A 59,230-nucleotide genomic window follows, 5' to 3' on the forward strand; every position below is an offset into this window, starting at 1 on the left:
AAAACAAGTTAGTGGTATTCTTCCATATAGTGGTTATTGGTTTATTGAAATTACTATTAATTTTGGTATTTCATGCGAAATGAATAAATCTCAAGATATCTAACTTGTTTCTAATTTTGGGATTTTAAGCACGACAGGGCTTAGAGAAAGGGGCAAGCATTCTTGTTCATCTTCGTCTCTTTTGAGCAGTCAGCTTGTCACCTCCTCACGATTGAACTAGCTTTGTGTCGTTGTAATTTGATTTAGCTAGTTAACCTTTCACAAATTTATGGCTCATCCTTGTTGGAACTTGTGGTTTTATGCTCATTAATTATGAATGTTGTCTTTATTGAGTTTTCTTGGCATGGAATGGTTAAGGGTTGTAAATGTAAAGCGGACATTTGAAGGATAGTTTTACACACAAGTTAATAACAAGGACTATCATCCTGAACCCTAAAGTTTGAAGAGAGTTTGGAAAATTTTGTGATTCATTACCAGTAGCTTTTGCATCTTTTTAAGGGATAACATGGCCCTTCTGAAATTTCTGCATTTGCACTTTTTACGTTTGGTAAATTAGGGCAGTATCTCAAAGTGTTAAAAAATCTTTGCTTTGAGAACTGTTAGATCTCTCTCTCTCTCTCTCTCTCTCTCTCTCTTTTCCCCTCTTATACAAAGACTTCTTTAATGTTCAAAAAGTTTTTGGATGCTTAATATAGACATTCAAGTCTAACTTACATTTTTACACCGAAAGAACGTGCTTCTGCCTGGTATGGTTGAACACGAAGCTCACTCTATTTGTCCCTTTCTCTTTTGTTGTCTATCTTTGCCTTTTGCTAGTTTGGTGCACAGTTGTGTTTATCTTGTGCTGTTATGAAGAGGAGGAGCAGCAGCAACAGCAGACACGTGATTGATTGGCAAGCTTCATTTGGAGGAATCTCTCAGAATCATCCCTAGCTCATGGTAAACATCCCTTGACAGAGCTTAGTCAAGGTTAAAGAAGCATTACGGTCAACTTTATTTTATGGGGAATCGTTCCAAGAGAACTGTGGTATTGAGTTGCTCTTTTCTGTAATAAAAGACATGTAGTGCAAACAACCAACTCAGGAAACTAAGAGATTTGAAAAAAAAAATAGTAATGCACTAATTCATTGCTAGTAGTCGAGATTCAGTAACACATTTTATGTTAGTAAATAACTATTTGGAACAAGGAATTTCGTCAAAAAAGCCTAACTTGGTTCTATGCACACGTACCAAGCAACGGAGCTTTTCGTCGTTATACATAATTAGTAACGAAAATTTTTCGCTGCTGATCCTTGATCATTAGTAACAAGTATCATTTTTGTTGCTAAAGGATTCAACATCGCGACTTTCGGTAACAGGCTTTGTCGCACACTATTTTCGTTGTAAAAAATTTTAGTCACGAAAATAGTGCATCACTAAATGTGGCTTCTGTTGTAGTGATATAATGTCATTACTATGCAAGCATGTTCCTTCTTTTACAATAACTCTGATTAAGATCCAAGGATGGACCATACGTAACGACAGTCCCAGTAAGAAGAATACAATAATATTAGCTCCCTCAATGTATGCCGAATTAAACTTCTTCTTTATGCTCGCCTAGTTCAACTTCTCATTACAATAATACATATCTAAATTTAAGATAAAACCTGAAAAATCCCAAACTGACATACGTGACTAGGAAAGCCCTCCAAGGGCTGACCATATGTACAAATCTTTGACCCCCAAAGTCAAGATGCCTTGTTTCAAAAATCAATCTCTCGCTCGTTCGCACTTCTCTCCGTCTCTATCCTACTTAATCTAGATTCAACTAAAAAAAAAAAACACACACACACACACACACACAATAGTCCATATAAACACTAACCTAAGATGAAGTTTCTCACTAAGAATCGTCAAAAGCAATTAATTAAACCATAAATTCTCAAAGTATAACACAAAATCCTGTGCCCGATGTTACCAAATAAAAATTGAGAATTCATAAGCATAATAAGTCATCCTAAAAACACCGTGAACCATTGTTGCATAACATGTTAGTTAATCAAGTTGCTTTATTTTATATATATATATGAATCTGCAATACTTATGTTCAATAATGTAACTACCAATATGTGATGCAAGAATTTGGATAGGCACTCGTAAATAACACGAACTCTATGTTTTGAGAATTATAAGCGACATTCTTTATGTTTAATCATCTAACAAATCATGTGAACCTTGGCATAATGATGTAAAAGGTACTAATCTTGATCCATATTTGACTCTCAATTAAGAGGAAAACTAAATGACAAGCTTTATATACTTTTCTACACTTCTTTAAAACGAAAGAATAAATAAATCACTATTTTTGCAGCAAAAACGATATGCTCTTCAATAACTGCTATTAATATATGTCCTTTATTGAAATATCAATGCCTTTAACTTCAAATTAGTTACGGCAATTTAATACCATGTCACCACCTTCGTGTGTCAGCCATCTAGTTGAACAATGCATTTTTTTTCCCTCCTTTCTTAAACCTCCTCAGGCTGAGAATTCGTGGCGGAGATACATGGATGTGGACCAGTTGACAGAGATACATAGGGGCTGGTGTGAGCAGTGTGGTGGAGAGACATGGGCACCCACACCAACCCTGTAAAAATTTCATTGAAAAACATAAACTTACAATGTGCTAACTCAAAAATTACATAGGTGCCCACACTAGACTCAGGCTGGTGACTCAACTGCCCTTCACCCATAAAATCTTAGCTACACCACTGTGGTCCTTTCATGTGTCAATTTTTACAAAGGGACCAGTGCCACTCAGATTTGAACTAATGACTGACCACCTACTAGCAACTGTGGTCGTTGCATGTGTCAATTTTTACAAGAGACCAGTGCCACTCAGATTTGAACTAATGACTGACCACCTACTAGCAACCTGCCCAACTAAGTGCACAAAAACCCTGCCAGGACGACCCATTAGTTTTGCCATATAACCAAATGTGTATCGTGGAATAAGTTGGGACACATTTATGTTGCCAGAGATGGCAGTGTATTAATGAAAGTACACTATCCCTTCTGATGAAGGGTTGTTGTGACAGGTGTATATATATATATAAAGTCATTACACAGTAAAAACTGTGTAGTGGCTACACAATCTAATAGCCATCCGATCTCTTAAGATCAGACGACTCGACTGTTCATTTTTTAAAAAAAAGAAAAAAAACAACAGGCCTTCACTCGACGCCCTGCCACCACCACAGAGGTAAAAGAAATTGCCCATAGGCAAACTACTTTTTCGGTCGGGAGGCCGTCGCCGTCCCTGAGGCCGCCGGGGACGGCGACCAGCTTCCCTCATAGTGGAAAAAACTACGCGGCAGCTGCTGCCCCACACCCCACCCCACCCCTACAAAAAAAAAAATTGCCGCCTGAACAGCAATTTTTTCACCCAGCACTGCCATCCGTCCACGGTGGAGCTGGGTAAAAAAAATTGCTGTTCTTTTACCGCATGGAGAGGCCGTCGCCTCTCCTTTGTGGCCCCGATGACCCACCGGGGCCTCAACGGTGAGCGAAGCCCCTACAGAGTTTTTACTGTGTAGCAGCTCACTTTTCATATATATATATATATATATATATATATATATATATATATATATATATATATATATATATATATATATATACACACACGACCAGCTTGACGAGGGAAAACTTTTTTGGACCATGTTTTCTAAATCAAGGACTGCCTTTTTTTTCCACAAAGATTTAAAGGATAATATAGAGAGTTTTGAGTCACTGACTGTAGAAAGTCCTCAATTCCTACTTATATATTGCACGTAGATGAATTAATAATTTAATTCTGTTAAACAAAATACTTAAATCATATCCATGTGACCGAATTTCAAAAGACAATGGGCAAAAAAAAAAGGGAAAAGTCAAAAGACTAAAAAAACTCCTAACGTTGCACGCATTCTGCCGTAATGTTTTCAATACATTATCTTTTGCCTTGTTGAAAAAAAATAAAGAGAGCAGAAGATCCGCTTTCTCCGTGCTTTTTGGGTCCAAGAACACATCGATGCTTGGAATAGAGTCAGTGCACTTTCAACTTGATAACTCCATCTACACCTGTAAGGCACATAAGAGCAGCACCTATGAGAATGGAACTGAAACCACTCATTAACATGCCACCACCCTCACCAGGTACGTTACTCTCCTCGAGACATGCTTTTGTTTTTGTCATTCGCTAGTTCCCATTTTTTCTCTCTTTTTCCGAAGAGTAACAATTCAGATGAAGATTCAAGGTGAGCACTTCTCAATCTGGACCATAATTTGCCCTCCAAAACTCTTGCTTCACATGCCGATATGCTGAGTTTGTCTTACGTGCTGCTACGCCATGGGTTGAGTATGAAGTATTTTTGCATGTTTACACTTACACGGCAATTACAGTGACGCAAATGAGCTGACACCTAATCTGTGTGTTCTCCCTACTCAAACGAGCCCAGTTGAGGCCCATATAAAAGGTAACTTTTCATTTGTGTTTTTGATAAAGGGCTTTGTGGTTTCTTTTGAGCTGGTTGCATGTTTGGGCCCGAACACTTAACCTGGTTTATCGTTATTTCAGTAATATTTCAGATAGTTCTGCACTATCCTTCATGGTATCCTTCGCCAAATTTTCAGTTCTTATAACATCCAGTTTTCTCCCCAAAGCTTTTGAACTTGCATGTCCAACTTGGGTTAACCAGTTTGATTTTACCGCATACTTCTTCAATACTAGACTATTTAAAGCCAAATGTCTATGATGCATCCTGCATTGGACAAGTTGCTACGTTGGTCGCATCAGATCTGGTCCAGATCGAGTTTCTACGTATTTAGCTGATCCAAATCAGACTGCTAGTTTAATTTTTCAACTTTCCTTTGGTTTTCCTTTAGATTAGAACAACAACTTAAATAGAAAGGAAATAATTCCACAAGGAATACCCTATGAGCTACTTGTAAACATCACCAACTAGGACGAACTTCACTTTTCTTTCAAAAGGATCTTTTCCTTTCCTTCTTTCTTTGTGTTATTTATTTATTTATAATATTGCACTGCCACGGGAATTATCAACAAAAGAAAAAGAGAAAATTGGCAAAGAACAAGAAGAGAACATAGAGACAAGAATGCAGCTACAAGACGGGACAAAAGTTTAGATCTCGGCCAGGCAAGCACCAGTAATTTCCTCCTCATAAGCAAAATTCTGTGACAATCTTATGGCAGCTTTTAAAAATTGTGCTTATATAGTTCAACCAGGCAATCGTGGCAGTGTAACCTAACCATCCAGCTAGAAGGACAAGATCAACCAAAATGGTGCCAAAGTTATGGAGATTGGGACCAGACCATCAGAATTAGGCCTAATACAAGAATCAGGACTAATTTAACCCGGCTGTATTGAATTTAAATGTGCCCTACTTGGACTACAAGATGCTGAAACCTGAATGTGGAATAAGTAGGTTTTCATGCTTTGAACTCACAAGTTCAAGACTCCAACCCAGGTTTTAAACCTGGTTTTAGGCACTTGTTAAAGGAAAAAAGAAGGAAGATAACATGCTTCTACCAAACAGATTTCATAATTAACAAATACCACAGTACTCTTATTAATTGCTGAGATCAGCACCACCTTCTTACTTGATTGAATCTAAACAATGTCTACCTCAAAATTCAATCTGTACCAACCATCATAAAGATGCTGCATTCGATGCTTCAGATGCCACATATATGGATTATTGACAAAATTATTGACAAAACTACTCATAGAAAGAATTTTTGCTGCTGCATTTAGTGGTTCCTAATTGCATCTTAGTTGGTAGGCATTCTACTACCAGCATTTCTTATGGACCTACGGTTCTACTGCTATATCCCATACGGTTTTCAATAAACCGACATTATAGAGAAACCTGAAAACTCTCAACAACTTTGCTATGACCACATTTCCATTAGATTTAGTTCAGAACGTGGATTAATTTGTGTTTCCTATGAATCATTCCTCAGTAACAGGTTCTAAGGATTTATCATCCTCTCGATTTTCTTGCTAGTAATTTCAAGTCCATGAAATTCTTTTCTGTGATGAACTTAGGAGCTCGGGAGAATTTCCTTACTGTTGTAGAATCAGGTACCTCGGTGACATATCTATTAATATATTTATTCACATTCTCCATTGTGCACCTTTCTGGTTTTCACTTTTCATCTTTTAATGCAGATTGGATGAAGCTTACCCACAAAGAAGAAACCTAAACATAGTTGCTTTTGCTAAAAGGCTATCTAACCAAAACTAACTGCATGCATATGCACCACTCAAGCACTGAACGGTGTAACAGAATGCAGATGCAAAACATATCTCCTCATTGCAAACTCAAAAACTGATTTTCTAATTATCATAACCTTGCTTCTTAACATATGATATCCATTTTTCTGATTTATTTCTCAAACAGTTATAGATATGAGAGGACCAACTTCTGGAGTAAGAACTGAACACTTTACATAGCATGAATGTTGTAGATTGAATGGTTTGCAGAAATATTGGGAAACTGCAACAAATGCATATATATCAAACACGCCAATGAAAGGATCAAGAGAAAAAAGGGAGTTAGAAGGTAAACATGTTGCAGTAACAGTGTAGCACTTACTGTAAGCACTGGGTGAAATAATTTGTCAAAGGCTCAGATGAAGTATAAAAGTCGACATAGAAATTTCAGCTTCACAGTTCACACACAGACATGCATGCTTGATGCCACATGTACTGGCCCTTATTACAAAAATGTTTGCATGTTGTTAGTCACACTCATGACCAATTCTCATATTTGTAGAAGGCATGATGTCCCAAAACAGTGTCCAGATGACATCCACGGGATTGATGACAACATTAGGGATAGATGAGAACATCTGAATTGGCTGAGGCATAGCAGGACAAAGCAGCACAATCTTTTAAAGAACTTAACAAAAACCTGGTTAAGTGTTTTAGTTAGAGTAAGATTAGATCTTCTCTTCACTTGAATGATTACATACTCTAGTATTTGTCCGTGCCACTAGCTCCATGCTGCTTCTTACAACCATAAGAAACTAGATTAGATAAGAATTTCCATATGGCTTGATCTACAGCCCAAAATCACCTGATCATGCTTAAACCTTAACAGGTCCCATTGTGGGAGGACTGGTTAAGTGAGTGTTGAGCTATCCTCTTTATAAACAAAAAAATGAGCATGAAGCTGACAACATCCTTATCCATTTGCCACTGGAATACTTCTATCAGATGGAAGGTTTGACTTGAAAAACTATTTGGCGCCTGTCACATTTATATCATAAGAAGAATCCATCCTACTCCACTCCTTGATTTGGATCTTCATTCATAGCCTTGACTCAATATGGATGATGGTTTATCCATTGCAAGATTCTGGCATTCATATGCTCCAATGTAAACCCAAAAACTGTGGAAAATGACAAAAATTGCCTATAGGATGCCTAGTTATGAAACAATCCTAAATTAGCAGCAGAAAATATTGTTCGTAGTAGTACTCTAGGATATTTTCTTTTGTTATTGGCAAACTGGGGTTCAAACAAGCCATTTTGATGAATGGCCTCAAAAACTTTGCTTACATACTACATACTTGAACTGCATTGGCTTCCTACTTTTGTTCAATAAAACATGACATTTTCAAAAAAATAAGATGGGGCGCTTCTGGGTTAGAAAGAGAAAGGATCGCCTACATGATGAAGAGGGTACAAATAGCAAGTCTGTTTTATCCCAAAGAACCAACGGTGAAGGAATTTTGCGCTGACATGCTCAGAGATGAATCTTACATGCTCGTTCATTGATAAACTTTATTGGTTAAATACCAACTCCCAGCAGATAGGAACTTCTTTTATCTAAGTGTTTATCGATCAACACTTTATATCATAATTGTGGCTTATGAAACTAGAATTCTTACTAAAAACTAAAAAGTTCAAAGAATTTGAAAGAGAGAACCACGAGTGACGGCATAAGGTATAAAATGAAAGAAGAGGACTATGTGGCATGAGAGGAGCTACGACATTGTGGACTGGAATAATTTACTGAGATGACGGTAGCCTATGTTAAAAGATAAGTTACTGGATCGATGGTGTCAGACAATGGCCAAAAAAACTGCAGAGTGTTGCCTGTCCTACATTTTTGAGCATCTTAAGACTTAAACATGCAGTGTCAGTAAATAGTAACACCACGAAGTAGTTGCAGCAGCTTATTGACTAACCAGGATGCAGCTTCCTCTAAAAAACCCATAAATAGAGCAGGACAAAACCACAATTTAGAGAGATTGCTTCATTTCTTATAAGTATAACCTTCAACAGTCAATAAATGGCAATCAAAAAACCTGCCTGTCGGCAGCATCGGCAACGATCGGCAACCTGGGCAGCTGCCCCAACAAACAAGAAGAAGACCCATAAAGCAAGGACACCAAGAGGAACAGAAATACCGTGCTGTCGAGACTCATCACCACATCCAGCCCCAACCCTTCCCTGGGCTGAAAGCTCCTCTCCAGCAGGTCAGGGAAAATCAACAGCACGTCGAGAACAATGGCCTGCATCGTGTTGAACCTCACAAACCGGCTGAAGTTCTGATTCCTAACAACTACAAAGTAGAGGGTCAAGAACACTAAGAACCCATTTAGAGGGAAGCCCTTGAAGATCCTTATTGCGGGCACCAGAGGCTGAATCAGCACCTGGAGTGCAGAGAACTGAGTGATGACGTACTTTCCGTATTGTATGCCGTCAAAGAATGGATAGAAATAGCAAACTGCAGAGATTAGACGATCTGGGGGGTCGACAGAATCGCCTTTGGCCCTTGCCTCTACGCGTCTTCGCCTTGCGCTGGAATTTCTGAAGTGGGTTTTCCTAGAGAGAGGGAAGGAACGGAGGGAGAGCGACAGCTGACCATTGGAGTGAGGGATAAGGAATGAGATGGAGAGTGGATGCAAGGGTGCGGCCATTGATGCAGCCGACGAATTTCTCAGCCCAGGTTCCCAACTGCAGAGAAGGCTGGGAAGAGACGAGAAACCAAATCACTCCATGGAGTTCCCTTAGACGCAGATTGGATGGTGTAGGCTTGGATTATCGTTGGAGCTACCGAGCGGAGAAGATATTTGTCAATCATTACGAACCAGTATTATCCGATTCCCAGCGTCGGACTAGTTTAGACTCGGTTGAGACGCTGCAAAGTGAAACAATCGGAATTCAATTTTCATCGGTATCTGACACAAAACTAATTCATTGCTCGTAGATTTGAAACGTTAAACCGGATCTCGTTCAGATTTTGATCATCGTTCAACATTAGTACTGGTTTTGAACCAGATCAAGACCCACGAAGAAAGAAGTTCTAAAAATAAAGTGACTATTTTATTGACCTGTTTAACATTGCATACATTTTTTCTCACGTTAGTAAAGACCCTTTTTTTTTTGGGGTGCTGAAGCCTTCTTCCAGTATTCTCTCAAACTAAATTCTTCAATAAACACCGTTCGAAAAGTTTCGCAAGCTAGCCCAGTATTCATCTTTGAAAGTTATATGTTATACAAACAGATTATAAAGATGTGTATACATAGACCAATAAACTAGCTAGAAACACTAATGTATACATCAACGTTATAGAGATCTATACATCAATGTTCTAAGGCCCGAATATATAACGTTCTGCTCATTGAACTCATGCAGATGTAGTAGCAGAACCACATGTGACATTTTTTCTTTGTGTCAGTCCTAGTATCAAACACTTTTATTTCACGTCGGAGCTTTATAAGTTTTGATGCGCCTTATCACATCAATGATGGTGTTGTTGGCATTGTTGGCACTTTCTCCACATTGGTGTTGTTGGCGTTGTTGGCACTTTCACCACATTAAAGCTTCAAAAACACAATGACAGAAATAAATAGCATCGCTACTTCAACTTCGATGAATCCTATCGAGTCGGTGAGAGTGATGCATGTGTCAACAATGCTTTTCTTCACACTAGATATTAGCAAATGTAGAAGCAACTCAACATCAGAGCTGCATAAAAAAAATACATAAAAAAAATTCCAATTGCACAAAAATAATCTTGAAAGAGCTGACAATTACAATAATAGAAACAACTCCTATGGATATAGATGTTAAAGTGGCCAATTGTAGAGCAAATTCAGTTCTAATGCATCCAGTTGACTTGAATAATCAAGTCATTGTCAAGTGAGAGGATAAACCGACCTAGAGACTATAGGAGTACGATAGTGATGGAGCAAAGCGTCAACCTCCCATAAGGAACTTCCTGGGAAAAGTAATTAGTTCATGAGCTCTCATACATGAAAAATGGTTTAGAGCACATGTGACAGAATATAGAATCACACCAGTGGAAAACAAATAGATTGATAAGAATCATGTTTTGTTTCTCAACATTGGAGTTTTTTCTAGGAAAACCTAAAAAAAAAAAACATAAAAGTGACCTCAAAACTGCAAAACATGAGCTTGATCAAAAGTCAGGCAAAAATAGTGTAAAACTATAATGATTTAGCATAAATGATCTTTTCAAGAAACTTGACTCGGTCTATAAAAACACACCTTTAGTGCTAAGAACCCATTTTTATGGGATCATCATTCACAGAATATGCTATTTTGACTATTAGGAAGAAAACGAGGCATGACTTGTCTAGCCATTTTATGATATGATATGATGGTGAAACGTGACTACAATACCAACTAAAAATAATGCATACTCCTGCTTAACAATTGCATCCCCCGCTTCAAACAAGATGAAATTTACTTATGCAGCTCTAAAAACTAAAGGAACAAGCAACTCTCATTCTCATTTGTTCAACGAAGGAAACTAATAGGTAAGAAAAAATAATCCTAGAATGCACTTGGATGTCCACATGTGCACTATCAGTGTCAATATATGCACTTTATCAGCTATAATTTCATCTACAATTTTGTGGTGATTTTTCTATAAGAAGAAATCTTGCTGCGACGTTTGAAGAGATTTCCCAAATCAATGTTGAAACGTTTTCCTTTTTCTTGTAACTTTCAATTCTTTCCTTTTTGTTGTAAATGCTTTCCTTTTGTTGTAACTTCTATAAATTTCATTGGATTGTATATAGAACAATAAACTTTTTCTCATGTTTTATTCTCAATTCTTGTTTATACTAAAAGTTCACATGGTATCAAAGTATGCATAGTGTCTCTTTGTTGCATTGCCTACCATCTTGCTCTTCTTGACCACATTGACAAAGCGCATCAAAGGAGCGCAATTGACTATTTTTTCTGCATCTTATATCCATGTGTGAATGTCCTCTTCTTGTCCTTTTTTGTTACTATGATTTTCTCCAACAGCAAGTAAGTTTGTCGTTCATTCTCATGGTCAACCCCTTTTCTAATCAATACACATAATAATATGTGTCTCATTAATGGAACTTCTCAAGAGGATGTTTATTATCTGCATCATTCTGACAATCTAAGGATGGCTTTAGTCACTTAGTCATGGATGGTTCAAACTATCCGACTTGGAGTTGTGCCATGCTTATGGCATTTGCTGTCATGGATAAGGTCAGGTTTATTGATTGTTCCATACCTCAACCCACTTCTGGTTTCTCTGATTTTCTCAAATAAAAACATTGTAATGATATAGTTTTATCATGATTATTAAATTTTATATCTGAAGATCTTACCCAACACTATCGTATTGTTGTGTCCATTATTTAAGTTTGTAATGATTTAAAAGAATGTTTCTCTCAAAGTGTTACTTTGTTTTTCTTAAAGTGTTACTCCTCATATGTATCATATTCAGAAGGCTATTTCCCATTTGCAACAAGGTTCTCTTTACGTGTTGCAACATATTTTTTCCAACTAAAAACATATTGGGATGAAATTCGTTCATATTGTTAACCTCCTACTTGCTTATGTGGTGTTGTTGGTGACTTGACAAAATGATTAGAACAAAAAAAGGGTATTTCAGCAGTTGATGTATTTAAATGGATTGTATGATCACATCAATAGTCAAACCTTTCTTATGGAACCGCTCCCAAGTGTTACTAAATTCTACAATCTAATAATTCAAGAAGAGCAATAAGGGGAGTCTCAATCTATACTAACTACAAGTAAGAAACAAGCAGTTCGTTATTCATCCAACTCTAATCATGAAAATGTAACAATATTTGTGATTAATCAAAAAAGTGAAAGGTAGAAATTTCGTTGCAAGTCTTGACCAACCTGCTCTCATTGCAATGTCATTAGCCATAGTGATGGCAACTACTTCTAACTCCATGGCTATCATTCACACCATCATCTTCATGGAGTTGTTTCAAAATGCATCTTCAGTGTCCTTAGAATAAGAAAAAACTTCTTTGGTGGAAACAAGATTCCTAATGGTTAGCTTTAAGTGAGAAGAAACCAAAAAGTACTGATGTTGTTGCTCTTATCAAGAGTGAGTATGATCAATTATGGCTCTAGTCAAAGGAAAATCTATTACAACAAAAAATTTATTGGTGTGTCATCTTTCCACAAACATTCTTATCAATATTGAACTATACACTCAACTGCTAGTAATTATATTGTTTGTTGTCCGGCCTTTCTTAGTTCTGCAAAAACTTCTAATGTTTCTCTTAAACTGCCTAATGTAAATCGTGTTTCTTTTATTAAAGAAGGTGATGTTAAAGTCTCAAATTTTATCACATTAAAGGACATTTTTTGCATACCTTCTTTCAAGCTTAATATCTAGTCTGTTAGTTAATTAACTAAGCAATTGAAATGTTTGGTCACTTTCTTTCCTCACTCTTATGTTATTCAGGACCTTGTCTCACATATGAGGATTAGATGGGTGAAGAAACTAGTGGGTAACCTATGGCCTTATCCATCATCAACAACAATCATAATAGGGCCATTTGGAGACTGGCTACTTGGACATCCCTTTTCCTCTCGCATGAAGAGGTTTTTGGCATATGATTTTAAGCTTAGTTTTAGTAACAGTCATTGCTCTTGTGATGTGTGTTATCAAGCTAAGCAAGCTCGCCTACATTTTTCTCTTAATTTCATTAAAAGTAAATCTATATTTGAGCTTGTTCATGTAAACATTTGGAGACCCTACTCTTTTGATTCAAGTAATGGTTCTCATTATTTTTTTAAGCATAGTGGATGATTATTCTAGGCAAACTTGAATATACTTGATGAAACACAAATTTGAAGTGGAATAACTTCTCAAATTCCTCTTTTATGTCCACAACTCAATATGAAAAAAATATTTAAAATATTGAGGCAAAAAATGAATCTGAATTATTCTCAAATTTCATACAACATTTTTTTTTTCTTGAAAATAGAGTTGGTAACCAACTTACTTGTGTTGCTACTCCTTAACAAAATGGAGTAGTAGAAAGAAAACATGAATAACTTCTTCAAATTGCTTGGGCTCTTTTCAAACTAACTTTCCTAAAAGATTTTGGGGGAGAAAGTGTTCTTGCTACCACATAGTTAGTCAAGAGAGTCTGTTCCAAAATACAAGAAACGAAATCATTTGAAAATTTTGTTGGGTCAAAACTTCATATTACCATATCAAAGTCTTTGAATGTTTCACTATACTACAAATTTAGATCCAAATAAATCAAAATTTGACTCCAAAAAAAGGAAATGTATTTTTATTAGATATCTATTTGAAAAAAAATGCACAAATTTTATGTTTAGAGTGAAAATTTGTTTTTACTTCTAAGGATGTTTTTTTTTATGAAAATATATTTCCTTCTTGCAAGACCAAAGATGACGTCTGTGAACCATTGCTGCATATTTCCACTCCTTTCATTAACCAAGACTTAAACATATTTTCATCTCCATTCATTGAGTTTTATTCTAATATGTTTCAGCTAAGAAACTTCAACTAGATACTGCCTTCAGCTCTCATGGATTGATAACACATTAGTCAAACCAAATTGTAGGCTTCTCATGCTCATTTAAGCCAAATTTTATCCTTCCACCACTCATATGTCATTAACAGAAAGACATCATTCTATCATGCTTAAATTATCGTATAGTTATTTAGTTTGCACCACCTTCAATATTTCTCTCATTTTCATCTCAAGTATTCTATGTTCGTGTCCTATATTTTTAAATGCTAAAACCTACTCTCAAGCTCTAATAAATAAACATTAGAGAGATGCCATGCGATTGAGGAGAACAACACTTGGTCTCTTACTGAACTTTCACTTATAGTGAAACCAAATGGATGCAAATAGGTATATCATGTGAAATAGAGGTTAAATGATTCAATTGAGCATTACAAGGCTAGTATTATAGCATAAAGATCTATTCAACAAGAAGGTCTCAATTATCATGAGACCTTTATGTCATTTACCAAACTTATTATTGTTAGATGTTTATTGGCCATAGCTTTAGCAAAAAAATAGATTTTATATTAAATGGGCATTCACAATGCTTTCTTACATGGTAATTCAGAAGATGTTGTCTATATAGATTTATCTCCATGATACACACCTCAAGGGTTGAATATAGTGTGTGAGTAAAATAAATCTTTTTTTGGATTGAAGCAAGCCCTATAAAATTGGTTTGCCAAATTTTCTCAAGCCCCACTTTAATATGGATTCTCTCAATCAAAGGCTGATTACTCCTTCAATTTCTCTCAAGCTAGTTAAATTATTGCAATCTTGGTATATGTTGATGGTTTCATTATTGGGGAAACAATGAAACCACGATTGACAATTTGGAGACATATTTGAGCAATAAATGAAGGAAAAAAGTGGACTCATATTTTTTTTGGAATTAAAAGTATCTTGGTCCTCTATTGGCATCAATATAGGTCAAGAAAAATATACTTTTGATACTATGGATGAATTTGGTCTCATGAATTGCAAATCATGTTCTTTGTCCATGGAGCAAAAGTTAAGTTTATCCTTAACCAATGGAGAACCACATTGTTTTCAAAATTATCAATGTTTAGTAGAAAGACTAATATACTTTCCTATTACCTATCATGACATTTGGTTTGTTGTGAAACCTCACATGACAACTGCTTTTCGGGCTTTATGCTATTTAAAGAATAAACTAGGCCAGAGACTATTGTTGTCTGTTTCATCTAAACGCATTTGAATAGTCTTTTGTGAATCAGATGCCACAAAACAAGAAAATCCATAAGTGGGTACTACATATTCTTCGTCTCTAGCATGATTTCATTGAAAACTAAGCACCAAAGAATTATTTCTCACTCATCCGCAAAGGCATAATATCAAGCAATGACAAATGTTGCTTGTGAAATTATTTGACTTTGTTATTTACTTAGTGATCTTCATATTAAATTATAAGAGCTAACACAACTTTACTGTGACTCTTTATATCATAGTAGATCTGATTTTTCATGAGAGAACTAAACATATTGATGTAGACTGTCATTTAGTTCATTATGAACTACCAAATCGAACCATTTCTATTTCTCATGTCAATTTACAAAACCAACCAGCCGGTCTATTTACAAAATCACTTGAAAATGAACAACTTTATTTTCTTATTTCCACACTGGCATACAAGGCTTGTATGATTCAGTTTGAGGGGAACTTTCAATGTATGCACTATCAGTGTCAATTTATGTGCTTTTTTAGCTAATTTTTTGTCTATAATTTTGTGATCATCTCTGATTTTGTTATTTAGGAAGAAATATTGCTGCGACAGTTGAATAGATTTCCAAATCAACATTGACATAGTTTTATTTTTCTTGTAACGTCAAATTCTTTTCTTTTTACTCGACTGTGGATTGTAGATTATGGACTCTGAATATAAGATTTTGGATCTCAGAACTTAGGTTTTGGATTTTATATTTCAGGTCTTGGATTATCGATCTTGAATTTTAATTTTTGAATTTCGAATTATGAATTTTAGGTCATGAATCTCAGATCTTGGATTTCAGAATTTGGATCTTGTATCTTAGATGTCAATCATTGGATTTCATATCTTGAACTTTAAACATGGGATCATGGATTTTGGATCATAAATTTCATATCATCGATTTTAGATCTTGGATCTTTGATTTTAAGTACTAGATTTTGGATCTTGAACTTTGGATTTTGGATCAGATTTTACGTAATGAGTGTTGAATCATAAATTTGAGATCATGGATATGGGATGGATCTTGAATCTTAGATTGTACTTTAGATTTTGGATCTTTGATCTCAATTTATGGATGTTGGATTTCAGATTTTGGATTACAGATATTGGATCTTGGATCTTGGATTTTAGATTTAATATTCTAGATTTTGGATATCAGGTTCGGATGTCAAGCATTGGATTATGGATTTTGTGTCTCAGATTTTGGATCTCAAATATTAGATCATAGATATTGAACCACGATTTCAGATCTCAGATTTTGGATCTTGAATTTCCCTAACATGATATTATATTTTATACCTTTAGAACGTCTTCTATTTTAATTTAGAACAAGAATATCTCAAATCTTGATCTCAATTTTTGGATTTGGATTCAAATTTAGATCTCCTTGTTAGGTCCATGTCCTACATCTCAGTCCTAGTAGAGACCGGATTCCAGATCTACATGACTTAGTTTTGCATGCATCATTTTAGATCTGGCTCTCAATTTGCATTGATATATGATGATTCATACATGAACAAACATCATATTGAATTTTCTATGTTCATCAATCTTCTTTTGAGATCTACCTAGTATGATTTCAAAATTTAGAGTATGTTTGTTTTCTTAGATTTTGAACGACATTTAGACTTATGAATTAGAACATTTGGTTTTGTCCTTGATTTGGTCATCCCTAGTAAAGGTGCTAAGAATGGTCAGACCTCGTACAGATAGGTCGGGTCCCGTCCCTCGGAATGTCACACAAGGAACAAAAGCGAATACATGTATTTTATTCATTTATATAGTCTACATGTAAGGTTTGATATAAAAATTTACATGTAAACAAACCTCTTATATGTGTCTCATATCTTAGCAAACCCAAAGTGCATGTCTCTATATAAGTGGATGTGAAACAACATTTTTAAGACAAAGTGTCATTGTGAGGCGGTATGTTTGTAGTGTCACTATAGATAGTGGGTCGTGTGAGAATATGGTTTCTCAACCTATTGTTGATCAGTTGTACCTCAAGTTTAAGAAACTACCACATCCTTACAAGGTATCGTGGTCTAGATGAAGTCTCTATCATTGGTGCTTGGTGAAATTTCTATGAGAGACTACTACAAGGAAGAGGTTTGGTATGATGTAGTCCTTATGACTGCCAGTAATATTTTATTAGGGTGCTAATGGTAATATTACAGTACAGTTATCCATGAACATTTATACCTTCAAATTTAAGGCTAAAAAGATCATCCTATAACTTAGTAGGGAGTCTTGTTTAACTAGGAAGAAAGACTCTAATAAGGTGCCACTCATTGTTGGTATGCCTTATAAGGATTGTCATGATTTATTGGCTGATTTGTTGTCCTGTGATTCAAATGAAGCATCAGATTTACAACCAGCTCAAACCAGTTATATACCTGATGGACCCTTGCAGACAATGGTTCCACCGTTGAATACACATGCCAGTGATGCACTTCTAGCAGTGGATTGTGTCTCACTTCTACCTCAGTAAGCCAAGGACGCCTGGGCACCTACTCAAGGAGGGCCAAAGGACATTCACTACATCATTACCCATTTACAGCATGATATCATCATCTTCGTCAGGAGCTGAAGTCTCCTACCCAGAAAGATGGATGCAATGTAGTTTAGAGTTAAACCAGATCTCAGAATCGGTTCCATTTAGGGTTTGGATGTGGTTAATTTGGTTATTTATGACATTGTAGGTTTGGAACTTTTTTATTGTTGGACCCGAGATCCAATTCAGATCTAAGGGTCAGACATCTTAAATGGGTCTATTTTGTTTTGTTTAAGGCCACCTGCTGATGAAAAAACACTCTAATCCCTTTTTGTTATTGAAGCTCCCCGTCGTTTTCCAATACCTACCATTCTATTCTTGCTTTCATGTGCTTTTGCCACGGGGATTAGAATGTGGAACTCTAATCACTGCATCACAACCTAACCCTGCATGTTTTATTTTTCTTTAATTCATAATTTGAGCTTCGATAGGAATAGAGGTGAAAAATAGGATGTGTGGACAGGAAGTCTATATTTTTTTATGACTCCTGTTTGTTTGTTGAAACGAAAAGTGAGACAAAGTGCTCTCCAGATATTTTTTGCCAGGCAAATATGGATTCAAACTTTAATTTCACCTTCCATTTTGGCAATGTGTTTGATGGCTTCGAACTTTTGTTCCAGGCAGTATTTTTCTGCTAAACTAGGTGTTGCTATGGCATGAACTAAGAAATAAACACACAAATTTAAAAGTAAACTCACATGTAAGTCATTCAAATATACATACTTCTTAGTGCTCCAAAGGTTTAAATATATGTCCATCTAACTCCACAAGTTTAAATATGCAATATATATATATATATATATTTCTCCGTACAAGGAATACGCTTCCTCATGCAATATTGATCTTCAAAGTAAAACATATTACACGTATGCATTTATGCAAGTTAGTAAAACATGTCTTATAACAGCAATAAAGCTGATCATGGTTTACCTGATAAGTCAACAAGCCCATAAGAGATTGAAGTAAAGATGAGTGCAGTGATAGGACATCAAGGAGATATGATATCCTCCATCCCTCCCTCTTCCTCTTGTCTTAAGGGGGGTTTGAATTTCTTACTTAATAAGTAAGCTCATATTTTCAAGCTTTCATATGAAACATAAGTCTTAGCTAATTGTAAAGGGAGCCCTTAACTTTTAAGTCTATTTCTTGTTCAATTGAAGGTTCAACAGCTTAGAAATTAGATTGCTAACATTGGTTAGGTAGTCAAGGTCTGATTTTCCCATAATTATCTTTAATCTCTAACAGAAAATCACATACTTTCAGAAGAGAATAGTTTGGTTGCTCCAATCCTCACCATTAGTTTTTGTCTGAATTTACATTAAACAAAAACCACTTTACCCAAGAAAATATCTTCACTTTACTACTTAGAAATGCATCTGTTTGGATCTGGAGCAATTGTCAGATGAGTGAGGAAAGTTCTATCACCGAGTGACAGCCGAAGCCTCCCCTTCCCCTGCCCCAGGAGTCACTAAGGAGTGCACCTGCACTGTAAGTTACTGAGTGAGTAGGTGTGTCTGTTTGCATCCCAAGGGGTGTTGCCCCGGCTGCACTGTAAATCGGCTGCCTATAGGCTACTGACCCCACCGGTGCACCAACACCCCTCCAGCTATCCATCTGAAGCAGCTTTAACACTTCAAAATGTACAATTGAAGGTCTCTAAGCAGTCAAAGACCTTCACACTTTACTACTAGTATTGTTGTTAGTTTCTGAACGGAATCCTTTTTTTGTTTCTTTTCTTTCAGCAGGGCTGCCTCTGCTTCCTCTTCTTTTGAACCAAGTTATTTTTGGAAAAAATGAAAAATGGGATAACCTAGAAGCAAATTCGAACATAAATATAATAAAAATCAAACAAGAACGTCATTTTGTGCCAAAAAAATCATCAATAATAAAAGATAAAGAAAAAAATTTATCAAAGAAAGACAAAATAGAGGGCATATATATCAGTGCACCTAATGCGTCGTCTTTCCCTTAGATTTTAATGAATGTTAAAAAATTTACTGCTTCTTACCAACCCCCATAATTCCCCTAGAGCTTTTTTTTTTTTTTTTGTATAGTTAGGAAAGAGTGTTTAATAGGCAAAGAACAGTCTTACTGCATTTTCACCTGCTTGTTATATCGTACCCCTTTACACCATTAGGTTTTAGATAAATCCTTTAGAAACAAAGGACAATGGCGAGTGGTGTTTGTGTTTGAGTGGGGTTAAACAAACCGGACAAACCCTGTCTGTCTCATATTGTATAGGGCGGCCTGTCTCATACTGTCTGCTCACCCTCTTGAAACACATACATAAAGAGAAGATCAGGATTTCTTGGTTCCAAAATCTCATGATAGATGCTAATGTAATAATTTTCAAATTATTTACTTCTTCCCTTTCATAAATGCCTCAATAATGACTTCTAGCAACATATTTTCCAGTTATTAGTAACTATGCTGCCGGTAGTCCAAAAATGACCTTGCCAAGGGGTCAGACTTGGCGCATATGTGGTCAGGAATCGAATTTGAGTACAAAGAAAGGAAAAAAAATCAGACAACCCTTCAAACCAAATCCCGCCCATTTTAGTTTACCACTCAAGAATCGAATTTTTGTAGCACGAAAGTTATAAAATATTCATTCCAAAAATTTCAGGTGAACTTCATGTGCTAAAGTTATATGGTTGATGCCCATTATAGAAGTAAGCAAGTGGCACTGTGGCATGTAGGAGTAAGAGAAGGTAGATTAACTGGTTAAGGTTCCTGTTTTCAAGTACTTGCTAAGAAATTTAATTTCCCTTTCGTAAACGGCAAAAGACCCGACTCCCCACAAAGCGGAGGGGAGAGGATCTGAGAAAGGAAAGTGGATTCTATACTCGAGTGACATTGCAAATCTTCCTCTGTACAGAGAGACCAAAGTTGGTCTTCTCGATTTTCTATCTCTCTCTCTCTCACTCTGTATCTATCTGTATCTATCTGTCAATCTAACGTGCTTTCTCCCACTCCAGTAGGGAATTAAGGGAGAGGAGTTTGAGATAGTTTGAAATATTTTGCATGGATCGACATTTCCCGCCGGAGAACTCGTCGGCTTCGTCTCCGCCACCACCCCCTTCCTCATCCAATGGGAACTTCGACAGGGTTTTGTTCAAGAATCTGGTGGAGATGGTTCCTCTCGTCGAGTCCCTCATGGTAAGTTTTAGAGAGAATGGGACAGTAGTCTGTCCTTAGGTGTATCTTTGTCTGCCTCTCTGCTTTAGATTTCTCTTCTGGTTTAATGATCATTTTGCTGTTTTGTACTATACTGGAGATGGGTTTTTTTCCTTTTTCTTGGGAATGAGTTTCAATTTAGTTTCGCTTTGTTCTTTCTCGTTTTTGGGGTGTTTCGTTGGTTCCTTGCTGCTTTTGCTTAGGCCCATCTCTCTATGCTATTTGTTTGAACCTTTTTTATGGGTCTTATGTTGAAGGATCGAAGATCGACCACTTCGTTTACTCGCCGTGCATCTCTGATCTACACGAAGACGCCCTCCAGGGACGCTAATTCTAAGAAGGTAAGGGAAAGGTTGCATCCGCGTTCCTCTTTCTATATTCTTCTTTCTTTTTGTGGATCTCATTACCTGTGCATAAGAATACGCGTACTATGAAGCATGAAAACATGGTCGACAATTATGAGAATCTGTTTCTTTTACTTATTTACATAGTGCAGAAACCACCCTTAGTTTGGGAGTCCGGCAGTGGTGCTGCGTAACCTGCCGTACCTGCAGTCGCCTCTGCGACTGTGTAAAAAACTCTGAAGGGTCAAGACCCCTTGAAACCTAACAATCTTCTCAACCTTCATTCAAACAAAAGCGGCCTCTCAAAATACTACGGTGAGATTTGGACGCGACCAGCCGTCTGTGGGAACTGGGAAGGGCCTTACTCCAGTGTAATCGAATACTATTGTGGTATACCTGAGTTCCAATCTACGCACTGTGACCTGTGTACTAAGAAAGGAAAATGTTTCCATGGAATAAAGAGGAGTGAATCAGAAAGTACGAAGAACAAAAGGAAAGAAGAAAATGAAAAACAACTTACTGATGCAGGTGTTGTCATCTTGAGTGGAATCACAGGCAGAGTTGTTTTGTATATGGCTTCTAAGGAGGAAAAGTTCTTTTCTCGTGGAGAATGTAGTCATACTTTACCATCACAATTACGTGGGATGTGGTTGGTTGAGTTTTGAAGATAATGATCCTGACTGTCAGACCGTAGGTTTATCTACGCCATAATGGCGGTGGCCTGCTTCTACCAACTTGGGATGTATAAGGTTTGGTTTTGAAATTTGAAGTACCCTAAGTACATGAAAATCAGATTCAGACTATTTTGATACATCCAAAAAAAGAAAAAAAAAATTCCTGATACCATATCCTAACTGTTTGCATCCATAGTGCCAACCAGTGGAGTTTGATTTTAGTAAACTAACAGTCTACTGATGACGAAAGACGGAGTGGAAAGGAAAATTTGTCTGTCCCAGTGGTTTGTAAACTAACAGTCCACTGATGACGAAAGACGGAATGGAAAGGAAAATTTGTCTGTCCCGGTGGTTTCTCTTATAGGGGTCTGTTCAATTCGTCAGTATTCTATAACCAATGTCATTCACCACATGGTTGATATTTTCCGGCCTCCTACACTGAAGTACAGTAGCATACTGTTTGGCTGCTTGCACAATGGTGTTGCTTTCTCTGCCATTTATGGTGCTAGTAGGGTGCATTGTTCTATAGACGTTCATTTGTTTGAGAAGTTGCTTAATCATTAATTGAAGATTTGGTGTACATGGCCCTTAGTTTCCTAAATTCCTTTGGAAACATATGTACATGTCGAAGCCCTGGCTGTATGTTGTCCACTAGATAAACTTCAGAAATAGTTTCTGTAAGGAAAAATGTACAGAGTCTACAGACTATTCACAAAAGCTGATGTTTTCCTAATTTGATTTGGAGGGACCATCTACTTAAACATTCCTGGTACCACCACCAGCTGTGCCACTTATTCTGTAAATATTTCTATGAATTGACTTGCTATCATTGAATGACACCTTCTAGTTTCTGATTTTCACTTCTATATCTTCCTGTATCTTTGATTGAACTTTAAACTCAGGAAGACATGTGTTTATAAAAGCATAATCAGAAAGATTCATGTGTTTATAAAAGCATAATCAGAAAGCTTACTTCTGGACATTTAACAAGTTACCAACTCATTCTACTGTTGATATAACGCTTTTTGAAGTATGCAATGGTTAAAGTTGACTGTACTTATTCCTCTCCATAGCCACAAATATCATTCTCGGGAAAATATCGGCGACGTTTTTCTCTGGTTTTTTTTTCAGCAAAGATTTTCTTCTCGAGAAAATCTCGGCAATTTTTTTAAAAAATAGAAAAAAAACTTGAAGGGCAAGCTTTATAGCTGCTCCTCTATTGAATAGTTAGAAGTTTAAGCTTGGGAAGCAATTTAAAGATTGATGGAATGCCAGCCTTATAAAGTTATAAGTCTATCTGAGTGGAAAACAAACTCATTCGTTACTATGTCGGTATGTACTTATCTCTAATCAAAGTATGATTCCACATATATACAAAGTGCAGCAGGTGGGAGTGAAGGAAAATCGACAATGAAAAAAAAAAAAAACTGCAAAAAATAAACCTACTGCTGGATGCAGGTCTTCTTCTTCTCATGTCTCCAAGTTCTCTGATCAAAGGCCCTAAACCCTATCGTGGAGGGGAAAAGGGCTTAAAAGTCCGAATCCTCTTTTCCTTTTCCATTTTTGCCATTAAAAAGAAAAAAAAGAGTTGAAAACTAGCCTTCAAATTCTTTATGAAAACTACCAGTTTTAAAAATGAAATGGAGGACGTGCAGTTAAAGTTTTAAATTTTTTTAGAACATGCCAAGAATGCCCCTGTTTGAGCACAGGTTTAGACAGCCACAAAAAACGCGATAAAAACGCGGTATTTATTGTTTGGCAATATTTTTGAAAATGTCATGATATTCTGCCGTTTTTATCGTTGTTCTTGTTTTTGTATTGCATTATTTGTGGCTATGTTCCTGTCTTTGAGAGGAAAAATGGAACAAAGTTAATTGGAGAAATGTCTAAGGAACTCCACACACTTGTTTAGGTAGGTTGTCTTAAAACCTCCAATTTAAAGGAGGTTCTGGGTCTACTATCTGAGGTCTATCTCTTTGCCATACGGCTGAAGCAATTAAGAGACTTTATGGTGGATAAAGAAGAGGAATCCGGGTTTTATCCTAGGGGCAAGAAGAAAACATGCATGTTGGGCAAGTAGGATGTGAGTTGACAAGTCCAAGATATACAAAGCATCTGTAGTTTCCTTGCCAATTTATTGGTTCTTGAGAAAGTCTTCCAAATTCCAAAATGTTCAAGGATTGTCTTGTTGGTGCTTTCAGTATCTCTTGCATGCAGTTTGCTGCTGCCTATGTCCCATCAACACTTGCTTTATAGATGGTTAGTGACAATAACCTTGAGCAGAGAATAGGCTAAGGGAATTTCACATGGTTAATTTCCGGAAACAAATTTCTTTGAAACATTTTCTTATATTATGACAGAACATAGTCTTTTAACTGTTACATTTGATGACTTTATCTACAGATGACTGATGCCAAAGGAAGAAAACCAGTTCATGCTGCCTCCACGAAAAAGCAAATGGACCACGTGCACAACGCCATTGACAAATTCACTAGGAAAGATAATTTAGATGCTTCTTCTGATGAATTTTCCATTTTAGCAACAAGGTCATCAATATCTGAAAAGGAAAGAGAAGAGTTAATTCTGTTGCGAGAGCAGGTGGAAGAGCTGAAGCGGAAACTAATGGAGAAAGAAGAAGAATTGAAATCTGCTGAAGAATCAATGAACCGCTTCAGCTTAGCAGTAACAGAGATAGATGATTTAAAGCGCCAGATAGAAGAAAAAGATTCCTTAGTTAGATCTGCTCATTTGCAACTTAATGAGGCAAAGGTACTTCATTCTTTTCCAGAATTTCTTCATTTTCCTCTCTGTGTCAAGTTCTTGTTATTATTATTGTTGTTTTTGTTATTCTTGTTTTACTTCTTATTGTCATTATTATTATTATTATCATCCATTGTTGTTGTTGTTGTTATCATTTAATTATTATTATTTAGCTGTTTTAGTTGGTCAGAGAACAATCAGCATCTATTGTATATTATGCTGTTGTCCTTTTCCAGAAAAAAATTCTTAATTAGCCTGCTAAATGCTACCAACTTATCTGCTTGCATCATAGTGCATCCCTTATTTTGAGCCAATTGGATGTTGCTTAGTAAACTTTTGGATGGCGAGTATTATTGTCGGCTTAACTGATGCAAGTCTGTGTGTCTTTAAGATATGCTCAGTCCAACTTAGTTATATTTTTTGGTGTATGCAGTTTCAATCTAGATTGGGTAATTAGTTTAAACATGTATGATTCCTTGGAGTCTTGGACCCTACTCCATATGCCATTTTGGGCTTGAAAAGGTATCAACAGCCTTAGGTCAGGACCTCTCAGAGCATCAAATCATCTGTGTATTTGTTCATACTCCGTGGTAAGTAGCTTCTTTAAGCCTGTTTAAATCTCTCTCTTACAATGTGTTTGAGATGGCCCATCTCAAGACATTCTGTCATGAGAGGCTGTCTCAGACACTGTCTTTGGTCTCGCTCCTGGGTGGACAGCTATTTCTAATGTTTTTAGATAAACAAAGATTGTCTCTAGACCCTCAATTTGGTGTTTGATTGGACAGTTTTCATTGTGGGATTGAACGTCTTCAAAGTACATCCAGTCTACATATTCAGAGACACCTTCAATCTGAAGCTGCTATTGATGCAGGTTTGACCTATGCTACCTTAGTTACCAGTCTACCTGGGTGTTTGATAACTTTCAGCCTGAAGTCCCTCCTTATGTAGTCAGCAACAACAACCTAAATGTCTAACTGGATCAGGTAAATGAAAATGATAGGGGCATTAGAGAAACGAATAGGAACTTACGCATCAACCTTTTACTGGGAACACAAGACAGCAATAATATCATGGTTTAACCTGGAGGAAATTGTATCTGGTTCATAGGAACTCTTTTGATTCATAGTGCAGTCCACAAAAAAATCATTCTTCACTAGAAAATCAAATATTCATGACTGCAAAGGTGAACTTTTTTACTTTGCTATTTGTAGTGCAGTGGTGTTAAGGAAGGGCTGTGCTCAAAGCCTCAAAGTATGATAGAAGCAACCAGGTGTGAAATTAAGGCATGATTGTGGAGGCGCTCCTCACTTATGACTCATTTAGAGGGTTAAAACAGTAAAACAGTTATAACATATTACAATAAAAGAAAGGATGAAAACGGACTTTGACCAAAATAAGAAGATACAAATATTTGAACACTCCTCAAATTTGGCATCGTTAAGTGACATCATACCAAGTTTGCCGACAAATTTCCTGAACTTTGATGATGTCAAATTCTTTGTAAACATATCAGCAACTTGATTTTCAGTCCTTGTATGCTCAGGAGTCAAGAGATATTAGTCCTTCTTCATATGCCTTCCTTATAAGGTGGCCAATTTCAATATACTTTTTTCTTTCATGAAATTCTGGATTTTTGGCAATATGAATTGCACTCATGTTGTCACAAATTAGTCTGATTTTCTTAACAACTGAAACTCCAATTTCATTTAGCAACCATCTTTTCCAAATTATTTGAGTTGTATTTTGGGCCATATCCCTATATTCAGCTTCAGTTGTAGACAAAGCTACTCTTTGTTGCTTCTTGCTTTTCCAAGAGATTATAGAATTGCCAAAGAAAATACAAAATCCTGTTGTAGATAGTCGATCACATGCTGATCAACCAAAATCAGCATCACAGAAGGCCACAAGTTATGCAGAATTTGAGGGGGGGGAAAAATTAAATTCCATAGTCCATTGTATCTTTCACATACTTGATGTGATGATTCTCAGTACTGCAGAAAGATGTATTCATGAGGTGCACTCATGAATTGACTTACCACATGGACAACATGAGCTATGTGAGGCCTAGAGATAGTTAGATAGATCAAGCTTCCAACAAGCTGTCTATAAACTGTAGGGTTTTTTAATTTCTTCCCTTCAAGAGGTTTTAGTTTGACATTTTCTTCCATAGGAGTTTCCACCCTCTTATTGTTCTCATATATTCTACCTTTAGTCACAATATCAGTCACATATTTATGTTGAGATAGAAATAACCTCTTTTCGAATAAGCAACTTCTAAACCCAAGAAATATTTTAAGAAACCAAAATCCTTCATTTTAAAAGTTTGTGCCAGTTTCTTCGTTTCATCAATAATTCTATGATCATCTCTAGTAATGATCATGTCATCAACATACAAAAGCAACAAACACTTACCTCTTTCTGTAGAAGATACAAACAATGCAGGATCATGAAGACTTTGGTTGAATTCATCTTCCTTAACAACTATGCTAATTTTTTCAAACCATGATCTTGGGGATTGTTTTAGCCCATAAAGAGTCCTCTTTAATTTGCACACTCTGCCTTTTGAATCCACAACAACTAGTGGAAGCTGCATATAAACTTCTTCTTCTAAATCTCTATTCAAGAAGACATTCTTCATGTCTAGCTGTCATAGATCCCAATGTCTTGTTGATGCCACTGCAAGAAGAGTTCTAATGGTAGTCATATGTGCAATTGGTGCAAATGTCTCAAAATAGTCTATTCCAAATTGTTGATGGTAGCCTTTTGCAACTAATCTTGCCTTGTATTGTTCAATTTATCCATCAACTTTGGTTTTTGTTGTTTGATGAAGGAAGAAATGTGTGTGTGTGTGCGTGTGAGAGAGAGAGAGAGAGAGAGAGAGAGAGAGAGAGAGAGAGAGGAGAGACGAAAAATCTAATTATTTCATTATCTTATCCTAATCTCTCCTTAAAGAGAGATTAGGGATCGGTTGGAGTCTTTACACAAAAGAGACACATAAAGATGTAAAATGACTAAAGAAGACTCTAACTTTTAAATAATCAGAAAACTATCAAACTTAAACATCAACTTTCTAATTTCAACACTTCCCCTCAAGCCAGAGCATATTTATCAACCATGCTCAACTTGTCACAATATCTAGAGAAATCACCAATAGGATTGAGCCTTAATAAACATATTTGTTGCATGATCTTCAAAAGCTACGTGAATCGTAGACACGACACCTCATTGTATAAGGTCCCGAACATAATGGCAATTCACCTCTATGTGCTTTGTTCTCTCATGAAATATTGGATTGTTTGCAATATAAGTGGTAGCTTGTTATCACAGTACATTTTCATAGGAAGAGGAACATAAATACTCATATTTGTTAGCATATATTCAGATTCTACACTTGATCTAGAAACTACATTTTGTTTCTTGTTTCTCCATGATATTAGGTTGTTCCCAACAAAGATACAAAAGCCTTTAGTGGATTTTCTGTCATCAACAAACCCTGCATAGTCAGCAGCACTGGAAGCAACAATTTCTAGAGATTCACCTTTCTTGAAGAAGAGGCCTCTGCGCGAGGATGATTTTAGATATTTCAAAACCATCAGTGTAGCATCCCAATGGACTTTTCTAGGTTTTTCCATAAATTGACTTAGTTTTCCAACAACAAAGCTAATGTCTGGTCTTGTCACAGTAACATAAAGAAGTTTGCCAATGAGGGATCTGTAAGATTGGGAATCCACTAGCTCTGATTGATTATCATTAAGATAAGACGTAGATTCATAGGAAGATTAGCTGGCTTGGTTCCTAACGTCCCTGTATCCTGCAATAGGTCAAGTACATACTTCCTTTGAGACAACACTATACCTTTTTTGTTATGCGCAACCTCAATCTCAAGAAAATATCGCAAGCGACCAAGATTTTTCGTGATAAAGTGTTTCTGAAGGAAAGTCTTTGAAGCCGAGATTTTTTTATCACAATCACCTGTCAAGATGATGTCATCAACATATACTACCATAACAACTATACCTTTGGAGGTCTTCTTGGTATCGAGAATGATCCAAGGGAGATCTTTCAAATCTACACTGTGAAATCACCTCAAATAATTTGTGGAACCATGCCCTGGGACTTTGTTTGAGTTCATAAATTGCATTCTTCAGACGACACACTTTACTATACTCTCCCTACCGCTCAAACCTTGGGGGTTGCTGCATATATACAGTCTCCTCAAGATCACCATAGAGAAAGACATTCTTCACATCAAGCTGATACATAGGCCAATCAAAATGTATCACAATAGAAATAATGAGCCGAATAGTACTCAACGTTGCCACAGGAGAGAACGTCTCAAAGAAGTCAACTCCATATGTTTGAGTGTAACCCTTAGCCACTAATGGAGAGCCTTATATCTCTCTACAGACCCATCTGAATGGTACTTGACTGTAAATACCTATTTGGAGCCAACAATATCACAATTTTCAAGTGGATCAACCAATTTCCAAGTACCACGCTGTAAGAGAGCTTCCATCTCATCTTGCATAGCTTTCCGCCATTTATAGTCTAGTAATGCATGTTGATGGCTAGTTGGTACAGTATGGACTAACATAGCCTTAAAAAACTGTTGTAAGTTGTCATGAAGATGGTCAGTGGAAACAAATTCTGAGATAGGATGCATGGTAGGCAAGTCCTGAGAAGGATCAATGTTAGGTATACTTATTCAATGGAGCTCACATCTTGAGAAGATTCTGATGGTCGACCATGAGAGGGATCCTGTCGACGAGTGTAGACCAATGGAGGGTGTTATAACCTATTCATAATCGGAGTAGGAGAGGGAAAAGATTACAATGGGACAGGAGGACTAGGTAGAGGAATAGGACATGACATCTCAGATGACATAGAAGTAGAACTAAAGTAGGACTGAGACTTGAAGAAAGTGACATCCACACTGATATATTCTTTTTGAGTTACCGGATCGATGTACTTGTACACTTTTTGGTTTCGAGAATAACCAATGAACACACACTTAATGGCTTGAAAAGAAAGTTTATCACGTTTAGGCCCATAGATGTTAACAAAACAAGTACAACCAAAAACTTTAGGTCAAACAGGAAATAAGCTTCAATTCGGATAAACAAGTTTAATTGGTACTTTGTTGTCAATGGAGGATGACAGTAAACGATTTGTTAAGTAACAAGCCATGAGTATGGCATTGCCCCGCAAGTATGCAAGTACATAATTATGAAGCATTAGGGTACGAGCAACAGTTAGAAGTTGCCTATGTTTTCGTTCGGCAAACTCCATTCTGTTGTGAAGTATGAGGGCATGTAAATTGGGGAGAGATACCATTTTGAGCATAAAAGGTTATTAAGATAGATGTTTTGAACTCGAGAGCATTATCAGTGTGAATACACTTAATTAGAGAACCAAACTGTTTTTATTTCAATAATCAGGTTTTTGAGAATACAAACTACTTCAGGCCTTTCTTTCAAAAGAAATACCCAACTAACTTGAGAGTAATCATCAACAACGACCAGGAAATCCCTAAACTTAGATCGGCTAGCTACCCTGCTAGGCCCCCACACATCAACATGAAGAAGATCAAACAACCCTTAACTCGATGGACAGAGACTCGAAGGAAAACTACTATGAGTGTGCTTGCCAAGTTGACAAGCTTCACACTAAAATAACTCTGGGACTGAAAGATGAGGTAGGATGGAACGGAGCTTGGGCCATGAAGGTTGACCGAGCCTGAGATGCCACTGAAAGAATGTAGACTCTAATGTAGAAGAGATAGCAACAAGACCCATAGGAGCTAACAGGACGTAGACGCCCCCTTTCTCATAGTCGCCACCAATCGTCTTTTCAGTTTGTAAGTCCTGAAATGAGCACGAACCAAGGTCAAAAATAATGCGACAGTATAAATCGGTAGTCAACTGTTTAACAGAAAGCAAATGGAATGAAAACTCAGGAGCGTATAAGACATGTGGAATGGTCATGGATTGAGAAAGCTTTACATCTCCATAACCCAATATAGGAGACATTCTACCATCTGTAATTTTGACATGACGTGGCTGAGAGAATCTATGCAAAGTAGTGAAAGAACCAGGTCTATTGCAAAAATGTCTCGATGCACCTGAGTCAATAATCCAAGAGATACCTGAATCAGTTGTGGATGTACCCACAAAGAATGCTCTATCAGTCAAAGCTGTGGAGGCTAAAGCTTGTGAGGCTTTGTATGCCAAAAGGCAAAAACTGCTCATACTCAGATCTATCAATGCTAACTATAACTGTCTCTGGTGCTGATCTAGAAGAGTCATCCACAATAGGAGTGGCTACCTGTGCAGAACTCATAGGAGGATGAGTAGGGCCCTTGCTCTGTTTGGTCTCAGTGCCCCTGCCCTGAGACATAGTAGATGAATGACCATGTTTATCCCAACAACAATCCTCTAAGTATTCCATCTTCTCACAATAGGTGCATTGGATAGAAGCGTTAAAATAGGTGATGCCCCCTTTCTCTAAGGGTCTAACAAACACAGAGTTTTAATAATAATCGCAAATCCAGAAATCAGTTCTCATGCCATCGATGGTGACATTGGGAACAGAATAGAGCAAGAATGGAAAGCGAAGGTGGGAGAAAAACTCACACGTTTTTAGGGAGTTTATCCTTCTGGGTGTCTTTCTTGTTCGGATTAAGCACCTCTTCCTTGTATCTGGAACCAAATTCAAGGAATAAACCAAGGATAGAAGCGTTAAAATAGATTGAAATCGAGACAAAAGGAAGCTAGCGCAATAGAACAAGGCGACACACTCACTTTTTTATCGTCTTTGAGCTCACCAGCTTCTTCTTAACTGCAAATTTTGGGGTTTTCTTTGATTTCCCCATCTTCAGAAACTAGGAGATTATATCGCACACTAGAAAAGATAAGAGCAAGTAAAAAACTGAACATAGAAAAAATCACCAGAAACAATAACTCATCCTAGTGCATCGTCGTTTTTTCAAATTACAAACGTTCAACATCAACGAGCTACGGGCATCTCACAAAAAAGTAAAAACTCTATAGCTAAAAGGTGAAAAGGAATTCAAGTACCTTTAAAATAAGAAGTAAGTTTGCTTTCACATCTCAATAGTGAAAAAGACTGAGGAAAGCCGCAGGCAGCCCTTCCTCTGGCGCTGTAGGTGATGCCTTGACCACGACCACCCCCCACAACAAGAGCAAAAGCTAGCGTTACACCAGCTGGTTAGGACAAGTTAATAGCGAGACGACTAAGTCGATTGTATGCATCAGAGAGCTCAGGAATTTCACTCCCAGTGAGCATCTAAGCCTTGGCAACTGCATACTTAGGTGATAGCTCAACAAGAAACTTTGAAACCATGGTAGGTTCAAAGTGTGGCTTATAACAAGATTTGCATGAAGGACGCAGGAATTTCAGTCTCTCATAGGTGGCTTTAACAGAAGCAAAGTACTGCGATAGATCCTGATCTCTTTGTCGGAGATTGTGTAACTCCTCTTTAACTTGAAGAATTTTATTTACATTTTTGTCTTGTGAATATGTCTGCCTAAGGAATTCCCACATTTCTTTAGCAGTGGTATAGTAAGCAATAGTATGAGCAATTTGTGGTTGGACACTGTTCATAATCCAAGACATAACCATGCTGACATCCTCTTCCCAGGTCAAGTTTTTCCCTGACTTGACAATAGATTCATCTTCTTTAATTATATATTTCTTTCAATGTCCTTTTACAAACATCATAAATGACCTAGACTACAATTCATAGTTCTGTCCATCTGTCCATCTAACTTGACTGTAGATCCATAGGAGAAAGGATTGCTAGTTCCTTTATGATCATTGCCACCGTCTGGTTTATTAATCTCAATCAGAATAAACCACAACAGGAAATAGTGTAATAGAACAAGGAGAGATTAGGGATCGGCTTTAGTCTTTCCACAAGAGAGACACATAGAGATGTAAAATGACTAAAGAAGACTCTAACTTTTAAATACTCAGAAAACTACTAAAATTAAATATAAACTTTCTAATTTCAACAATTTTGATCTTGAATACCCACTTACAACCCACTACGTTCTTCTTTGGAGGAAGCTTCACCAAGTCCCATGCGTTCATCCTTTCCAAAGCGTTCAACTCTTCTGTCATAGCAAATTGTCATTCCTCCTTTGATACGGCTTCCTCATAGGTCTTGGGCTCATCATAGGAATGAATCAAAGCAAGATAAGCACAATGCTTAAGAGAAAATGAATCATAAAATACAAAACGAGAAGGACGAATAGAGACTCTTAAACTAATATACTTGAGACGGCCAAGGAATCAAAGAGGAGGACAAAGTAAGATTTTCTCTCTGGATTGGAAGCTTAGAACCGGTAGAAGGAGTCAAATCAGAATTGGCCTCTTCGAGTTCTCTATCTAGTGGTTCAGAGTCTCAGACTACTCAAGAAATGGCACATGTATAACTCCTTTATCCCTCCTTTGATATACTTGACTATCATCTATATCTTTTTTAACATTGCTATTATTATTTTCGCATTGACTCTCTATCTAACTGTTTTCTCTTGCACTACCCTTCCCACAAGGGTATACCATTAAGAACGATAAATCTTCATGACTAACTTCTCCCTTCTCTCCTCCTTGCACAAAATATGGTTCTTGTTCATGAAACACCACATGTCTTAAAACCTACAATTTTTTCCATTTGAATCATAGCATTTGTAGCCTTTCTTGTCATCAGATATACCTAAAAAACAACATTTTACTGCCCTAGGTGACAATTTGTCTCTCAATTGTTTGGGTATAAAAACAAAACATATACATCCAAACACTTTCAAGTTTCAACATATTATAATTTGATTTCCATCCATATAACTTCTCATGAGGAGATAATCTATTCAAAACTCTTGATGGCATTCTGTTTATCTGGTACACTGCCATACATACTACATCTGCCCAATACTCTTTCAGAATATCAAATAATAGAGATCTAGTGGTTTCAAGTATATGCCTATTTTTCCTTCCAGCTACTCCATTTTGCTTAGGAGTGTAAGCACAAGATTTTTGATGCAGTATGCCTTTTTTCTGTTAGTTGCTTTCAAACAATTGACTAATATATTCCCCCCCTGAATCTGAATACACAATTTTGATTTTAGTTGAAAACTGAGTTTCCACTGAATCTCTCAAATATGCCAAAAAGCTCATTTCTATTTCTCATAAAATATATGCATGTAAACCTGGTTCAGTCATTTATAAAGGTTACAAAACAAGATGATCCTCTTGGCAAAACAGGAGAAGGACCCCAAACATCTAAATGAACCAAGTCAAATGGTTTCTCTAACTCAATCTCTCAATAACAAAATGGTAAAGCATGGATCTTTATCTACCTACATCTTTCACAATTGTTTACTTCATTTGATATTGCAATTTTAGACCTATCAAAAAGCTCCAAAATGTCCTTCAATTTGGATGCTGAAACATGTCCTAGCCTTTGTTGCCACAACTTTGATTCATCTTTCAATGATGCATATGCTTCACCTTTTTCATTCTTGAAGGGGCTCATGTCTAACCAGTCCAGATAGTACAAGTCACCGTTCCTATGGCCAACTCCAATCTTCCTCCCTGATTGCCGATCCTGTACAACACAATTAAAAAATATGACAGTACAATTATGTTTTGTAGTCTGACCTACAGAAATTAGGTTCATAGCAAGGGAATGAACATGATAGACATTATTAATATATAGTTTATTCCCATAACAAGAATTGGGAGTAATCGAACCAGACTTGGTTATAGACATAGAAGAACCATTTGCAGTTCTAAAGAGACCAGAGCAGGAGTGCCAATTTGTAAGAATGTCCTCATTTGATGTCATATGACATGAGACACCTGAATCAAGAAGCCAGTTAGAGTTCATGTAAGATATACCTGCAAAAGCATCACCTGAAGGAGATATAGAGAAAGTGGAGGCAGCTAACCCACTATGAGCCAGGAGTTGTTGAGTACTCTCAAGAATGTTGGCATGTGACAAATGATTCTTATCTGCAGAAAAAGAGACTTCTTTTTGTTGCAGCATTGTCACACCCTTCCCATCTTTCCTCTTTTCCTCTCCAGATGAACTAGCAACATAAACTCCTCTTTTCTTCTTTAAAACTAGGCAATCGAACTTCATATGACCCAATTCTTTACAATAATTGCAGCGAACATTGCCCGTATCTTTTCTTCTTTCGAAAGATTTCTCATTGCGTCCTTTTCCACCATAAGTTTTGGTTACAGTGAGAACTGATTCTTGTGCACTCTTACCTCCTAAATGCTTATTCTTGGTCTCCTCAGCCAGGAGCTCAGACACTGCTTGAACCAAAGAGGGCAAACTTTGATGATGTAGGATTCTACTTCTTATGCTTTCAAATTCTGTCCTTAAAGCCATCAGAAAGTCTATAACATGTTGCTGGTCTTTCGCATCTGCTTCAAGTTTTGTACATTCTGAACACTCTTTACACTTTGCACACCTCACATTAGGCAACATAATAGCAAGATCATCTGATACTTGTTTAAATTTTACAAAGAAAGCTTGAATAGACTCATCCCTTTGCTGTAAGCTTCTCAAAACTTGGTCCAACTCATGTCTTCTTGCCCAGTTTGACTGCACGTACATCATTCTAAGATACTCCCAAATATCTCTAGCACACTCAAAATTGACTGTACTTAAAGTAATATTAGGTTCCATTGCTCCAAGCAACCATGACTTTAGAATTATTTCTATCCCATTCATCAAAAGCTGTCTCAAAGTCTTCATCATTATCTTCGGGCTTTCTTCTAGACCCATTAATATACTCCCAATAACCAATCCCTTTCAAAACCGCCTTCATATATTTTGCCCAACAAGAATAGTTTGACCTATCAAACTTCAGTGCTATTACTTGTAAAATATCCTTTTTATCCATACTTATATAGTTCGGCAATCAAAGCAGTCCCAACAATGATAGTTGTTGACTGCTAACAGCAAAACAAAGGACTGTTGTACGGAATAACTTAATAGCTTTCTAATGTCATTATCTTCTTTTGATACTTAGTTTAATATGACCTGCCATTATTTGGTAAACTTTTCAAGCAGTAACTAGTTAGAGGTTTATGACTCTCATCCAACATTGGGTCACACATCCACATGAGTACGTGGTCTTATTCAATTCGTTTTTCTCATTTAGGGAAGCAAAACTATTCATTGTGCTCAATGTGAAACTAAAATCTGCTTTTTGAGCTCATCCCCTTTGGACAGATCAAACTTGCAGACAAGCAAGCGGCTGTGGAGAAACTCGAATGGGAAGCAAAAAAGTCAAGCAAGGAAGCTGATGAGGTGAAGAATGAGCTTGATTATTTGCATAATGAGATTGCAAGGTTTATGCGGATATTTGAGACAAGCAAAGAGATTGTGTCAAACTCAGAATTAAGGGAAGAAGATGCTGCTCCTGGGGACATTTCTCACGTTGAAGATCAGTTTCAGTCCAATGTAAGTTTTTTTGTTACTGCTCCATAACATTCCACGACTAGTTGTCCACCACTAACACCAAGTTTCTCTGTGTTGAAGTTCTGTATACAGAACATCTTTAATAAACAGCCTATGATGATCATTCATCACACTTTATCTTACCTTTATATTTTAATCCCAGGCCTTGTTTCACTCCTTTCCCAGACTTGTATTATTTGGATTCCTGATTGTATTTTTTGTTCACTTCATTTGTATATTTGTGGTGTAATTAGTGCAACATGCATCTCCCAAGTGTTCTGACATGCATCTGTTTCTCTGATCTTAATTAACAGGAAATATATGATCAACTGGAAAACATAGAAATTGCAAGAAAAGAATATCTTGCAGCAGTTGCTTCTGCCAAAGAGAACCCAGATGAGGAATCTCTAGCCATTGCTTCCAAGTCAAGGTTACATCTGCAATCTCTTCTGGCTGGAGTTCATGGAATGGGTATTGCCAAAAATAGACACGCCATCAATGGGTTCAGCTCTCGAAAAGCCGAGCCCCTTGCTCTTTAACCTCCTTTGTTGTAGAGTAAACGAGTGTCTCCAACCAGAATAAGCCTTTAGAGGAAGCCATAGCATATGTCTGGATGTCCAATGCATGCTTGATATGGTAAATTAATGGAATGGTGTTCAAGAGGGCAGCATTTTTCACGGTTTGGTAAATCTTAAGTCCTGGTGTGAGGGTTGCACCATCACGGTTGTATATGACTCTTATGCCCTGTTCATCCGAGGAAACAATTTCTTGCTATTTAATCCCTGTATCATTCCAATCTTATCAGATGTATCGTTTTTATCCAAATGGCTTGACTCTGGATGAAGATTGTTTCTAGTATTCGAAATGTTCATTTATCTTAACAAAAGAAGAAGAAGAAAAGAAAAGTAGGACTTCAAGCTGAGGTTTACCTATCGGAACGCAGATGCTTCAAAGTACATAAATTACAGACCTTAGATTCTTCAATGGGTATAAATGAAAAGCTTCCCCAGAATGGAGCCAACTCTCCCTGAAGGACCAGACGATGTAGGACTGTTTATAGGGTAAACTTGACAATAATCTGGTCAAGATTGGTTTGTATTATTTTCACTGCACTAAGCTTTTTCCAAGTCTCGAAGAGTGTTTCTTAAGAATTCCGGCAGTCCTTATAATCTTTTTTGGGCGTTCTTCACAAGAAACTGTAGTTCCATAGTTTCAAATTTGTTATAAAAACTGCTCTCGCAGAACCAAGTTTCTCAACTTCCTGTGCTGTTGATCTTTCATTTCCTACCTCGGTCCAAGTTTGGTCTCCGTATTTCAGTTTAAACTATTTCGAGGCATGCAACTCCCAAACTTCAGGTTCACCTTTTAATTTAGTTGGGGACAGCAAAGCTTCCATGTAATTCAAAAGTCAGAACTAATTAGCAGATAACTATATAACTTGAGCATCCCGTTTGTCTCATTAGGGTCGGTTCCCAGTTCTTTAATGCTCACTTGGGGAAAACAGCTTTTGGCATAAAACCTCTAAGCTCATACCCATTTGCCTCTAAGATTCCGGCTTTGCGGCTTAAGTGTAAGTCAATTTTATTGTCAATCCTTAATATCTACTATTTTTTGCATCAAACCTCCTGAAAAATTCCTCCAAAATTTTATTGAAGACGACAAAAAAATACACCATCATGAACAAGAATACATAAAAAAATAGCTGCAAACACAAGAGAAGCTACATCTCAGCTTAGTTTAATGGCAGCAGGGTGCGTGTATGAACATCAGGATTTCCACTAGAGATGCAGAAAATATGAACTTTCTCTTGCAGAATTCGGAAAGAGCTGCTGAAAGTCACTCTTCCCTCTTGCCTAGCCTCAAGCCATTTGATCTAGTGCTTCTTGTTTGGTCCAATAATGATTGAACTGCAACCCACAAATTAAAAATGTTGCAGAGTATAACAAAGCATTTTAGTTTCAGGGAATGGAAAGACTGAACGACAACAAAATGAGCTTTCTCCTTCGCCAGCCATGGTGCTTCCACTAACTCCCACAGCGACCCAACAGCCTCCGTTCAAGACCTTAGATGCAATCTGTATGGTTACCCTGACTGACAACAGTGGTTGCCCATCTACTTCACATAATTCCAATCAAAATCCATCATCTCATCTAACTCTGTTCCACAGTCTTATCCATCAGGAAGGCTTGGAAACCATCCACATAGTTAAGCCAAATCTGATTATACATTGAACATCAAAGCGAGCGTTCCTCCATTTCCATATTTTCCGCACTCGATATTGAAAGCAGATCCTCCTAACAGTGCAAATAGCTAACCGTGCTGAAAACTAAAATTGTACCAACATTTGCCTCATCTATGATAGATTTTTACACAATGTCTTCCATTAAATTTTTTAGAAATCATCATCCAAATCTTGCGAAACGGTCGGCATTCAAAGAGGTGTTGGCCACATTATTCTTCCACAAAACAAAACAGACATCTAGTTGTCATCACGGGACCTTGTTTTTTTTTTTTGTGTTCTTATGCTGGACGCGCATTAAGGCTTGATGTGCACATATTCCAGCGTATCAAACAGTTGAGCACCTCAAACAGTATAGGTGAGGTGTACTTGACGTGATGCACACACTTCACGAGGTGTAATGCACTTACCATAGTGATGTGTATATGGTGGGTGATGTAACTACAAATTGTTGCTCTCGGCATGGCCTCTCCTTCGAAGTGAAAGACTGCTATCGATACTCATAGATCCCGTGGCACTTGCTGGCATAAAAAGTACTGGTGGGTCTTGTAGGTCCACTCTTGTGCGTCTTGCCCACCGAACTTGGGGAAATCCAAGCGCATCCATGGTATAGCGCGGAACCGCTCCTCGCGCGGGTCATCCCTAAAGGGATTTAGGTTGACGCGCCCGTAGAGTGGCTGGCGTCGGTGGCCGTGGTGAGGAGGAGCCTCCCGGGGTGAGTCAAGACCAGCATAGTCGCCAGGGTACTCCTGCAATGGCTCGGGTGGAGCCCCTGGCCCGAAACGTGGAGGCGGCTCGTCAAATGGCCTGGCGCCCTGCCGCCATCTCTCTGCCCGCGTCTGGCCGTGACCTCTAAAGACCCCTTTGCCCGCATGCTGTCCAAATCTCGGTGGCTGTCGCTCGGGAGGAATCTGATCAAACTGCCCGGGGTCCTGCTGTCCGAAGTCCCCTCTATCGAACACTCTTGCCGACATACCGCCGGTTTGGTAGGCTTCGTTGCTCCTAGCACCAGGCGACCTTCCCCTCTCTTCCTTATCCGCGGGGGTGTCCGTATTGGCCCAACTCTTGGGGTCGGGTGGAGTCAAGTGATGGCTCTCCCGGCTCTCGGCTGGCCACCCAATTAAATAAACCCCTTGACGGTCTTGGGCTCGGAAGGGAGCGTGAGGTCCTCTTTGCCCCATGTTCGGGTCCCTATGGGAGGGTTCCCCAAACTCGAAATGACCTCGCCTCGTTCCTCTTCCATCGGGGTTAGGGTCGTCCCTAGCCCATTGTCTGGTGGCTTCTAGGTGATCGACCTTATCTCTAACTTGCCGTAGGGCTGCTCCCATGTCGGCACTGAATCGGCTCATCATTTGGTTGATGTTGTCTTGGAACATCATCCCAAATGTCTCAAACTGCAGATCTCCACACATTCAAATCGGTGTTAGGCGCTCGGGAGGAGTACGTCTCTCCTCGTGGTGGTCGCTCGACCGCGCCCTGCACGGTCGTCAAATCGTCCTGCGCCTCAGTGTCCTCGGCAACCATCGGCGCTTTATCCTTGGCGCCCTTCGCCATCGCGCGTGTGCTGCCCGCCGTCCGATGTGGCCGAACCGGCTGCCCGCGCTACGCTGCTCTCCCCGGCTGGCGTCGCTCGCCTGTCACGGTGTGGTCGGGCCGAAATGGCCGACTACACAGTGCTGCTCGGTAGGTCGTCGACCTGCTGTCCGTCCGCGCTACCACGGTCGCACGTCGCCCACACTGTCGTCGCTGGCCGGCGTCGACTCGTGGCTCGGCTGCTACGCCCTGGCCGTATGTCGCCTACGACTGCCGCTGTCAGCTGGCGTCGACCCTCGGTCCTACTGCTACGTCCTGGCAGCCCGTCGCCTACAACTGTCGCCGCTGGCTGGCGTCGACCTGCCGTCCGACGTCGCTAAAGCGGCCGACTGCGCGCCGCGCGGCGCTGTTCGGCTGTCGTTGCCTTGGTGGCCGTCTGCACTATGCTGCCCAGCTGGTCGTTGCCCACACTGTCACTGCTAGCTGGCGAAGACCGAAGCCTGCCCACTGCCAGGTAATACAAGAATGCTGCTCCTACCTCACGAGGACGGCTGTACAAGGTTTCCCCCGGCCTTTCAAGGGCCCTAGCTTGCCCGGAGGAGTACAATACCCAGCACCAACCTCACAACAAGGACTCTCAAGAGTATGGTGGCTTTAGAGATTACAAATGCGTTCAATACATGGATTAATTCTCTCCCATCTCACTCAACAATCCATGCCTAGAACGTACAAACCACACCCTTCTTGCCCTTGGGTAAGTCTTCCCACTGCCGGGCTGTGTCCCGTGCAAGGTGCACAAGGAGGAGCCCAAGTCAGGGGTGCCGATGGCAGGGATAAAAGCAAATACAACCACCCTCGCAACTATAAGGTGAGGCGAAGGGAACCTGGTCACGGGGGCTAAAACCGGCAGCTTGGCTGCACCCCCGTATTCAGCAACCTCGTTCCTTCGAAGGTTGGCGCCTCCTAGCAATGCAGCTGCGAGTCGCTCCTTGACAAACAAAGGGGGCAACAGTAGTCACCGAACAAGTATAACAGCAACAAAAGTGAGAGAAGGGGATGCACGTCACCGTGAACAAGAAAACCCCTAAGTGCAGTAGCATGTAGGGGGAAGCAACCGCTGGAATGGTGCCAGCGAACGCCCTTCCTTCTCCCACGTCCAGCCCAGTCGAGTGCTAGCTGGACCTCCTCCTCAGCTACGGTGTGTGGCCCTCGAAATCAGCTCGTCGAGGGGATATAGCTCCTAGCTCGTGCAGCTCAGTCCAATAAAGAAGACAAGCACAATCAAAGGCAGTTCAATAGTACAAGCAAGTAAGGGAAGTGCTTGGAAATGTCACCAGATATTCGAGTAAACCCCAGGAGAAGATGTGAGTGGGGTGTGACAGTCGCCGGAAGCGCCGGCGGACGCGTATTCTCCTTGAAAATCTGGTGAGTCTGAAAACAGGCTGAAGCTGGCGTCAGGGACCTTTGTCCCTTCAAAAATCAGTATCTCCCTGGTCCGGTGCCCAAAAATTGTAAAAATGGTGCCTAAATTTTCTTAAGATCTGGGGCTTTCCAACGGTACCAAGAGCTTCAGCATCTGCTCAACATAGAGAAATTCGGAGCAGTTTAAATTAACGCCTCAGACGCTTGTCGCAGGTGTGTTCAGGCTGTGTATCAGTCCGAAAAAGTAGCCCCGACCAGCCTCCACTCAATCGACTGCCCTGGCTCGACCTTATGTCCAAATGAGCTGAATTTTGGCTGTCAGAAAGTAGACAAACACCGGTTCCAACGCGCCTAAGACCTCGGAAAACCGATCTCTGAGCTGGCTGCACCGATCGTTGAAAGATGGCACAGATTCTGGAAAATCTGCGAACTGAGAACACTGGAAATGGTCTTAAGTGGTGTCCTGGTGCTCGGACACGTGTGATGGAAGCGGGGACACGCCGAACACGCTGACGCCTCTTTGTAAACTGTTGGGACACGTGTTGTGCGGGACACCGTGTCCTCAGGATCCGATGTGAGACGGGATTCATGGCGGGACACGGTCGAGTTGTGATGGTGGACTCGACAGGACTTGCGTGTCCCTGCGCACCGCCTCTGTTTCTGACACGTAACACGGGCATGTCGCCGGGGACCGAAGAACACGGCGAATCTCGGCGGAATATTCCGCCGAGATCGTCGATTTCGCCGGAATTTCTCGTCGGCGCCGGAAAACTCAGAAAAATGGCCGGAGATGTTCAACAGAGGATTCCGGCGTCATTTCTTAACCAAATTCGCCGATTCAAAGCTCGATCTGCTCATAAATTTGTCTAGAATGCTTATGTATGCTCATCAACACGAATTAAACAGCGTATCGACCGGAATCAATGCCGGAACAGATGGATATCGCCGGAAATGGGGAAAAACGGAAGAACAGATTCAAATGCAGGAGAAATGTGCGATTAATCTGAGGGAAATCATGGGGGTTACACTAACCGTGTAGGGATCAACCATTTCAGAGTTGATCTGCCGTTGGACAACAAGAAATCCCTCGTCAAATCGGCTGGAATCCGCCGAAGCTCGCTGGAGAGGGTAAGAACGCCGAAAAAACCAGTGTGGCTTCAAAAATCGATATCTCGCTCCAGGATGCTCCAAAAATCGCTCAAAAAATCCACAACACTCCCAAGACGTATACGAAGTGATTGGGTAGGTGCTCGACAGCTAAATCTCCTCCAGAAATCAGCGCCGTCGATCTGAAAAGACTCCTTCTCTCGGTTTCTCGTCTCAGGCGAAACAGCAACACATATCTTCGCAAATCTTGCTCCCCAAGCCGTGCGACGGCTCTGATACCAACTTGTTAGGACTCACGGCCGAGAGGGATGCCGGAGGCAGCCGACCGCGGTCCTTGATCGCCAAGATCTCGCACGGAGGAGGAGAACTTCGATGGAACAGTAACCTGGTTTTCTGAAAACGGTGAAGGCAGGGAGGTGCGGGTGAAGCAGGGAGGCTTACGGCGGTGTGCAGGCGATGGGATCGTCCGGTGGGCGAAGGGAATCGGCGGGGAATGCGTGGGTAGCGTCCGGTTGGGGTCTCCTCTCGCTGGGATGTGCTTCAGACGAGGGAGAGCTCCTCCACGGCAGCCATGGAAGCTGGAAACGAAGGTGCACAAGGAGAGACGGTGGAGGAAGATAACATGATTCTCATTGATGAATGAGAAGGAAATCTAAGGGGGCTGCCGCCGGGAAGAACGTCCGGCGACCTTCTGGGCAAAACCTCCAGGAAAAGCCCTCTTGGGAATCCTCTTCAAGCATGAAAAACATCAATGGCTTCCTCCCATTGATAAAGGAGGAGGAAGACGATGGCCTCCCACGCGAGCGTGGGAGGTGGCCGACCAACGTCCCGGGTCGACAATCTTGTCGACCCGGTTCGGGGCGGTGACTCGCCCGAGTCTTTAAGAGACCCGGGTCACAAAACTGATACGAGAACAAGCGGATCCGGACCCCAGTCCGGATCCCCCAAAAAGTCCGCGCCCGGATCCATAAGACTGTGTCTCGATCCGGGTCTACAAAAATGACGGGCCGACCCGCCTCACAACTCCGGATCCGTGTCCGGTTATTCCTGATACAGTGTCACGCTTCCAGCGTGGTGTCAGGCATCACATCGTGGGCATGTCCCGTCAAAGGGACACGCGTGTACCGCTTGATCTCTCCCTGGCTGGTGTATGCCTGTCGCTGCCGCGCCTCCTCGTCCGCCTGCTGCCGTGTCGCCGGGTGGGTCGACCGCAGGCCCGTCGGCCAGCCCGCCGGGCGCTCGGATGTCGCTCGGCGGCGGTTGCAAGTCAGCGGGGCGACAGCCGACAGTGCTGCCGCCCGTCTCTCTCGCCCCTGGCCGCTTGCCAGCCAGGCGATGCTCGACGTCTTCGTCGTCCTCGGCCTCTCCAGCCCTCACCCCCGCCCGGGCGACGGAGGCTAAACCTCCCGACGCGTCCAGCCCTGTGTGGCGCGTCCTCTGCCGGCACACGAGACTAGCCTCCCGCGGCTGCTCCTCGGCGGTGTCTAACCTTCTGCCGCGGTCTGTAACCTCCCTTTGTTCTGGTCCGGGGTTATCACCCCCTCCTCCTGGCGCGTGGCCCGTCTCGGCCGTGGGATGTGCGCGGCCTGGTGCCATGACGACGCCGGCTGTGGTCCTCTTCCTGGACGCCGACGGATGGGCCATAATAGATCCATCCCCCTTAGATGGAGCATGCCCCCATGCTCCTACAGCGGGGTACCTCTCAGAAAGACCGTTGGCGTCCTCCCAGATGGGACCTCCTTCGCGGCCGTCCTATTCCACCAAGTACTCTCGGCGGAGCTCGCCATCGCATCGCACCCTGCGGCTACGTAGCAACCTCCGAGGCAGGGCAGGCTCGTCCGGGGTCTGAGTAGTGGCTGCGGGCGGGGCTCCATGGTGCGGCTTGAGCCTCCCCACATGAAAGACGGGTGCACTCGGGCGTCTACTGGTAGCGCCAAGCGGTAGGCGGCCTTGTCGTGGCGCGCCTCAACCCGGTAAGGTCCAAAATACCTCGGCAACAGTTTCGAATACGGCCGACCGAACAGGGTCTTCTGCCCCCTAGGCAGGCGTTTGAGCCACGCCCAATCCCCTACGCTGAACTGTCGCTCGGCAAGGCCCTTGTTGTGTTGCTGTTGCATGCGGCTGCGTGCTCTCTCCAGATTTGTGTGAAGCACCCTCAATATCTCGTACGGTCACACAAGATGCGCTCAAGGTCCTCCTCGCCCGCTAGACCCGGCTCGTAGCTCCTCAGCATGGGCGAGGGACGCCCGTAGACAGCCGCTGGAAGGGAGTCATCCCTATTGAAGAGTGGGGGCTGGTATTATACGCCCACTCGCACCACGAGAGGTACTTGGCCCAAGTCGACGGCCTGTGCCCAGAAAAACTCCGCAGATAGGTCTCTATGGTGCGGTTCACCACCTCTGTCTGTCTGTCGGTCTGGGGGTGGTGGGCCGAACTAAATAGCACCTTGGTGTCGGCCAGCCACGTGTACTCCCTCCAAAAGTCGCTGATGAACACGCTATCTCTGTCACACACCATCGTGCGAGGCATGCCGTGATGCCTCCCGATCCACTCCTGGTAGGTCTCTGCGACGAGGCAGGCTGAGTAAAGGCGTGGCAAGGTTGCGAAGTGGCCGTGCTTGGTGAGCCGGTCCACCACCACAAGTATAGCCTCCTTCCCGTCTGAACGTGGGAGGGCGTCTATAAAATCCATGGAGACGTCCTCCCATGGCCGGTGTGGTATCGGCAAGGGGCAAAGATGCTCGGGGGTCTTCGCTGCCTCGTACTTCTCGCGCTGGCATACAGGGCAGTTCTTCACAAAGTGGGCAATGTCGGTTTTCAGCCCCTTCCACCAGAAATCGGCGGCCACTCTAGCTCGGGTCTTCTCTCGCCCCTCGTGGCCCATGGCGGGTAGGTCGTGGTGGTGACGTATCAACTCTTGGCATAAGGGGTGCCCTCTAGAAATGACGACCTTGCCTTCTCTGTAGAGGAGGTCTTCTCGGGCTGAATACAGCAGGATGCTGCCCGGGTTAGCCTGCACGGAGGATAGGAGGAGCCGTAGGGTGTCGTCCTCCCTCTAAGCCACCCGAATACGGTCCCATAGGCGTGTAGTAGGGGTTGACAAAGCGAAGAACGCCTCCGGAGCTCATGAAAGTGCGTTAGCCGCGGAGTTGTCGACCCCTCTCTTGTACTCGATAGAGAAGTCGTAACACAAGAGTCGGGCTATCCACCTCTGCTGAGTGGGGGTGGATATACGCTGGGCCAGCAAATACTTGAGACTGACGTGGTCAGTCCTCACCACAAAGCGCTGTCCAATGAGGTTGGGCCGCCATTTCTCTACGGCGACGACTATGGCCAACATCTCCCTCTCATACGTCGAAAACTGATTGGCACGTCGGTTGAGGGCCTTGCTTATGTAGGCAATGGGATGCCTATCCTGACTCAGTATTGCTCCAATCCCAGCCTCACAGGCGTCAGTCTCCACCACGAATGTCTTGGAGAAATCTGGCAGGGATAGCACAGGAGCGGTGGTCATGGCCACCTTGAGCTGCTCAAACGCCCCTCTAGCTTCCTCGGTCCACTCCCAACCACCCTTCTGAAGCAAACGAGTGAGAGGAGAAGCTATGTGCCCGTAACGTCGGATAAATCGACGGTAGTACCCGGTAAGCCCAAGAAATCCCCTCACTTCCCTAGGGGATCTAGGAATAGGCCAGTCCACCATGGCCTCAATCTTCGCAGGGTCGGCCTTGACCCCCTCGGCCGTGACAATGTGCTCAAGATAGACGACCTCCGACTGACCAAAGCTGCACTTGGTCTGCTTGGCGTACAACTGGTGCTCCCTGAGCAACTCTAACACGGTCCTGAGGTGTCTGATATGGTCCTCAATAGTGGCGCTGTAGATGAGGACATCATCAAAGAAAACGAGGACCCCTTTGCGAAGGTGGGCTCTGAAAATGTCGTTCATGCACCGCTGGAAGGTGGCTGGTGCATTGGTTAAGCCGAATGGCATCACCAAGAACTCGAAGTGCCCGTCGTGGGTGCGGAATGCCGTCTTGGGGATGTCTTCAGACGCCATCCGAATCTGGAAGTACCCGGACCGTAGATCAATCTTAGAGAAGTAACGGGCACCCGAGAGCTCGTCAATCACGGGGATGGGATGCTTGTCCTTGAGCGTGGCCTCATTGAGGGCTCGGTAGTCCACGCAAAATCGCCAAGAACCATCGTGCTTCTTCACGAGAAGTACCGGGGAAGAGAAGGCGCTCGAAGAGGGTCGGATGAGCCCTTCTCGTAACATATCCCGGACCTGCTTCTCTACCTCACTCTTCTGGGCGTGGGCATACCGGTAAGGTCGTACACAAACTGCAAAAGTACCGGGGACAAGATGTATATGGTGGTCATGGGCCCGTGGCGGAGGCAGCCCCTTGGGCTCTCGGAAAACGTCGGTGCACTCCCCCAAAAGAAGAGAAATGGACTGCGGTGTCTCTCCTTGGACGGCTGGCTGCTCATCCACACAAGACAGTAGGAGGTAGGCCGGCTCTTGGGCTTATAGAAAGCCGAGAGAAGTCTGTCTAACTCCCACAAAAACGTTTTTAAGTTGGAAAAGGGGTTTCCTGTTCTTCATCTATCTGGCGATGACATTAACACACCCCCGCTCTTCGGTGAACTCTCCGGTAGCCATTGCATAGCCTTCCGTGAAGGTTTGATCCAGCACGAGTGAAATAATGTGATGATGATTTTGATTGTATAAGGGAGAGAGAGAGAGAGAGTTGCTAATGTGTGAAATGTTTCTCTATTGTTATCTGATTCTTTTCTTTCTGTTGAATATGGGGTATCGAGTGGTCAAACATGCATTATAATCTCAGTCTACAACTTGATAATTGGTATTATGAATATCCCTGATAATGAGCATTAATTTTGCACTAATGAAAGAAAATTTTGTTCCCAAATGAAAAGATCTCTCCCACGATGGTGATGAAGAATATCACATTGGATATGAAAGGAGAAAAGACAGTAAGGTTTCTATTTTCAGTAAAACTATAAGATCAAATACGACTTTCATGCTCAAAAGTTTTATGAATTGAGACAAGAATTTCTTTTTCTTTTTTTTTTTCAAGGATGCATAGGAACTAACAAGTGAAAAAAAAGCTTTGTACCTTAGGCTTTTAAATTTCCATGAAATCCTATCCTACATTGAAGAAACATGTTTTTTTAATATCAAGTGGGAGACCATACCTAATAACTATGACCTTGCCTCACTGTTACGTGTGTTTTCTCCAAGTTGGTATTGTCTCGTTGGCTCAATGCTATTGGGTTAAGTTTCAATATTGGCATCTGAGAATGAAATAGTATGCAATGATTTCTAACTCATAATTTGCTCAAAGTATAGCTTTGCATCATCTGTGCCTGGGACCGAATGAGATTGTCGCCCCAAGTTGTAGTGGTTGATAGGTTTGGGATCATTTTTAGATGCACCAAACGGGATACGAGAGACAATGGGTGGGAGACATATATGTCCACAGAGCCGGGTCTAGGCAGGAAGCATTTTGCCATATGCAAGATCTCCGTAGTGCTCTACGTAACCAGTTCTCTTGATGGGCCATTTAAACTGTATGATGAAGCCTCAAGATAAAACAAGTAGATGCCCTCCCACTTCCTCTTGCAATGCTTTCAGTAGATTTCCTTAGCGTGCAGTCGGTAGATGATGTGAACAAGTTCAGGTGGCTAACTTGTCATCCATGAACGTTGGAATTTTAGAAACTAATTCAAAGTTCTTTCCTGTAATTCATTAGATCACTTTTCATTAGTGTTTTCTGTTTCTTTCTTTCCAATTAAACTGGCCAAAGATATAAGTCCACTTTTATCTTCTTCTTCCCCTCAGCTCCTTCAAATGAGGTTGAATCCATTCGGCAAAATCATGGATGACAAGTTAGCCACCTAGCTACGACTTTTATACAACTGGTTCCTTAACTTCTGAATAATGGAACTTTTTGTTAGTTATAAAATAATCATAACATTCTCAGGTTCAGTAAACTGAAACGAGATAATCTCTAGTACCACATTGGTTATTAGTCTTGCTGAACTAATACATTTTCCAATATTTCTGAGACTATTTCCTTGGGTGAATAGGAGCATTTCATCTTACTACCCAAAACCCCCATGTTTCCCCTGCTCTTGGGATCTAGAGCTGTTTTGATGCCTAAGCGGGCAGCCTACAAGGCATTTTAGTTTGTACACATCCCACCCGAACCAAGGACCAGCCGCCTACTGGCTACTTACCCAAGCTGATCGCACTACACCCCTCTAGGCTATTCGAAGGCTATTTCCAGTAGCTTCAGAATGTGTGAAGCTTTCAGGTTGAGGCAGCAAGTTATGAGGTTAAGCAAATTACTTATTGTACCCAACTTGAATGTCCAGACTAGAAACAGACAGGAGCACGTATAAAGAGGAAATGAGATCTCATTTATTGCCATTATAGCCAACGATAGCAACTAACGGCACGTTCAAACTTTTTGCGGTGCCATATGGTGGTCCTAAGCCATCCCGGAAATTAATTTCATTGTTGGACGATTCCGTTTAACCAGATCCTATCAGTAACACGATGATCATAAAAACCTTCTCGCACATCCGAATTTAAACAATGCACAGGCTATAACTTGTAGATACAACTCAAGCAAGTCTTCCTCCCCTATGATACCATCCCAACCCATTTGGTGGCTTTGCTAAAATTACCCATCAAGAAGAAGGTGACCTGATATGGAACATCACCGGGATCACAAACTTCTTGGTTGATGTCCCATCAGCAGTAGAATGATAGCCAACCAGGGATTATTCCTTGGTGGCATTGAACATAATCCCCAGATGACCGGATTCACATCCACCAGCTAAGCATTAACTGAGGCAATAACCAACTATATACCTTGATAAACGGCCGCTAAGAACCAATCACATACTCATAAAAGCATTCACTGCTACATAGTAATATATTATTATATCATTTTGAATGGCTACAACTCAAGAGGTCTATCACTTTTCTGAAGGTCTATAATTTTTCTGAGTTTATGTGATGCAGGGCTTCAAGGGAGATGAATGGTAAACAAAAAGCTGGGGGCTGAGCCACCGATTCTTTAGTAGTTCAGATGAAGTCGTCAGGCTTCCCGATACCGATATTTTGTTCATTCAAGAAACTTATAATTGCATTTTTCTGCCAGCTCTTGAAACTCCTGCATCGGAAAAGATGGAAAAAGCTGTCCATCAGCAAAGTTGTAGACATAGTACGAAGGTAGCAAGATACACGACAGATTATGGTTACATGCATGTATGTTCCACTCAAAACTGATGATGGATAGGTCACACATTCAGATAGAATTTCAAAAGAGAGAAAGGGGGGTGTGAGAACAACACTGAACACGATAATGCAGGTAAAGTAAGCTATCACCTCAGAGCTGTGAGCACAAGTAGCATTCATTGGTGACGGTCAATTCCTGGAACTAAACCTATCTAAATCATGAAGGTCTCGATAGAGTGTAAGCACTCCAGACTCCAGAATTACATGATAAAACAAAAATTAAATGAGCATGAAGAAACAGGGGAGGAACAGGTTAACCAGATGAATATGCATCTAATAAAACCACATCACTGGGCATGCCCTTATGTAGGCAATTGCCTGGAAGAACCACAACTTTTTTAGTTACAAACAAATTTAGCTCACAGAGAATCCATTTCCAGCAGTAACCGAACATTTCTGTGCTAGGGGCTATTAGAAAGCACTACCACTCATAGCATGTGAAAACAGGAACTTCCAAAATGAGTATACTGAAGAGCCCATATATTTTGCCAAGGTAGCTGGTTTAGCATCATGCTGTAGAAAAAATAAGTGTTTCACTTATGCCAAGATTATAGATTTAATCTGCCCAAATAACCAAATACTTTATCAGTTTCAAAAATTACAACAGTATACTGGAGCAAACATCACAGTATATGTTACTTCAGTTTCAAAGACCAAATTAGAGAACCAACTGAGCTGGCATAGCAAATATCATGTTTGTAATGCGTAAAAGGCTCATGGAATTGAATATTTTTCATTGATTCAATAGCCTCAATAATTTTCTACCCCATTGGTTGATAAAATGTTGATGTATCTTCAGTTTCCAATTATAAAGATCTGCAATAATTTTAACAAAAACACATGGGAAAAAATAACCCCCATTATAGTCAAATCACTTTGTACCCCTTCAGCTTGGTAGACCTAGTTTCTTATTGCACCAATGACTTAACGATCATTTGCGAAATCATGATATGGAGTAGCACACAGTTTCGTGAATGGAAATCTTCTAATATGTAAATTATAGTTCGGTCACATAGATTTTTTAGGCAAAGTACCAAAGTCTAATATTCAGTTTTCTGAAGGTTGAGAAGTTTACGAAAGTGACAAATGAATGTAAGAGGTAGAAACAGATTAAAGAATATATTTTCATTCCTTTTGTCAGATGTGTGAAGGGTAACTTACTTATGATCCAAGTGTGCCAGGATCACTCCTCCAGGAAAAGCAGATTTGGTTGCCTCATATGCAACCCTAATTGCTTGTTTCCATGTTCCACCGATGCCATTCTGTCCTCCATTATTAGACTTTGGATCTTCCATTGGTAAGGAATATCCTGAAAGCAGGTGGCCCACCCAAACCCCATCTTTCCTGGGGATAAAATTAAGAGGATTATCAGTGGTTGCTTCAAGTTGCAGAAGAGACAGATAGAAAGAGAGGCAGGAAAGGATGGCAGAAAATTCTTTGCTAATCCTATATAGCTAAGTTTTATAAAACAAAATCTCAAAAGCAGTTAAAAGTAAGACTTACACAACAACATCCAAGTGACGTGGTGCATAGTGACCACCTCCTAGTCCAAGGAGTACCTTATTTTTTTCTGAATTCCTGAAATGAGGAAAAAGTAGAACACATACTATGAGGAAAAAAATATCGCCCTAGTTCAGGTTCATTTATCAAGAGGTGCATAAGAAGATATGCATAAGAAGATACCACTGCTTTATCATCAGAAGAAATAAGCATAAACACTTAAACAGTTAACAACATATTTCTGATTAAGAAAAGTTGTTTTTTCTCCTGCCAGAAACCTCCATAAATTAACTTTGAGAAATCATAACACAAGTTTAGAGAATATTCACGCTTTGATGCTTTACAATGACAAGCATGTTCAACACCATAACGTATGTCAGTTCTCCTGATGTCTATAACAGACAAGAAGCTATCTCTAGATAAATAGCTTTCACTTGAAAAATATGATATCCCAGTAACCATGTAAAAAAATTATTTCTTTAACTTCTATCAAATGGAAATCAGATGGTCTCAAGAAATGTCAGCTTTATGCTAGATATTGGGTATGGACACTTGACAATTGATACAGTTATTTTACACAGAAATATGCTTAAAAAGGATACGTTTGATATTTGTTTTCAAGATATTAGGAACATGGAACAATTTGAACAAAAGATTTTTCGATGAAGAGCCTTGCTGGTACTTTGAAATCCATTCCATTTTACCAGCATCTAGGATGCACTACGACTTTCTCTACAACCAATGATCCAAACAAAATGAAACAAGATAAATCACATACTAATTTCTTGAATTACACATTAGATGCTGCACAGAACCATATACTTTGGTATTTAGCCATTTACTGAAAGTTAATCCAAAAACAGCAGTTCCAAAACCTCAGCTCCAGTTGGCACATTAATCTCATGCTTACAGCAACTACCAACAGCCCATTTAGAGTGAATTACAAGCTCATCATGAACAAAAAACAAATACAAGAGAACTAGTAAATTAAGTTTGAAGATTAAGCTGATCATACCCATTCCACTTTCCAATGCCATCACCACCACCACTGTCAAGCCCAAGTCCCTGCCACAGTAACTGGAACAACATACAATGAATTGTTAATTTACACATCGTGTGAAGTTAAAGATTAAAAAACATACACAATAAATGTTGATGAGAAGCAAGCCAGTTAGAGACCATTCTACTATAATATGAGCAGAAAATCCAGAAGGAAATGAAACAAATTATGCTATGCTTCAGACAATAGACAAACTAATCATAGATTAGCACCATGGCAAAAATGAAAATAATAAGAACAACAAACATAGACAAGCACAAACATTTTTTTTTAATGTAAATGAAAGCAAAGAACTGACCAGCATTCATGGAGTATGACTTGTGCTTCAAACTGGAGACAGTTCTAACTTCTAAGTTCTAAGTATAGCCTTCTAATTTGGAGTCATTAATTTTTCATCATTTTCATTAAAATTTATATGTTTTCTCAATTTTTTTTACTTTTTTTATTAATAATACTTCTTTGTACATGTGCTGCCTACTTGTTTTCCACATGCGAATGGTTCATCTTAAAGAGAGTCAAAGTCAGATGTACAAGATCTTACATGGTGCAGATTCCACAGGCTTGCTAACCAGTTCAGAACAACCTCGGGTTCCTGCAAGCTTCTTCTGACACTCAATGTCTCCTATTGAGTCCTATGGGTTGTTTTGATCCAAAGCATCGTCATAAACATTGTTCTCTCATCTCTGGTTTTGAACACAAAGTTTTTTTTTTTTTGGTATTTCTTCAGCAAATTGCATTTCTTGGGAAAATCTTGAAAAATCTCAGGAAAATGAAAAAAAAAATCTACAAATAAGATATAAACAAAATAAAAGAAAAACTGATAATAAGACACTAAAAATTAGTTAAAACAATCAAAATAATGTTTTAATGATGATAAAAATGGCGACAAATAACTTCATTCGAAATTACATTTGAATGATGATATTATGTAAAAAAAAAATTAAAAATTAAAAAAGGGAAAAATCTGATAACAAGGCGTCACTTTCATGGGATTTTCCCAAAAAATCATTTTTTTGTTGAATTTTTTCCATTTTTCTAGTTAATATTGCAATATTTTCAAAAATATCACAATATCTGTGACAATGATCCAAAACACCCATGTTGACCACATAATGCTTGGCTTTGAAAGTCCGAAACAATGTCACAAATATCAAGAGATTTTTGAAAATCTCGCGATATTTACAAGGAAATCAAATAAAACAAAAAAATCAGGAAAAATTAATGAGATATTGAAAATCTAGTAAAAAATGAAAATCTCACAATTTTATTGCGATTTTTCACAACTTTTTCCAGAGATTTACATATTTTTAAATTTTTAAAATTTTGAAGATTTTTTATGATTTTTTAAATTTCTTAAAAATTGACGAGATTTTCTTGAGATTTACTCAAGAAGAACAACTTCGAGATTTACTCAAGAAGAACAACTTCGCTGAAAGTACCCAAGAAAAACCACATTGAGATTTTTCCAAGAACAATATTTGTGACAATGGTCTGAAGGGATCCACATTCGAAGTACTTGATGAATTTGTTTAAGAAGCAACTACTTGACGAATTTGCTAAAAACTTAAAAGTAGAAAGAACTATGAAGGAAGGTAGCATCTAGAACTGTGGGTTTGGAAGAGGACTTTGTCAACGTTATATATACTGCAGCTACCTTGTCCCATGAGATCCTCCACTGGTGGTTTGCAGCTATGTTGTCCCATGAGATCTAGCTATATTCATACTGGCATATTCACTCTCAATCTCTGGATCCTCCACTGGTGGTTTGAACATAATCACGTCCACCATTTTCCAGGTGACAGTTAAGATTGGAAAGGTCATTAAAGCAACTTCTCTAATAATAGCATATTTGAAAAGGATTAAGATATCTCCAACCAACTTGCCCCTCTATGGTGCCCTTCATTGAGGAAGACATACTCATGAAGACTTCAGAGAAATTTGATACAGATACTTACAATAAGACGACCCACACATGAACTCCATGTAATGCTTTGTAACTTTAGTGATTTAGGAAAACATGGTACATTGGTTCCTGGCTTTGGTTATGCAGTTCATAATGATCAAAGAAGCTCAAGGGATGCGACAAATGGGTGCTCCATTCTTCCATCGTCCTGGTTCAGGCCATTGCATCCATCATTTTCAGATAGCTCACACTTACTTCAGGTTAATGGACAAGTTTACTAAAGCATATACCATTACACAGGCTCATGCATCAGTTCCTTAGTTTTAAGCTCTGAGTTCATCAATTGTATCTCAGCCTTCACAACATTATAAATATTAGCTATCACTTCCAACCAAAAAAAAATTGCAATTGTCCTAGATAATGTCCTCAAACACAAACATTTGGATGTGTCAGTAACAAGTTGGACATTTTCACATTAACCGACATCTCCTATTTGGTGATTTTTGGACTCGAAATCAGATCATTATGGCAAAACAGACACATTCAAGCTTCCTGACATCGAAGCTTTCAAGGAAAGCAACTATGTGTTACTGGAAACGGCTACCACCATTCCATCAATCACAGAGGAAAAAGTCTCACTAATACTAGAAGGGATCAAATACTCTCAACCTAGAAACTTATATTACCAATCCATTACAATGTATAATGTGCAAGTCATAATTGTGCAGTCAATAAACATTAAAGATGCTATACATGAAAGCTAAAATTGAAAGAGAAAGAAAATTATAAAAGGCAAGGTACAATCAAATATAGAAAGTCATCTAAGCTATCTAACCAGAGCTACAACTTGCGCAGCATCCTGCCTTCTCCAATACTCTTCTGTGCTACCTGTAAAGAGTAAAAACCATAAAATTTATACGAGTTTCTGTGACATATTTTGACATAATCATGAATATGTATCAAAATTATGTGTATATGCAAACGAGTGGTCAATACCTTTCAAATCATCAAAAAATAATGAGCTAAAAGCCAAGCTTGAGATAATTTTGGAAAGCAAACATTTAATTCTTAATTCATGAGAAAATCTAAACTGTCGACAGTGATTACACTAAAAATCTTGAAAAACTTGAAGATATGGCTCTTAAAACAAAAAGGATGAAGTTGACAACGTAAGCAAAACATGACATCCTAGGACTAAGTTTTACAACCCAATATATGAAAACATGAGCAACAAAACACGACATAATAGGATGGGTAAGTTTTACAGGTTCAATGAACTAGCTCCCTGCTCAACAGAAAATATGCACTAGATAACTTACAAGCATTTAACAAACTGGAAAAAAGTGATGGTCATGTATAAAATAATACTATAAAATCCAGCTGAAAAAGGCCATGGATTTCAGAAAAAATCAATCGCTTTTATATGTCACGAAGAAAGCTCACCAATCTCTACGAATAATGTAGGTATATCAATCTCAGGGCCATGATGAGTGCCCTCCAACGTCACCTACAATGAAGCAAGAGAATGAAAGGTAAACCAACAAATAAATTATTTATCAATAGGCTAATTCTTAATAGAACCACATTGTTGAATGCTTCACAAAATCTTTCACTCTCCCTCTCTCTCTACTATATATATATATATATATATATATATAGCTATGCTTACCTCAAATTCAGGGATCAGGTTGTGACTATTTGCAATTTTCTTTAGAAGCCTCAACCATGGACCTACACGAGGATTAGGTGGGGCAGCCCATCCAGGCCTTCCTCCTTGCAGAGGCGTTTCATCTTCTCGTAGATGGGGCACACCTTGAAGGAAAATGAGAAAAAGTATAAGTTACTAGTCATGTAGACAAAAAATCAAACCTAAGAAGAAAAAATGCACGTAATTTTTTTGAAATATGGTAAATACTGCAGAAGCACGAAACTATTTTGCACGTAACATTTTAAGAAACAAATTCAATTATCGTAACGACTATATAAGAAATTAGTAGATTAAATACAAGCTGCAGTTTAATATACAGGATTATTAGTTATAGGAAAGCATGGCGACTCTTTTTCTTTTTACGCAGATTAAAAGGATGGACCTACGCACACAAAAATGGATAGACGTAGAACAGGTGGACATATACAATAATCATCAAACCAGATAAACAAATATTACCAATAGGATGAACCGTCAGTGCAGGTTTGTTTGAAACTGCAGTGTGTTTGCTGAGAAACATGACTTCTTCCACTACCTCCCCTGTCAGCGCCTGCCATCGTTTATCTAAATGGTCTTCACTCACAATGCTCGCGTCCTGAATTAATAGCCTCACATGTCCATGGACATGACTTTTTATATCTTCCTGTGATGCGCACGTAAGATTGATGCAATCAGAACTCAGAAAGATACCCCATACCTAATGGAAGCATGACTTGCACATAGAATAGATGGACTCGAGAGCAGATAAATTGCAGGAAGAAACTGCTACCAACAGTTACAGATAATCGCCGTTCGTTATAAACAGCATAGTTGTCCGCAGATCAACGTAGCACATCTCACAAGAAAACATAATACCAAAGGAGGAAAAGGACAAAAGCAAAAGAAATCAATTCACTTTCTGATCATGATCGGATACAAAGCAGAGAATCTTAGACGACGTTGTCCAACCGAAATGATCAACCAGTAAATATACAGAGAAAGAGAGTCAAATGTGAAGAAGAAGAGTTCGAGGGACCTGGAGGGAAGGACCGGGACGCCACTCGGAGGACATGGCGAGGAATGCAGAAGCTGGCCCGATGGATGCCGGGTCCTCCGTCGTCGCTACTACCAGAACCACCATCTTCCGATACTTTTCTCTGTCTGTGCGTGCGAGATCTCCGACGATCGCCGACTGTGGAGTCCGACAAAGAGCAGCGCGGGGCAAAAAGAAAGATGGGAGACGGGAGAAGGGCGTCGCCTGCTTAATAAAGAGATGTGGCCGCCGCAAGACAGACAGGCTGCCGTGGAGCATCAGAATTTTCCCTCTCCCTCTCTCCCCCTGCAAAACCACGCTTCTGTAGTGCAGAGTCACCCGCCTTCGGTTTCCCGAACGCAGAGAGAGAGAGAGAGAGAGAGAGAAACCGGGTCAGCTGTTTCTTGTTGGAGTAATTTCTATTTAAGGTCCTAAAATTGATAATAATCCATAAACAAGCTTCTACGTCTGGGAATTTCGTAATACACTTGATCTTAAACTTCAAGTAAGTCGGCGTTTTGGGACAGTCTTTCAGGCGAAGAAGAAAAAATAATATGGCTTATCTAAGAATTTAAAATATACAAGGCGTCTTTCATGATTTATGGCGGAAAGGTCCGACCCGGATCCGAGCTGAATCCGCGAACTGTTTTAAAAATCCAGATCCAAGTTAAAACTTTTGTTTCTGATATTTTAATACATGTTTCAAAATTGTCATATTTTCTATCAAGAAAACTGTTACTGAAAATTTGAAAAACGCATAGTGTTCTTGAAATATGAATCGTTAGGACACATATTTTAAGAAGACAAACGTTTTTCTTATAAAACACTCTTATAAAGTTTTAATTTATGTCGATACTAAATTCATGGTCTACAGTTTCATTAACTATATTTTCATCTTTTTTTAAGAAAATGTATTTTTTAACCGATTCGAATCAGCTCCGGATCAATTTTTGAGTCCATTCAATGGTCGGGCCTTAAAAAAGGGCAGCCCCTTATGGGGGCAAAATGAAAACTCTCGAAAGGTCGGTCACTAATCAATCAAAAACCGGATCTTGCTTTTATGGGATGACCCGAACAAAAAACCTTTGGGTGCGTGCGCCCACAAGATTGCGCCTTTCAGTTTTGACTCGCCACCGAAAGGGCGCACACGCACACGCTCACGTCATCAAAAAGGGAAAGAGGTTTTCGGGATTAAAAGAAAGAATGAGGGTGGTTTGAGAATTATTTCTACAGTTCTCGTCATTCTGTAATTTTCGTTTCAAAAATTGCCTCCTCCCCTCCCGTAGTATGTTCATAGTTGGTACATCATTAACTCCTTTGTTGGGGGAAGTAGTTTTGTCATTCATTCAAAAAAAAAAAAAAAAAAAAAAAAAAAAAAAAAAAAAATTAACCATCCAAGGCATTTTTATAATTCCATGCCCTAACATCAATGGCCTTAGCCATGTTTTCATGATCCAACTGAAGGTGATGGGCCTTTCCCTTCTTGCTCTTGTAATTGCCATTTGATAATTTTGCGATTGTCCCCAGGAAAGCAAGGCTCAGATCGCCAAATGTATAATGTCATGCATTTTATTTGTTCAATATATGTTTATAGTTCTCGATGGAACCTAGTCGTCAATGTCTACCGCCAATTTATTCCATTGGTAATTTGGCAATAGTCAGTAGAAATTTCCAGCTAAGGGGCACTCTAAAAACTTTAAGGGTTATTCCTATGCAGAAGAAACTGAAAATTAATGAAGTTTCTATATATAAATAAATTAAACTTTGGGGGCTCATTACCAAAAAAAAAAAAAGATAATTTTTGACATTTAAATGATAAAAAGATAGGTTGCTCAAACTTAATGATAATTTTTTTCTCGTTGTGAACGATTTTAGGTTATGATATTGTTTTAGGATAGTGATTTTAGGTTTTTTGCTTCAAGTTTTGGTGCTTTTGCATTTCTATCTTCTTCTCCAAGTGGCAGTGGCACTGTTGCTAAAGCATAAAAGAGCATTAGATGCTAGTGAGGTGCTTTCTTTATTCCATTTAGTTCATCTCTTCTCAATCTTCTTGTTTATTATTATATTTGGTTCATCTCCTATTTATCTTCCTGTTGTTTCTTTTATTTGGTTTATGTCTTCTCTATCTACTTGTTGTTTTTGTACTAGAGGTCATCATTTTCGGTTTTTTGTTTCATGTTTTTTTTTTTTCGGTTTCACTGCAGGTATTTATGTTTGATATAAATGCAATGTACATTAATATGGGTCAATAAAAAAAATTAACAAATCTTCACCGACTTATGAAATTGCATAGATAAATATTTTACCAACGTCCACAT

At 39.7% G+C, this 59,230-nt stretch overlaps 3 protein-coding genes across 4 annotated transcripts; 1 reads left to right on the top strand and 2 right to left on the bottom strand.

The window, feature by feature from the left end:
• Positions 1-8,283: 8,283 nt before the first annotated feature.
• LOC116249842 (protein TIC 20-v, chloroplastic) lies at positions 8,284-9,113 on the bottom strand. Its single transcript, XM_031623138.2, has one exon. The coding sequence runs from the start codon at positions 8,972-8,974 to the stop codon at positions 8,351-8,353; it is 624 nt and encodes a 207-aa protein (XP_031478998.1). The 5' UTR covers positions 8,975-9,113; the 3' UTR covers positions 8,284-8,350.
• An 11,131-nt stretch (positions 9,114-20,244) lies between these two features.
• Positions 20,245-36,906, top strand: LOC116250222 (protein MICROTUBULE BINDING PROTEIN 2C). 2 transcript variants are annotated; one of them, XM_031623745.2, is made up of 6 exons: positions 20,245-20,367; positions 20,635-20,815; positions 21,091-21,174; positions 24,255-24,620; positions 35,878-36,108; positions 36,420-36,906. In XM_031623745.2, the coding sequence occupies exons 2-6, from the start codon at positions 20,681-20,683 to the stop codon at positions 36,642-36,644; spliced, it is 1,041 nt and encodes a 346-aa protein (XP_031479605.1). In that variant the 5' UTR covers positions 20,245-20,367; positions 20,635-20,680; the 3' UTR covers positions 36,645-36,906. The 2 variants fall into 2 exon arrangements, with proteins under 2 accessions (XP_031479605.1, XP_031479604.1); XM_031623744.2 differs by lacking the exon at positions 20,245-20,367 and adding an exon at positions 20,411-20,544.
• A 12,391-nt stretch (positions 36,907-49,297) lies between these two features.
• On the bottom strand, positions 49,298-57,298 carry LOC116249692 (D-aminoacyl-tRNA deacylase). Its single transcript, XM_031622894.2, has 9 exons — positions 56,916-57,298; positions 56,360-56,543; positions 55,862-56,004; positions 55,636-55,699; positions 55,028-55,080; positions 52,245-52,306; positions 51,233-51,307; positions 50,891-51,073; positions 49,298-49,604 (listed from the first exon to the last, which is right to left on the bottom strand). Exons 1-9 carry the CDS (start codon positions 57,189-57,191, stop codon positions 49,517-49,519), a joined length of 1,128 nt encoding a protein of 375 aa, XP_031478754.1. The 5' UTR covers positions 57,192-57,298; the 3' UTR covers positions 49,298-49,516.
• Positions 57,299-59,230: the final 1,932 nt, after the last annotated feature.

Source organism: Nymphaea colorata, chromosome 3 (genome assembly GCF_008831285.2).
Source record: "Nymphaea colorata isolate Beijing-Zhang1983 chromosome 3, ASM883128v2, whole genome shotgun sequence".
Lineage (NCBI taxonomy): Eukaryota > Viridiplantae > Streptophyta > Magnoliopsida > Nymphaeales > Nymphaeaceae > Nymphaea > Nymphaea colorata.

Excerpts from the sequence above, each read along its gene's own strand:
- LOC116250222 (XM_031623745.2), top strand. The coding sequence starts at position 20,681 with ATGGATCGACATTTCCCGCCGGAGAACTCGTCGGCTTCGTCTCCGCCA. Across the intron at positions 20,816-21,090 it reads CTCTCGTCGAGTCCCTCATG|GATCGAAGATCGACCACTTC; the intron begins GTAAGTTTTAGA and ends CTTATGTTGAAG. Across the intron at positions 24,621-35,877 it reads TGCAACTTAATGAGGCAAAG|ATCAAACTTGCAGACAAGCA; the intron begins GTACTTCATTCT and ends CCCTTTGGACAG.
- LOC116249842 (XM_031623138.2), bottom strand. The coding sequence starts at position 8,974 with ATGGCCGCACCCTTGCATCCACTCTCCATCTCATTCCTTATCCCTCAC.
- LOC116249692 (XM_031622894.2), bottom strand. The coding sequence starts at position 57,191 with ATGCTCCACGGCAGCCTGTCTGTCTTGCGGCGGCCACATCTCTTTATT. Across the intron at positions 51,074-51,232 it reads CGTCACTTGGATGTTGTTGT|GAAAGATGGGGTTTGGGTGG; the intron begins GTAAGTCTTACT and ends TTTTATCCCCAG. Across the intron at positions 49,605-50,890 it reads CTGGCACACTTGGATCATAA|GAGTTTCAAGAGCTGGCAGA; the intron begins GTAAGTTACCCT and ends TTTCCGATGCAG.